This window comes from Primulina tabacum, chromosome 11 (assembly GCF_025594145.1).
Source record: "Primulina tabacum isolate GXHZ01 chromosome 11, ASM2559414v2, whole genome shotgun sequence".
In the NCBI taxonomy this organism is placed as follows: domain Eukaryota; kingdom Viridiplantae; phylum Streptophyta; class Magnoliopsida; order Lamiales; family Gesneriaceae; genus Primulina; species Primulina tabacum.
Window position 1 is genome coordinate 10666929 of NC_134560.1, and position 72089 is coordinate 10739017.

The 72089-nt window shown below is 37.7% G+C and overlaps 5 protein-coding genes across 8 annotated transcripts; 1 reads left to right on the forward strand and 4 right to left on the reverse strand.

The window, feature by feature from the left end:
• Nucleotides 1-31987: 31987 nt before the first annotated feature.
• LOC142519629 (uncharacterized) lies at nt 31988-32524 on the reverse strand. The gene has a single exon (XM_075622666.1). It carries the CDS (start codon nt 32522-32524, stop codon nt 31988-31990), a length of 537 nt encoding a protein of 178 aa, XP_075478781.1.
• Nucleotides 32525-34570: 2046 nt separating this feature from the next.
• On the forward strand, nt 34571-35149 carry LOC142519630 (uncharacterized). Its single transcript, XM_075622667.1, has one exon. It carries the CDS (start codon nt 34571-34573, stop codon nt 35147-35149), a length of 579 nt encoding a protein of 192 aa, XP_075478782.1.
• Nucleotides 35150-39192: 4043 nt separating this feature from the next.
• On the reverse strand, nt 39193-40390 carry LOC142519433 (uncharacterized). Its single transcript, XM_075622450.1, has 2 exons — nt 39877-40390; nt 39193-39818 (listed from the first exon to the last, which is right to left on the reverse strand). Exons 1-2 carry the CDS (start codon nt 40381-40383, stop codon nt 39210-39212), a joined length of 1116 nt encoding a protein of 371 aa, XP_075478565.1. The 5' UTR covers nt 40384-40390; the 3' UTR covers nt 39193-39209.
• A 3524-nt stretch (nt 40391-43914) lies between these two features.
• Nucleotides 43915-52428, reverse strand: LOC142517674 (uncharacterized). Of its 4 annotated transcripts, none has more exons than XM_075620044.1 (7): nt 52012-52428; nt 50585-50909; nt 48941-49003; nt 48414-48566; nt 46028-46365; nt 45013-45517; nt 43915-44682 (listed from the first exon to the last, which is right to left on the reverse strand). In XM_075620044.1, exons 2-7 carry the CDS (start codon nt 50898-50900, stop codon nt 44177-44179), a joined length of 1881 nt encoding a protein of 626 aa, XP_075476159.1. In that variant the 5' UTR covers nt 50901-50909; nt 52012-52428; the 3' UTR covers nt 43915-44176. The 4 variants fall into 4 exon arrangements, with proteins under 4 accessions (XP_075476159.1, XP_075476157.1, XP_075476160.1 ...); XM_075620042.1 differs by having other exon boundaries at nt 50585-50917; XM_075620045.1 differs by lacking the exon at nt 50585-50909.
• Nucleotides 52429-54059: 1631 nt separating this feature from the next.
• LOC142518270 (putative WRKY transcription factor 29) lies at nt 54060-55772 on the reverse strand. Its single transcript, XM_075621012.1, has 3 exons — nt 55310-55772; nt 55014-55127; nt 54060-54532 (listed from the first exon to the last, which is right to left on the reverse strand). The coding sequence occupies exons 1-3, from the start codon at nt 55711-55713 to the stop codon at nt 54079-54081; spliced, it is 972 nt and encodes a 323-aa protein (XP_075477127.1). The 5' UTR covers nt 55714-55772; the 3' UTR covers nt 54060-54078.
• Nucleotides 55773-72089: the final 16317 nt, after the last annotated feature.

A 72089-nucleotide genomic window follows, 5' to 3' on the forward strand; every position in this document is an offset into this window, starting at 1 on the left:
AGTTGAGCCAAAAAATGAAGTTGGAGGATATTGAAGATGCATATAAAGTGAAGGATTTGAACTCATCAATGGTTCTAACATAGATTCCACCAGCAAATCCTTTATTTCCACTAACTCAAACTCCAGACTATTACTCCTGTACGAGCTCCATCTTGGATAAAATTGCTCTTCCCCTATTAATCTGTTCATGTCGAGTGTTGTTGGAGCGTAGATCTTACAATGTAAATATCATACCAAGCTTGAGGGAATACACAATCAAAAACCATATGTAATATTGTATGATACTTACTACAGGCGGAAGTCACTCTTTGATGACTGGTTCTCTATAGTAAAGTTACAAACATTAAATTTAATTGCTTACTGAGAGGCAACCCAGTGTTCTCTTTCTTATCTATTTTTTAAAAGTATTTTTCATTAAATTTTCTTCAAATGTGATCTTTGGTACTTTATATTTCATGATTTCAGAAAGTAGCTTGACATCACGAGTCATATGTCTGGATAATCCATTATCTAGATACCAGATTGAATTCTTGATGAGCTGTAGAGCCCAAAATCAGTACACGTAAACCCATGCATTTATTAAATTTTTAAATTACTGATTTAATTTAAAAATTCTTTTAAAGATGCATGATTTATGATTTGCATTATTTTAAATTATTACATGTTTATTTGATGCACGTTGAAGCGTTTTCTTGATTTTATGTTTTAGGCGAATATTCGATACGTGATCGGGAAAGAGATCGGTGACGATTTAAGTGATTTATGAAAATATAGTACTTTATTTCAAGTCAAGGAAATTGATATTTTAAATGATTTATGAAATTTTAAGCATTTCAAAGCCTAATTTAATTTATTAGGTGATTTTAAGATTTTAAGCTTTTCAAATACTATTTTGAATTCTTGAGAGATTTTAATCTTGAAAATTGGTACTTAATTATTTTCATTAAATCTTTGAGTGAAATTAAATAATTAGGTTAGTATTATTTTATCACTAATTATTTAACTAAGTATTTTTTTAGCCCCTAATTAGTTAAATAAGCACAATTTTCACCTAATTAAAAATCCACACTCACGCACACACACAACACACACACACATTGCAAAAATTTTGAAGAAAAGCTAGGGTTCTTGAGCCTTCTTTCAGCAGCCACCATTCCTTGCAAATTCTGGAGAATACGCCTCTTTTTCGAGTACAAATCGTGTAGCAAGTGTCTCCCGGTCATCTCCCATAATCTACCGTGTCGATATTCGTTATCTTCGAGCGTTTAGACGCAAAAACATGTATATTCTTTCATTTTTCTCATCGATCTTGTCATATTAAATATTTTGATGTATATTGTGTGTAAAAATCTGTTTATGTTATGCAAAGTTTGAGCAAAAATATTTAAAACGATTTTGGAATATCAAAAACAAAATCTGCTGTCATTTCGGATCCTCCGAATTTTCGATCAGTTTTTTGGAAAAACTTTCAAAATACAAAACTTAAAACTCTTTGATACCTTCGATTTGACAGTAAATTCAAAATTTTCGAACAAGAGACGAGTGAGTTTTGATTTTTCTCGTGTGACTGCTCAAATTGTGTCAAAAATGTGTTCTTCTTGAGGTTTTCGAGTTGCAGGCTTAGTTGGAACTGGACGGCGCCCGGCCGGTAAGATCTTACCACCCGAGCGCCAAGCTTTCTGGAAAAAATAAAATAAAATAATTAAATTTTTGTCTTGGGCAGTCATGCATAATGTATTAGTATGTTCGACGTGCAAAGAAATGTATTATTATTTTTAGGTATGTGAATTGTCTTGTGACCAATTATGAACGGGTTTGGAAGCTGGAGAATGTGTCCGGGGACCTCTCCAACCCGGTAAAGCTTGACCGGGTTATGATCAGGATTGGGAAGCGGTAAAGCATGACCAGCGACCAATCCACCTGGTAAAGCATGACCGGGGATCTTATGTATGTGGCAGTGAACATCCCTGACCGCCCAATTGTAGAACCCAAATTCAGTACACGTAAAACCCATGCATTTATTTAAATTGATAAATTATTTATTTAAATTTAAAATGATCTGTAGCAATGCATGATCTATTTTAATTGCATTATTTTAATTATTTATGTTTATGTGATGCGCGTTAAATGTTTCTTGAGTTTCATGTTTCAGGCGATTATTCGATGCGGGATCGAGGAAAAGAGACTGGCGACGATTATGACGATTTTAAAATGTGGTATTTTATTTTAAGTTAGGATTGGGGTTTTTTAAAAGGTTTATTTAGATTTTATCATTTTAAAGCCTAATTTATTTATTTAGTGAGTTTAGGAGTTTAAAACTTTTAAATTAGCAATTTTGCATTTTTACTTTAAATTAGAGGATTTTAGTATAGTGGGTATTAGTTTACCATTTTGAATAACTTGTTATTTGGGTTAATATTTTAATTAGCATGATAATTAGCTAATTAAGAAATTTTTATACCCTTAATTATCACACAAAACGCACGCACACACCCATTTTTACACACACGACACACGACACACACACACACACTTCATTTCATCAAATTTCATTTCATTCTTTTTGAGTAATACTTAGGGTTCTTAGACCTAGAGAGCAGCCGCCCTTCCTCTGATTTTTTTTCCAGCAAGTTTTCGTGATTTTGTTGCAAGAAAATCGTTCCACGATCGTCCCGGATCAACCCTCGCTTCTTTCCCGCTTCGGTATCGTTAGTTCGGTAAATTTTAATATCAAAAGGCATGTACATTCTGTTTTTCCTGCGTCGATCTAGTCATATTATGTGTTGTGATGTTTTTATGCATAAAAAAATCCATATGTGATGTAAATAGTTTGAGCAGAAATTATTTGATCGATTTATTCAACGTTTTTAGATCTCAGAAATTCGTTTTTACTGTATTTTCGAGTACTGCGATTTTTTTCGGTCGATCTTATGGAAAACCTTTCAACATATGAAACATCGAACTTTTCGATACTTCGATTTGATATAAAATTCAAAATATTTGGACAAAACTTGAGTGAGTTATGGCCGTTCTCGCGGGACTGTTCAAACTGTGTTTTTCTGAAAAATATGTTATTGATTAATCCTTGAAGTGTTTGAGTTGCAGGCTTCGTTGGACATTGCTAGGCCATCACTACTGCGTTTAGACTTGATGTGGAAGGTGTTCAGGTACCGTTTAAGGTTTTGTTTTGAGTCGGGGATGGCTTGGGGAGTAATAGAAACCTTAGGAAGATTAATGGTGTCGAATCTCAAATTTTGTGTCGTTTTGTTGTTGCATTCGATATTGGGGTTGTTTGGATTGTTGGTACGGGTTGGAGTCAATACCGTAGCATCCTAGGATGGGTCTCGTGGTATCGATTCATAGTCTAGTCGGTTTAATTGGGAGAAATAGGCAGTGCAAGAATTTTCCCGCAGATTTGATATCCCGAGGCTACACGGACCCATACACTGACCTTGGCACGGGGTCCGTGCCCTTCCTTCTTTTCGAGTATGTCCTTACAGTAGGTACACGGACCCTTACACGGACCAGGACACGGGGTCCAGGTCCTTCTTTTTCTTCGAGACAAATTTTACAGAGCCTACACAGACCCGTAGCCGGACCTGGGCACGGGGTCCGTGAACTCCATTTTTGGGCAAAATTATGTTGATTGCTTTGGGGTTCGATGTCATGGTTTAGTACGATAATTATACGAGGTCAAGTCCCGAGTGGTCTAGAATGTCATAAGCTATTTATTTAATTCGGTGGTGAGTACGAATACCTACGTCTAAGCTTTGAAAAAATAAGTGGTTGAACTCATGTTAGTATGTGCAGCAGTGGCCCCAAGCGAGATCCAACAAATCCCTCAACGCCAAGTAAGTACGTTCGACGTGCAAAAGGAAATATTTTTATGTTTTTGAGATATACTAAATGTCTTGTGACCAAACTATGTATGGGATTGAAAAGTGGTAAAGCATGACTAGCAATCCACCCCGGTAAAGCATGACCGGGTTTAGATCAGGATTGTAAAGCGGTAAAGCATGACCAGGGACCAATCCACCTTTTAAAGCATGAACGGGGATCTCATGTATGTGGCAGTGGATCTTCTCTGTTTGCCCAGTACTGTGATTTAGTCTGATCAGGTGTTTTATGTATGGGTCACTTGCTTTGAAACATATCTCTACGCAAAATGTTGAAGTTTATGTATGTTCAAGTATGTACGATGCAAACATGATTAAGAAAAGTTTTACGTTGATGGCACGTCTATGATATGTATGTACGTTCAAGCTTTTGTATGCAAGTTCAATTTTCAAGTATGTACGCTCTATTTCAAAAGTGCATGTGGCTTTATTACGTATTATTTGTTATTCTCAGTTTATGCATGTTGAGTCTTTAGACTCACTAGACTTGATCGATGCAGGTGAGGATGACTTTGAGGAGACGAGAGCTGGGGACCAGTGAGCCGACTTGGACTGAGCGGGAGGCTAAACCCGAGGACCGCACATGTTTTAAATTTCATGCAATATTTCAACTACTCTGATTTCACGTTTTGTTTACAATGTTTAAACAAGTATTTTTCATTAGCAAATTTTATTGGTGATCCCTTTTAACGCAAATATTTTTGGATGAACAATTGATTTATGAACGAAAATTGAAAGTTCATTTGATATTTAAGAAAATTTTTATTTTCCGCAAATTTCAAGTAGTTCAAAATACGGCACGTTACAGTTGGTATCAGAGCGGTGTTCTTGTAAAGGGTTATGCTTACTGCCAGTTGCGAGAAGCTCACGAAGCCACATCTCAAGTCTGTAAGTTTTAAGGTTTTGAATTATTCCATGTATTAAGCATGAAGTCATTATTTCAACATGTCCATGTTTTAAGTTCAAATTACATGCATCTTATGCTATTGATATTATATTCATGCACATTGGGTTATATGTTGGGTAAATTGTTGGAACAGTATGCCTCCTAGATGCATGATTAATCGGGAAGCAAGAGTTGAGGACAAAGAGGCTCGAGAGGAGGGGAGAGATGCTCCTCCTCCTCCACCGCCAGATATGCAGTCACAGATGCTTGCAGGTATGACTCAGTTATTCGCACAGTTTGCGGGGAACCAGGCGTCAGTAGACACGGGGGCGAGGTCCAGACCAGAGGCCGTGTACGAAAGGTTTAGGAGAATGAATCCTAAGGAGTTCTCGGGGACTACTGATCCGATGATAGCTGAAGGATGGATTAAGTCCATCGAGGTGATTTTCGCTTTTATGGAGCTGCAAGAGGCAGATAGGGTCAGGTGTGCCACATTTCTTCTGACAGGGGACGCCAGACTGTGGTAGGACAGTGCGTTTTTGTCATTTAATTTGCAGACTTTGACTTGGAACGGTTTGAATGAGGTCTTTTACTCCAAGTACTTCACTGAGGAAGTACGCTCCAGATTGACTAGGGAGTTCATGACGCTGCGATAGGGAGACAGCAGCGTGGCAAACTTTGTCAGAAAGTTTGAAAAGGGGTGTCACTTTGTGCCCCTGATAGATAATGATGCCCAGGGGAAGCTGAGGCATTTTATGGACGGTTTGCGGCCGATCTTGCTCCGTGATGTGAGGATTGCTGGCCCGACTACTTATGTCGTTGCAGTATCTAGAGCCTTGGAGGCAGAGCAGGACCAAAAGGACATTGAGATTGACAGGCAGGACAAGAGGCCCTATCAGGCACCGTAGCAACAGTATCAGCAGCGACCTCAGTTCAAGAGGCCATTCCAGGGACAGCCAGGGAAGAAGCCATTTCAGGGACCACCGAAGGGCACGGGTCCTGTTCCACAGCAGAAGGCTCCCCAGAGGCCGGGTGAGTACCCGGTGTGTCCGAAGTGCCACCGCCAGCATCCGGGACAGTGTTTATATGGATCGAGAAAGTTCTTTAAGTGCGGAGCCAACGATCATATGTTGATGAAGTGCCCACAGTGGAGGCAGCCGACCCAGGGAAGAGTGTTCGCCATGCATGCTCAGGAGGCGAACCCAGACATAACACTCTTGACCGATAAACTTATTTAATTAAGCACCGCATTATTCTTGCTATGCATGTTTTGAATTTTATTTGGGATTATTAGTGTGCTAGTTATTATTTTGGTGACTTGGGATAGAAATTTTCTGCTATGCTTGAGATTAAGGTTAGAACTTTGGGATATAAGTTTTGTGTGGTGCTGATGTCTCTCAGGGAACATTTTTATAAAAAAAAGTCACCACGAAGGCCTTGATAGATTCAGGGGCCACCCACTCTTTTATTTCGGAGACGTTCTCTAGTCACCTGGATGTCAAGTCTATTGGACTCGACGTGAGCTATTCAGTGACAGTCCCATCAGGGGAAGAATTATCGGCTACTAGTGTGGTCAGAGACATCGATCTGGAACTATAGGGCCACCTAGTTATGCCGATTTGATTGTGCTGCCAATGCCAGAGTTTGATATTATTTTATGAATGGACTGGCTGACGAAGAACAGAGTTCTTATTGATTTCCAGAAAAGGTCAGTGTTGATAAGACTTTTGGGCATAGAGCAGTTTTTTTTTGAGCCAGCTAGGTGGAGGAGTTTCCCTCGCATGATCTCGTGCATGCAGGCGCGGAGACTTATGCACAAGGGTTGTCAGTCTTTCTTGGCTAGCATTGTTTCTGCACCTGACGTACCCACTCCGTCATTAACTGATGTACCAATAGTCAGAGAATTTCCTGACGTCTTTCCAAATGACGTCACAGGCCTTCCACCAGAGAGAGAGGTGGAGTTTTCCATTGATCTTATGCCAGGCACTGTGCAAACTTCTAAGGAACCATACTGGTTAGCTCCGGCTGAGATGTTAGAGCTCAAACAGCAGATTCAGGAACTTCTAGACAAAGAATTCATCTGCCCTAGTTTCTCACCATGGGGCGCACCAGTGCTCTTTGTAAAGAAGAAATATTGGAGCATGAGGCTGTGTATCGATTACCGAGAACTGAACAAGGTAACGATCAAGAATAAATACCCATTTCTAAGGATCGAGGACTTGTTCGATCACTTGCAGGGAGCCACAGTGTTCTCTAAGATAGATCTTCGATCAGGGTATTATCAGCTGAAGGTAAAAGATGCAGATGTTCATAAGACAGACTTCAGAACCAGATATGGACATTACGAGTTCTTAGTAATGCCGTTTGGACTGACGAATACTCCAGCGATTTTCATGGACCTCATGAATCGAGTATTTCGGCCCTACCTAGACCAGTTCGTCATAGTGTTCATTGACGACATTCTCATTTACTCGAAGAGCCATGAGAAGCATGTTCAGAATTTGAGTACAGTGTTGCAGATTTTGCAGAGACACAAGTTGTTTGCAAAATTCAATAAGTGTGAATTTTGGTTGGGGAAGGTAGCATTGTTGGGTCATGTAATTATTAGCAGTGGCATTGAGGTGGATCCAGCTAAGGTAGCAGCGGTTCAGGAATAGGTTGACCCGAAGAATGCGTCGGAGATCCGCAGTTTCCTAGGCTTAGTAGGCTACTACAGGAAATTTATTCAGGCATTTTATTCGATAGCAGTGCCACTCACTTCATTGACCAAGAAGAATGCTAAATTCATTTGGAGTGGCGAGTGCCAGAAGAGCTTTGATACTTTGAAGCAAGCTCTCATTTCAGCGCCAGTGTTAGCCATGCCATTAGGGCAAGGAAATTTTGTGTTATACACCGATGCATCTAAGCTCGGGTTAGGCACAATGTTGAAGCAGCATGGTCGGGTTATAGCTTATGCCTCCAGGCAGTTGAAAGTGCATGAGAAGAAATATCCGACTCATGATCTTGAGTTAGCTGCAGTTGTCTTTGCGTTGAAGATATGGAGACACTATTTGTACTGCGAGAAATGCCAGATATTTACTGATCACAAGAGTCTCAAGTATTTCTTCACGCAGAAAGAGCTTAATATGAGACAGAGACGGTGGTTAGAGTTAGTGAAATACTACGACTGTGAAATTAGCTACCATCCGCAGAAAGCTAATGTGGTGGCAGATGCTTTGAGCATGAAAGTTGCAGTAGTAGCACAACTGTCAGTACAGAGACCTCTTCAGTCAGAAATGCAGAGATTTGGGTTAGAAGTTTATCCTAAGGGCAGAGCTCCTAAGCTGTCTAATCTGATAGTTCAGTCTTCGTTGCTTGACCGATTCCATGCAGGTCAGCCTTCAGATGAGCAGTTACAGTAATGGCGACTGAAGGATGAAGCCAAGGGTATTGTACTCTACACAGTTTCCGATGGTATTGTGAGGTATAGAAGAAGGATGTGGGTGCCCAGTGTTGATTCGATCAGAGAGGATATTCTGACAGAGGCACATGCATATCTGTATTCTATCCATCCAGGAGGTACCAAGATGTACAAGGATTTGCAGATTTTGTATTGGTGGCCAAGTATGAAGCGGGACATCCGCCGATTTGTGTCTGAATGCCTCACTTGTCAGCAGGTGAAGGCAGAGTATCAGAGGCCAGCAGGAATGCTTAAGCCACTCCCTATCCCCGAGTGAAAGTGGGAGAATATCACCATGGACTTCGTTGTTGGTTTTCCGAGTTCAGTCAGAGGATCCAATGCCATTTGGGTTATAGTGGATCGACTCACTAAGTCGGCACACTTCTTGTAGAGGCCCATATTTCGTGTTTGAAAATTTGCGGAATAATTTAAAATTTTCCTTTAAAAGTAAATAAAATGCCTCATTCATAAAATAAACTGATAAAAGATTTAATGTTCAAAGTAGCAGCGGAAGTAAATATCTGTTTCAAAATAACAACTTAAAATAATTCAACACAATAAAAACTGAGTTTGGAATAAAAATAGTAAGTGCTGAAAATGAGGTCCTCGGGTTCCTACTACTGCCGACCCAAGATGGCTCACTGGTCCCCGCCCTCGGTCCCGACCTCATCAGTACCTACAAAAATCAAGTCTAGTGAGTCTAAAGACTCAGCATGCATATTTCATGGATAACAAGTAAAAATATCGTAAAATCTGGCGTAACGTAAAATATCATATCATATAGCGTAACGTGAAAATCGTGTCATGAATAATTATAAATACGTGCATAACTGAAAAATCGTAAGTGAAATGTTTGCTCGATAGAGTCCTGTCATAAAATAACATATCATAATTTTCTGTTGAGAATATGTTCTACGAAAGTGGCCCATAACATGAACTGAATCGTCTGATCAGACTAAACCACAGTATACTGGGCGGTAGAGATCATCACAGCCCTTGGACTGGATATCCGTACCCATACTTGAACATGAACCGGTCAGTAGCCACCGGATGAAGTAATAATCCCATGATAATCTGCAATCCCATGAGCGTGAGGTGGCCACAAGCAATATCGCATATATCTAAAAAATGAACATTTTATATTTTTATGCACGTAATATAATTAAATATCATGTTTTACTTTACCAAATGGGTTGGATCGTTCCCGGGCTCGCTGTGACCTAATTCTAACATGAAAAACATGCAAATAACTTGACTTGACCATGCAAATAACTTAACTTGACCAACGCTTCAAAACCGAACTAAAAACGAGATATTACGCCCAACAAACTTAATTTTTAACCATGACTCCGTACCAACCCGAACCAACATCGAACCATCATTTATTCATGATTAAAATACACCTAAAAATACTGGAAAATAATTACCAAGGGCTGTAATACACGAAAACTGTGCATGGAGGCCAAAATATGAAATGCTCTTTCGAGAGTCACTTTGGCACCTTGCACCGTAAATTCTCGTACGACCTCTAAACTTAACTAAATCACAAACGGCCAAAAACATGACCTTACTAACTCAATAAGGCACTTTCTAGTCCAAGTACATAGGCTAAAAGCCAACCAAGAACTCAGACAAGCCTCTGAACCAAAGCACAAAGTTGCTGTCAAGAAAATTACAGCAGCAGCTGTTGCGCTTCCTTGCGTCGTTGGCAAGGCTAATGGCCATTGAGGCTTGAACCACCAACCAGAGCCTCTTACCAACATCCTAAGGTATGGTTTGAACCATGGCTAAGGGCCCTAGGCAAGACACAATCCAAGCCAACACCTACGACAAACCCGAAGCTCCACCCGAGAACACATGCTGAACCGTGGGAGAGTGTAGCTTATTTTGCTGTCAAATGAAGGATCCAATGGTTATGAGGTTAACCATGGTCCATGCTAGACATGCTAAGGTATTGTATGATTCATGGCTAAGGGCTACAAGCCAACCAAAACCCATCTATCACCTCAAAACCGAAACTCAACACACTCAACAAAACCAGAATTTTAAAACCGAAGGAGCGCTGTTCTTTGTTTTATTTTTAAAACCGATGGAACCATGAACCAAGCCATGAAAGGGCATCTTGGTCATGTCCTAGACATGTCAAGGAGGGATTCGAACCATGGCTATAGCCCCTAGGGCAGACAAGATCAGAACCCACACCTTAGGCAAGAAACCATGCAATTCGAGACCCAAAATGACGTTTTGGAGGGTTGCTGTCCAAACGCGTTGCTGAAGGGGGAAGGAAGTGAAACCAATGGACTAACACCTTCCTAGCACACCCTATAACAATCCTAGATGCATCCTGGAGCCCCTGGAAATCGAGCCAACCCTGAAACCACAAACAAAACAAAACCGTGAAGAACAAGTAGGGACCGAAATTCTGTGCAGATTTTTCTTTAAAAGTTTCTGTCCAAATTCGATTTCGCCATGGAAATCATGATCATGTAATGTTTTAAAATATTTATATAACTTGATTGAAGAGCAAAGAAATAATATAAACATGCCTTGGATTTGTTTGAATAAGAAAACAAACTAGTGCGACGACACGGCGCGGTAGAGACGGAGTATTTCTTCTTTTGTTTCTTACTTTTCTCTCTTGTTTCTCCCTTGCTTTCTCACGATTTTTCTGCTTATTCTTCTCTGAAATTTCGAAAATATGGAGAAGAGAGAAGGCTAGGAATGAAATGGGGAAATTGCAAAGTATTTGGGAGATAGAATGGCAAGGTAGAAACTTTTCTATCCTTGAGTTGAGAGATAATGGGAAATGATTGATTTGATTTGATTTAAAAAAAATGAGGTTGGCCGATTTTTATCATTCAATTAAGGTAGAAAAAAATTGCTTAATTATTAATTATTGATGAATAAAAGGTGAGGGATTATCTACCAAGAAAATGGATAAGGAAAGGAATCAAAGTTTGTGAGTTGTCAAATTTAATTCAAATCTTTTAATGAGGTGACCGAAATCTTGCTTGATAAAATGGGTAGGAAAATTGCTTAATTAATAATTATTGAGGATTTAAAGTTGAAGGAATTATTCTACCATGAAGGGATAAGGAAATATATCAAAAATGGAGAGTTGACAAATCAAAGTTAATTCTTTAAGGGGGTGGCCGAATTCTCTATGATAATGGGAGGGAAAATATTGCCTAAATAATGTATTTTGAATATTTAGAGTTTTATCTACTCATTAAATATTTTAGTTAATTAATAAATTAATTATTGAACCTAAAAGAATTTATTTACTACTTATCTCAAATTACTTAAATAAATCATTTAAACGTTCTTTTACATTAAATATTATTTATCTTAAATAAATTCTAGAAATATTTTCTCATTATTAAAATTTATCTCATTACTCCAACTCCAGTCCGGCCTCGCTTATTTAACTGAAAAGACAAAACTAAACTCATGCGATTTAAAATAAATAACCAAGACTAAATAACTTCAAAATGCCAAAAAAATAAAGAAATTATTTTTAATTTAAATACTAGAAATTATGCATGGCTTATACGTAGTCTGATTTATGGGTTCTACAACTCTCCCCCCTTAAAAGAAATTTCGTCCTCGAAATTATAACTCACCGAATAACTCGGGATAACGACTCCTCATCTCTGGCTCAGACTCCCACGTTGCTTCCTCCTCTGAATGGTTAAGCCATTTGACTTTCACTCGCTTAACCAGCTTGTTCCGAAGCTTCTTCTCCTGTCTGTCTAAGATTTGCACTGGCCTTTCTTCGTAAGACAGGTTCGGAGTGAGCTGCAACGGTTCAAAATTCAAGACATGCGAAGGATTCGCCATATACTTCCTCAGCATAGGGACGTGGAACACATTGTGTACTCCGGCCAGATTCGGCGGAAGAGCAACACGGTAAGCTATCGTCCCAACCCTGTCGAGGATCTCAAAGGGTTCGATGAATCTCGGACTGAGCTTTCCTTTCTTCCCGAACCGCATGACCCCTTTCATAGGTGCTACCTTCACAAAAACATGGTCGCCAACGGCAAACTCTAGATTTCTCCTCCTCTGATCCGCATAGCTCTTCTGTCGGCTCTGAGCAGTCCTCATCCTATCACGGATCTTGACTACTACATCGGCAGCCTGCTGAATGATCTCCGGAGCCAATTCTGATCTCTCTCCTACTTCATCCCAATGAACTGGCGATCTGCACTTACGACCATACAGTGCTTCATACGGAGACATACCTATAGACGACTGAAAGCTGTTGTTATAGGTGAACTCTACCAATGGCAAATTCGACTCCCAACTCCCTGAGAAATCCATGACACAAGCACGGAGAAGATCTTCCAAAATCAGTATAACTCTCTCTGACTGCCCATCTATCTGAGGGTGGAAAGCTGTGCTAAACAATAACTTCGTACCCACTGCTGAATGCAGACTCTTCCAAAAAGCGGAAGTGAATCTAGGATCTCTGTCAGACACTATAGAAACGGGAATACCATGAAGTCTGACTATCTCTCGGATATACAACTCTGCATACTGAATCATGGTGAAAGTTGTCTTGATAGGCAAGAAGTGCGCTGATTTGGTAAGATGATCAACAATCACCCAAATAGCATTTGATCCTCTGACTGACTTCGGCAAGCCGGTCACAAAGTCCATTGTAACATTCTCCCACTTCCACTCGGGAATAGAAAGAGGCTTGAGCAAGCCTGCTGGTCTCTGATGCTCTGCTTTCACTAGCTGGCAAGTCAGACACTCGGATACAAAATGTCTGATATCTTTCTTCATCCCTGGCCACCAATACAACAACTGCAGGTCTTTGTACATCTTCGTACTCCCAGGATGAATAGAGTATGGCGACATATGGGCCTCGGATAGAATATCTGCTCGAATAGAATCACTGCTAGGAACCCACATTCTGTCTCGATATCTCACAATATTGTCGCTAACTGTATACAAAATACTGCCCTTGGCCTCATCTCTCTGCTTCCACTTTGCCAACTGCTCATCTGCTGACTGACCACTGCGAATATGGTCTAGAAGGGAAGACTGAATCATCAAAGTAGATAGACGGGGAACTCTACCTCGAGGATATGTCTCCAAATCAAACCTCTGCATCTCAAACTGAAGGTGTCTCGAAACCACCAACTGAGCCATCACTGCGACTTTCCTGCTCAGTGCGTCCGCAACTACATTAGCTTTGCCCGGGTGGTAGCTAATGTCACAGTCATAGTCCTTCACTAGCTCCAACCAACGCCTCTGACGCATATTCAGCTCTTTCTGTGTAAAGAAGTACTTGAGGCTCTTATGGTCGGTAAAGATCTGGCACTTCTCTCCATACAAATAATGCCTCCAAATCTTCATGGCAAAAACTACGGCGGCCAGCTCTTAATCATGGGTAGGGTAACTCGTCTCATGGATTTTCAACTGTCGAGAGGCATATGCTATCACCTTCCCATGCTGCATCAACACTGCACCTAAACCGAGCTTCGAAGTATCGGTATACAAAACAAAGTCTTCGGGCCCTGGCGGCATGGCCAATACTGGCGCCGAGATAAGAGCTTGCTTCAAAGTATCGAAGCTCTTCTGACACTCATCGCTCCACACAAATTTCACATTCTTCTTTGTCAACGACGTGAGTGGAACTGCGATAGAGGAGAATCCCTGAATAAACTTCCGATAATATCCTGCTAGCCCAAGGAAACTATAGATCTCTGATGCATTCTGCAGCACAACCCAATCTCTGACTGCTGCAACTTTCACTGGGTCTACCTCAATACCGTTGCTAGAAACGATGTGACCTAAGAACGCCACCTTCTCTAACCAGAACTCGCACTTACTGAACTTCGCGAATAGCTTATGCTTCTGTAGGGTCTGCAAAACTGCGATCAGATGTCTGCTATGATCCTCTTGATTCTTTGAGTAGACGAGAATGTCGTCTATGAATACTATCACAAACTGATCAAGATACGACTGAAATACGCGATTCATGAGATCCATGAAGATCGCTGGCGCATTCGTCAAACCAAACGGCATCACAAGGAACTCAAAGTGGCCATAACGAGTCCTAAAAGCAGTCTTGAGAACATCGGCGTCTTTCACCCTCAACTGATGATAACCAGAACGCAGATCAATCTTCGAAAATACTGAGGCTCCCTGCAACTGGTCAAATAAATCTTCAATCATCGGAAGTGGGTATTTGTTCTTCACTGTAACCTTGTTCAATTCCCGGTAGTCAATACAGAGCCTCATCATACCATCCTTCTTCTTCACAAACAAGACTGGCGCGCTCCATGGTGAAAAACTCGGGCGAATGAACTCCTTGTCAAGAAGTTCCTGAATGTGCTTCTTAAGTTCTGCCATCTCTGTCGGTGCTAATCGGTACGGTGCTTTGGAGATCAGAGACGTACCTGGCATAAGCTCAATAGAAAACTCCACCTCTCGCTCGGGTGGCATACCAGAGACGTTATCAGGAAAAACGTCTAGAAAATCTCTAACAATTGGGACATCGGAGGCTGACTGATTGGGTGCCTCGGGAACGGATATAAAAGTCGCTAAGAACGCTCGACACCCTCTATGCATGAGCTTCCTAGCCTGAACACATGATATCAAACACGGTAAATGAAAGTACCTGTCTGGCTCGAATAAGAACTGCGCCATCCCAGGCGGTCGGACTAGAACAGATCCCCGCTGAAAGTTGATCAAAACCCTGTTCCTTAGTAGCCAGTCCATCCCCAGAATGATATCAAACTCTGGCATCGGTAAAACGATAAGATCCGCATAAACAAAATTGCCATGAAGCTCGAGGTCTATGTCTCGGATCACATTAGTAGCTGCTAGCTCCTCTCCAGAAGGCAGTACTACCAAATAGGCTATATCTAGCCCGATGATCTTGACCTTGAGAAAATTAGCAAATGTCTCCGGAATGAATGAATGAGTAGCCCCTGAATCTATCAAGGCTTTCGTAGCTGAACCCGCTATAAAAATTCTCCCTGAAAGGTTGGAACGTCAAGCTGAACCCAATAATCACAAGAACTAACCTATAGACATGCGAAGGTCAAAGTTATTCTAACCTAATTCCCGAAAGTAACACTGATTAGAGCATGTAATCCTATCATCAATTCTATGTTCAAAATCTTGACCCAAATCCCCGAAATGATAACTTTCAAATATAAACTTAAAGCTTTAAGATACCTGTCATGAGCATGGTCTCCGGGTTCGTCTCCGCTGCATGGAGAGCAAAGACTCTGCCTTGGGTAGGCAGACTCCCCTGCGGGCATTGCTGCAGAAAGTGGTCTGGACTACCACACTTGTAACACTTCCCTGAACCATACATACACGCTCCAGCATAGCGGCGTGTGCACTTAGGACAGACTAGTTGCTCAAAAGTCCTCGGGACTGCGCGTCCCCGCTGCTGCTGCTGCTGTCCTCTGTTCCTGGGTGGGCCGTGGAAAGGCCTCTTACTCTGGGGCTGCTGCTGAGGAGGAGGGCAGTGTGGCACTTGGACTGGTCGATTGCCCTGGCGGTCTAACTCTATATCAATCAGGTCCTGCTCTGTAGCTAGAGCTCTGGAGACAGCGACGTCATAAGCAGTAGGGCCAGCCACCCTAACATCACGGCGCAAGATCGGCCGTAGACCATCCAAAAAGTGTCTCAGCTTTGCCCCAACATCGTTGGCAATCAGGGGCACAAAATGGCAACCCCTCTCAAACTTACGGATGAACTCCGTAATAGTTGAGTTTCCCTGCCTCAGGGTCATGAACTCCCTGGTCAACCTGGCAAGCACCTCGTCAGTAAAATATTTCGAGTAGAATACCTCGGTGAAGCACATCCAACTCAGAGTAGCCAAGTTCAGGGCTACGGATGCTCCTTCCCACCATAAGCGGGCATCTCCTCCAAATAGATAAGTCACACAACGGACCCTATCCTCGTCTCTAAGCTCCATGAACTCGAAGATAACCTCGAGGGACTTAATCCAGCCCTCGGCAATCATAGGATCTGAAGTCCCTGAGAACTCCTTCGGTCGCATCTTCATGAACCGCTCATAGGTAGCCTCAGGCCCTGCCGGCCTGGTTGCCACAGCATTATTTCCCGCGAACTGTGCGAAGAACTGAGTCATCCAAGCTAACATCTGGGCATTCATGTCCGGTAGAGGTGGTAAATCTCGTTCCTGCCTCTGATTCTCACCGTCCTCCTGGCGAGGCTCATCATCTCTCGTGCGCTCAAGAATGCGTCTAGGAGGCATAATGTTCCATAGATAACCCATACGTAGCTAACATGCATAATCTCTATTATTTCTTTAAATTTAAATAAATACTGCATAATCAAAAATCTGAACGTAAAATATTTCATGAAAACATGCTGTTAAAATATTTCATGCTTTAAAAGAAATGCGTAAACGTAAAACTTACAGACCGAAGACGTGACTTCGTGAGCTTCTCGAGGTCAGTAGTAGTACAATCCTTTACAAGAACATAGGCTCTGATACCAACTGTAGAGGCCCGTATTTCGTGTTTGAAATTTTGCGGAATAATTTAAAATGTTCCTTTAAAAGTAAATAAAATGCCTCATTTATAAAATAAACTGATAAAAGATTTAATGTTCAAAGTAGCAGCGGAAGTAAATATCTGTTTCAAAATAACAACTTAAAATAATTCAACAAAATAAAAACTGACTTTGGAATAAAAATAGTAAGTGCTGAAAATGAGGTCCTCGGGTTCCTACTACTGCCGACCCAAGATGACTCACTGGTCCCCGCCCTCGGTCCCGACCTCATCAGTACCTACAACAATCAATTCTAGTAAGTCTAAAGACTCAGCATGCATATATCATGGATAACAAGTAAAAATATCGTAAAATCTGGCGTAACGTAAAATATCATATCATAGAGCGTAACATGAAAATCGTGTCATGAATAATTATAAATGCGTGCATAACTGAAAAATCGTAAGTAAAATGTTTGCTCGATAGAGCCCTGTCATAAAATAGCATATCATAATTTTCTGTTGAGAATATATTCTACACAAGTGGCCCATAACATGAACTGAATCGTCTGATCAAACTAAACCACAGTATACTGGGCGGTAGAGATCATCACAGCCCTTGGACTGGATATCCGTACCCATACATGAACATGAACCGGTCAATAGCCACCGGATGAAGTAATAATCCCATGATAAGCTGCAATCCCATGAGAGTGAGGTGGCCACAAGCAATATCGCATATATCTAAAAAATGAACATTTTATATTTTTATGCACGTAATATAATTAAATATCCTGTTTTATTTTACCAAATGGGTTGGATCGTTCCCGGGCTCGCTGTGACCTAATTCTAACATGAAAAACATGCAAATAACTTGACTTGACCATGCAAATAACTTAACTTGACCAACACTTCAAAATCGAACTAAAAACGAGACTATTACGCCCAACAAACTTAATATTTAACCATGACTCCGTATCAACCCGAACCAACATCGAACCATCATTTAGTCATGATTAAAATACACCTAAAAATACTGGAAAATAATTACCAAGGGCTGTAATACACGAAAACTGTGCATGGAGGCCAAAATCATGAAACGCTCTTTCGAGAGTCACTTTGGCACCTTGCACCATAAATTCTCGTACGACCTCTAAACTTAACCAAATCACAAACGGCCAAAAACATGACCTTACTAACTCAATAAGGCACTGTCCAGTCCAAGTCTATAGGCTAAAATCTAACCAAGAACTCAGACGAGCCTCTGAACCAAAGCACAAAGTTGCTGTCAAGAAAATTACAGCAGCAGCTGTTGCGCTTCCTTGCGTCGTTGGCAAGGCTAATGGCCATTGGGACTTGAACCACCGACTAGAGCCTCTTACCAACATCCTAAGGTATGGTTTGAACCATGGCTAAGGGCCATAGGCCAGACACAATCCAAGCCAACACCTACGACAAACCCGAAGCTCCACCCGAGAACACATGCTGAACCGTGGGGGAGTGTAGCTTATTTTGCTGTCAAATGAAGGATCCAATGGTTATGAGGTTAACCATGGTCCATGATAGACATGCTAAGGTATTGTATGAGTCATGGCCAAGGGCTAGAAGCCAACCACAACCCATCTAACACCTCAAAATCGAAACTCAACACACTCAACAAAACCAGAATTTTAAAACCGAAGGGGCGCTGTTCTTTGTTTTATTTTTAAAACGATGGAACCATGAACCAAGCCATGAAAGGGCATCTTTGTCATGTCCTAGACATGTCAAGGAGGGATTCTAACCATGGATACAGCCCCTAGGGCAGCCAAGATCAGAACCCACACCTTAGGCAAGAAACCATGAAATTCGAGACCCAAAATGACGTTTTGGAGGGTTGCTGTCCAAACGCATTGCTGTGGGGGAAGGGAGTTAAACCAATGGACTAACACCTTCCTAGCACACCCTATAACAATCCTAGATGCAGCTTGGAGCCCCTGGAAATCGAGCCAACCTGAAACCACAAACACATCAAAACCGTGAAGAACAAGTAGGGACCGAAATTCTGTGCAGATTTTTCTTTGAAAGTTGCTGTCCAAATTCGGTTTTGCCATTGAAATCATGATCATGTAATGTTTTAAAATATTTATATAACTTGATTGAAGAGCAAAGAAATAATATAAACTTGCCTTGGATTTGTTTGAATAAGAAAACAAACTAGTGCGACGACACGGCGCGGCGGAGACGGAGTGTTCTTCTTTTGTTTCTTACTTTTCTCTCTTATTTCTCCCTTGCTTTCTCATGATTTTTCTGCTTATTCTTCTCTGAAATTTCGAAAATATGGAGAGGAGAGAAGGCTAGGAATGAAATGGGGAAGTTGCAAAGTATTTGGGAGATAGAATGGCAAGGTAGAAACTTTTCTATCCTTGAGTTGAGAGATAAAGGGAAATGATTGATTTGATTTGATTTAAAAAAAATGACGTTGGCCGATTTTTATCATTCAACTAAGGTAGAAAAAAATTGCTTAATTATTAGTTATTGATGATTAAAAGGTGAGGGATTATCTAGCAAGAAAAGGGATAAGGAAAGGAATCAAAGTTTGTGAGTTGTCAAATTTAATTCAAATATTTTAATGAGGTGACCGAAATTTTTCTTGATAAAATGGGTAGAAAAATTGCTTAATTAATAATTATTGAGGATTTAAAGTTGAAGGAATTATTCTACCATGAAGGGATAAGGAAATATATCAAAAATGGAGAGTTGACAAATCAAAGTTAATTCTTTATGGGGGGGGCCAAATTCTCTATGATAATGGGAGGGAAAATATTGCCTAAATAATGTATTTTAAATCTTTAGAGTTTTATCTACCCATTAAATATTTTAGTGAATTAATAAATTAATTATTGAACCTAAAAGAATTTATTTACTACTTATCTCAAATTACTTAAATAAATCATTTAAACATTCTTTTACATTAAATTAACTTATTATTTATCTTAAATAAATTCTAGAAATATTTTCTCATTATTAAAATTTATCTCGTTACTCCAACTCCAGTCCGGCCTCGCTTATTTAACTGAAAAGACAAAACTAAACTCATGCGATTTAAAATAAATAACCAAGACTAAATAACTTCAAAATGCCAAAAAAATAAAAAAATCATTTTTAATTTAAATACTAGAAATTATGCATGGCTTATACGTAGTCTGATTTACGGGTTCTACACTTCTTACCAGTGAAGACGACTTTCTCCATGACGCAGTATGCGGAGCTCTATATCAGGGAGATAGTTCGATTGCACGGGATCCCAGTTTCTATTGTGTCCGACAGGGACCCGAGATTTATATCGTCCTTTTGGAAGAGTTTGCATGCAGCCATGGGGACGAAGTTGCTATTTCGTACAGCTTTTCACCCCCAGACAGATGGCCAGTCTGAGCGAGTGATTCAGATTTTGGAGGATTTATTGCCAGCCTGTATAATCGATTTCCATGGGACTTGGGAATCTAAGCTACCTCTAGTGGAGTTTACCTACAACAACAGTTTTCAATCATCTATAGGTATGGCTCCCTACGAGGCACTATATGGGAGGAAGTGCAGATCACCGATTCATTGGGATGAAATCGGTGAGAGATCAGAACTTGGACTAGAGATTGTTCAGCAGACTGCAGATGTGGTGGTCATGATCCGAGACAAGATGAAGACCGCCCAGAGTCGTCAAAAGAGTTATGCTGACAAGAGGATGAGAGATCTAGAGTTTGCCGTAGGTGATCACGTTTTCGTGAAGATAGCATCCATTAAGGGTGTTATGAGATTTGGGAAGAGAGGCAAGCTTAGCCCGAGATTTATTGGGCCGGGGTTGACAATGTTTTCCACGTCTCGATGCTGAGGAAGTACTTAGCGAATCCTTCGCATGTTTTTGAGCTATGAGCCGTTGTAGCCTGCTCCAGATCTATCGTATGAGGAAGGACCTATCCAAATCCTAGACAGACAGGAGCGAAGACTTCGGAACAAGGTGACCAAGTTAGTCAAAGTCCGGTGGCTGAATCAATCGGTAGAGGAAGCCACTTGGGAGACCGAGCCAGATATGAGGAACCGCTACCCAGAACTGTCTGGTAAGATTTAATTTCGAGTAAGAAATTTATATAAGTGGGGGAGGAACTGTAGAGCCCAAATTCAGTACACGTAAAACCATGCATTTATTTAAATTGTTAAATTATTTATTTAAATTTAAAATGATCTATAGCGATGCATGATCTATTTAAATTACATTATTTTAATTATTAATGTTTATGTGATGCACGTTAAATATTTTCTTGAGTTTCATGTTTCAGGTGATTATTCGATGCAAGATCGAGGAAAAGAGACCGGCGACGATTATTACGATTTTAAAATGTGGTATTTTATTTTAAGTTAGGATTGAGGTGTTTTAAAAGGTTTATTTAGTTTTTAGCATTTTAAAGCCTAATTTATTTATTTAGTGAGTTTAGGAGTTTAAAACTTTTAAAGTTTGCAATTTTGCATTTTTACTTTAAATTAGATGATTTTAGTATAGTGGGTATTAGTTTACCATTTTGAATAACTTGTTATTTGGGTTAGTATTTTAATTAGCATGATAATTAGCTAATTAAGAAATTTTTATACCCTTAATTATCACACAAAACGCACGAACACACCCATTTTTACACACACCACACACACACACTTCATTTCATCATATTTCATTTCATTCTTTTTTAGTAATACTTAGGGTTCTTAGACATAGAGAGCAGCCGCCCCTTCCTCTGATTTTTTTCCAGCAAGTTTTCGTGATTTTGTTGCAAGAAAATCGTTCCACGATCGTCCCAGATCTACCCTCGCTTCTTTCCCGCATCGGTATCGTCGGTTCGATAAATTTTAATATCAAAAGGCATGTATATTCTGTTTTTCCTGCGTCGATCTAGTCATATTATGTGTTGTGATGTTTTTATGCATAAAAAAATCCATGTGTGATGTAAATAGTTTGATCAGAAAATTGTTTGATCGATTTATGCAACGTTAGATCTCAGAAATTTGTTTACTTTATTTTCGAGGACTGCAATTTTTCGGTTGATCTTATGGAAAACCTTTCAACATATGAAACGTAAAACTTTTTGATAGATTCGATTTGATATAAAATTCGAAATATTTGGACAAAAATTGAGTGAGTTATGGTTGTTCTCGTAGGACTGTTCAAATTGTGTTTTTCTGAAAAATATGTTATTGATGAATCCTTGAAGTGTTTGAGTTGCAGGCTTCGTTGGACATCGCTAGACCATCACTACTGCGTTTAGACTTGATGTGGGAGGTGTTCAGGTACCGTTTGAGGTTTGGTTTTGAGTCGGGGATGGCTTGGGGAGTAATAGAAACCTTAGGAAGATTAATGGTGTCGAATCTCAAATTTTGCGTCGTTTTGTTGTTGCATTCAATATTGGGGTTGTTTTGATTGTTGTTACGGGTTGGAGTCAATACCATAGCGTCCTAGGATGGGTCTCGTGGTATCGATTCATAGTATAGCCAGTTTAATTTAGAGAAATAGGTAGTGCAAGAATTTTCCCACAGATTTGATATCCCCAGGCTACACAGACCCATACACGGACCCTTACACGGACCAGGACACGAGGTCCGGGTCCTCATTTTTCTTCGAGACAAATTTTACAGCGTCTACACGGACCCGTAGCCGGACCTGGGCACGGGGTTCGTGTACTCCATTTTTGGGCAAACTTATGTTGATTGCTTTGGGGTTCGATGTCATGGTTTAGTACGATAATTATACGAGGTCAAGTTCTGAGTGGTCTAGAATGTCATAAGCTATTTATTGAATTCCGTGGTGAGCACGAATACCAACGTTTAAGCTTTGAAAAAAAATTGGTTGAACTCATGTTAGTATGTGCAGCAGTGGCCCCAAGAGAGATCCAACGAATCCCTCAATGCCAAGTAAGTATGTTCGACGTGTAAAAGAAAATATTTTCATGTTTTTGAGATAAGCTAAATGTCTTGTGACCAAACTATGTATGGGATTGAAAAGCGGTAAAGCATGACCAGGGACCAATCCACCCCGGTAAAGCATGACCGGGTTTAGATCAGGATTGTAAAGCGATAAAGCATGACCAGGGACCAATCCACCCGTTAAAACATGAACGGGGATCTCATGTATGTGGCAGTGGATCTTTCCTGTCAGCCCAGTACTGTGGTTTAGTCTGATAAGGCGTTTTATGTATGGGTCACTTGCTTTGAAACATATCTCTACGCAAAATGATGAAGTTTATGTATGTTCAAGTATGTACGATGCAAGCATGTTTAAGAAAAGTTTAACGTTGATGGCACATCTATGATATGTATGTACGTTCAAGCTTTTGTATGCAAGTTCAAGTTTCAAGTATGTACGCTATATTTCAAATATGCATGTGGCTTTATTACGTATTATTTGTTATTCCCAGTTTATGCATGTAAAGTCTTTAGACTCACTAGATTTGATCGATGTAGTGAGGATGACTTTGAGGAGACGAGAGGTGGGGACCAGTGAGCCGGCTTGGACTGAGCGGGAGGCTAAACCCGAGGATTGCACATGTTTTAATTTTCATGCAATGTTTCAACTACTCTGATTTCACGTTTTGTTTACAATGTTTAAACAAGTATTTTTCATTAGCAAATTTTATTGGTGATTCCTTTTAACGCAAATATTTTTGGATGAACAATTGATTTTATGAACGAAAATTGAAAGTTCATTTGGTATTTAAGAAAATTTTTATTTTCCGCAAATTTCAAGTAGTTCAAAATACGGCATGTTCCACCAATACTGTGGTTTATTCTGATCAGGTGCAATATGTATGGGTCACTTGCTTGGAAACATATCTCTACGCAAAATGATGATGATTGTGCTTGTTTAAGTATGTACGATGCAAGCACGTTTATGAAAATGTTTGAATTGATGGCACTTCTATGTTTACGTAAGTATGTTCAAAGTTTAAATATGTATGTGCTACTTTAGAACGCATGTAGCTTTATTATGTACTACTTGCTATTCTCAGTTTATACATGTTGATTCTTTAGACTTACTAGACTTGATCGATGCAGGTGATGACGAGTATGAGGAGGCGAGAGGCAGGGACCAGTGAGTTGGCTCGGATTGTGCGGAGGACTAACCCGAGGACCGCTTAAGCTTCAAGAATTTTTTTTCCTATGCATGTTGAACTCATTTACTCTTATTTTTATGAAACTACTTTATGTCGTCGTTTAAACAAGTACTTTTGCAAGCTAGTTGGTTGTGACTTCACGAAAATAGTTTGGAATCTTTTATATTTCAAATATTTAGACAAGCATTTTATTTGTACTTCATTTTCAAGAGTTTATTACTTATTTAAGAAAAAAAAATTATTTTCTGCAAATTTTAAGCATTTTAAAACACGGTACGTTACATGAGCTGCTTATTTAAGGTCTACAATCAAACTTTGGTACCCAAATCTAATTGAATCTTGATCGGATTAACCCTTTCAAGACCCATACTTGAATTAATCTAACTATCTTACTAGTGTGTGTATCAAAAAGAGTGTGAGCTTGTGCATAACCTTCTGAAGTTGTGTGTTATATTTTCTCTCTCACCAGATGTTTTTTAATGCCATTCATCCTTCCCATTCCTTCTGTATCTCTTTTGAACCGGTTTGCAATTGTGCTAACAACTAGGTTTTCCCTTCATAGAGTGATGTATGGCTAGACTTGATCTTTTGCGAGACCAATTTGAGCTGGTGTGGCTAGCTTTACTTTGTCTACATTTTATCCGTGCTCGGTTAGACTTAGAACACTCATGTTCAAAATAGTCAAGACCTCTATGATTAACCATGTTCTCAAAATTTAAATTTTAGCTAGGTTGGAATTTTTGCTGATCATGCTCATATATTGCATTGGAATGGACACATTTTACCATTTTATAATCGTCTTTATCCAGACATAATTGAGTCACTGTACTAGAAGAATTGCATTCACTGTTGCCAAACCCTAAGATAATTTTGTTCGTGGTTGATTTCTGCATCTCATGAATTTTATCAATATAAACAGAAGATTTGTTCCAAGAACTGACAATTCTGTCTGTTGTTTATTTTCATTAATAGTGACTTGGAACACTCTATGTAGATCATCATTCTTTGTTGCTAGCAAATTAAAATTCACCCTTAAACTGTCAAGTTCTTTTCTCCGCGAGAAGCTAGAGTCCTCTGACTTGTCTATTAAGCTTTTGTTTTCTGCCTTCACATCTTCGAATCTTAAACTCATCTATCATGTCATGCAGTGTTGTGAAAAGATCTTCACGTGTAAATTCACTAGATTTGAATTAAAAAAGAATATCATCGGCAGACTTCAGCTAAATTTTGTGGCTTTCGACTCTGTATTTGGCATTAGGCATTGGACTTTTTCTTCCTCACTCTCGCTGGATGAAGTATCTGAGTTAGAAATTTCTGAATCCGAATGAGCTCATTTGCTTTTGCTCTTCTCAACAACAAGAACTTCTGGTCTTTCTTCTTCGTGAATTATTTTTTAAAATCTTTGGACCGACCGTATCTTCTCGTATGGATTTTCTATCGTCGTTCTTGGGCATGTTACAATCTGCAATGAAATTATCATTCTTTCTAGAGTTAAAACAAGCCTGATTATCATCAACTTGATATTTGTTACAATAAGAATTAAACTTAGACTGATTTTTTCTCATAAACTTGCCATTTTTTAACAAATAATGACATGACCTCATTGATTATCTGATCAGCAGATTTGCTGCTAGAAGAATATCCGTTGTTGATTGCTGTCGAGGTCATGGCGGCTAGAGATTTTGTGGTAGAGGAGTGGAAGGATATTCTTCTGCTCAGGTCCCAAGCTCGAACACATATGATTTCAAATCTGTAATTAGTTCATGCAAATCGAGTTTATTGAGATAATTGGACTCCCTCACTGCAAACATATTTATATCTCATTATTTGGATTGTGCTTTCATTACCTTCAAGGTAATTTCATGATTATAATATTCTTTTCCAATTGAATTAATTTCAATTACAATACCGTTAAACCATTCATCAAACTCATTTAAAATCTCTTTGGCTTCATTTTGACATCGTCAAATTTTTGAATTGCTGAGATTAGATTTTTATCCTTCGTTTGATAATTTTCTTCACAAAGTTGGGTCAATTTTTCTCACATTTCTTTGGCAGTAGAGAAAGTCTTTATCGTGATGAACATATTCTTTTCAAAGGTCTTGTAGAGAATATCTTTGGTCATGCTGTCCAGATTAGTTTTTTTTCCTCAGTGGTACACTCTAACCATTGTCTTTCAACTAGTAAAGGCTCACCCTCTAATATGGCTATAGCTATGTTGGCTTCAAGAATATTTATGGACTGTTGGTAATGACATGCCACATATCATCATCTTGTGCAGATATATATATCTGCATGTATATTTTTTAATCATCATAATCTTCATTTGAGAACATAGAGATCATGTAAAAGAAAGCCATTTGAATATATGAATATCAGAGTTAAAGAAAAAGCGATCTCTGGTGTAGCACCCTTCTTCTATGCTTGGCGTAGTTAATGATCATTACGATCATAATCAAAATAGAGTTTGAACGATATACATATATTATGAAGCAATTCAAACAAGGGGTATCAATTTGACGGTTCATAAAAATTTTGGCATGATGTCCCTACATTTTGTATAAGCCAAAAACTCAAGCAACAACATCTATACATACGTATAATCATATTTTCATATACAAACATACACCGTATCTTTATACATATAGTCATAAACGTCGTGAAACTTGTTTGGAACCCTGACATAAAATCCAATATAATACATATGCGGAATCTATACAATAACACGTCCAGGTTCTTGTCGAGGTAAGGCACGTCACAAGCATCCATTGGCAAACGGGCATCCTATGCATCTTCATTACCTGATCATGTAATACATGAGCAATGTGAGTTTATAAAACTCAAAAAGTTGGCACTTATACGTATCAATATGCATCGAATTATTATACATATTGTTGGAACATTTCATGTTCGTAATCTTGATTTTGATGATAACAAAACTTGTTATTTTGTTTCTAATTATTTACCTAAGTGCGCAAGAAGGTGGAACTGATCAGGCATCTGCCTGATCGGTTATCGAGCCAAAACTGAAGTTATCGAGATGCAAACTGAAAACATCAACTAATCGACCAAACAGAATCAATTCAACTGATATATCAAAAACCAGTCCAACTGACAGGCAGTTCAACAGAAGACCTTTAGAAGCCTGGCCAGCTGATGAAGAGTTCAACTGATGGAGAGCCTAGCTGACCAGTCCAACTGAAACAGTGAAATCAGTTCAACTGACGAGTCAACTGATTTCACCAGCCCAACTGAAGATCAGTTCAGATGACCAGTTCAGAGCATCAGGCAGAACCAATCAGTTGCAGATCACGATAAGCTTATTTAATGGAATCCAGCTGTTCACAAAGGTACAAAATCTATTGTCCAGTCAAAGGACAATAATAGACGTTGCGTCAATGTTTAAAGCCAAAACGTTCCAGAATGGCTCTCGGAAGGTACATACAAAATTCGAGGAACAGATTCAAAATGCAACAGATACAATAATTGAGTCTCACTATACCGTCAATCTTCGCAGCTATAAATAGAAGATCAGCGAGGACCAACTATAACAACAACTACAATATCAATTGTGTGGAAAAACAAAAAAAAAGGGCACACTTATTGCATATCAACTTTGAAGAATCAATCAGCCCAGAGGGAACACTTCAACGTGTTTATCAGCTTAGATTAGAAGCCTATTTCCTTCAGTTTGTGATAACACTTTCGTGTTAAACTTATTGTTCAGTTCTCACACACACACAGAGCATCACTCAAATATCGTCTTGCACAAAGACAATAAACTTGTGTATGTAGTCTTTGACACATAGACATTAAACAAGTGTTGGATGGATGGTGTTGCCTTCAGTCTAGACTAGGAATTCAGTTAGGCAGTAGAGTAAGTCCTAAGTTGGGTGGGTTATTACACTTGTTGTAATTAATCAAAGTCTTCTAGTGTATCCTACCCGAGGAGGTAGAAGGGGTGACGTATGAGCAGCTGAAGTTTCCGAACATCCATAAACATATTTTGTGTATTTAATTGTTTAACTATTGTTTTCAAACTGATTTGATCAGTTAGAGCATCCGTCAGTTCAGTTTTCACCATAATTGAACTGATATGTCACAATCGATTCCCTCTATCTTCATTTATTCAGTTTCACATGATATAAAATGTATCAGCTTTCTTAAAGAAGGATTATTTCGGGTATTTTTTGCTTGGTTTAAAATCAAACTCGATCTAATTCATGGGTGTTTACATTCTTAGAACACGAGCTATTGCAGCTCTTGAAGAATATTATGTTTGAAGCACCTCAAGGTGCCCAGCACACGATTCTTTGACTGGACAATAGCTTTTGTACATTTGTGCACAACTGGATTCCATTTATGTAAGCGTCTCGGTAACTGCAAACTAGTTTTCTCCTAACTGATGTTCTGAACTTGTCAGTTGAACTGGTCTTGTTGTGATGAGGTGAAATCAGTTGCCTCGTCAGCTGAACTGATTTCATTGATTCAGTTGAACTGGTCAGCTGAGCTCTTCATCACTTGAACTCTTCATCAGCTATTCAGACTTCTGAAGGTCTTCTGCTGAACCACCTATCAGCTGGACAATCAGTTGAACTGGTTCAGTTCGATTAATCAGTTGGTACTTTCAGTTTGCATTCTTCGATAGCTTCAGTTATGTTCAGCTAATTGCACACTTAGGTAAGTTTATTAGTAACAAAATAACAAGTTTTGTTTAAAATCAAAATCAAGCAAGATTGTGAACATGAAAAATTCCAACAAACTCCTATGTCATCTCTTATTCCACCTAAGAAGAATATCAGTAAAAGACTTTGATTTATATAATTCTTGTTCAAATCCACTTTGAATATGACTTATCACACTGCCTAAGTCGAAACTCTTGGCATCACTAAACAAAGACACAAATGTCGGGCTTTTCTGTAGAACCGTTGGTTCAAAAAAATGGACTTGCAAAAAATCTTCTAACTAATAGCTTGAGCGGCTAGAATTAGAATGGAGCACAGATTGATCCTGAAACGATCTGATATGTAAGTTCCACGTATGATGTGGATGGATATATATGGATAACTTGAAGATAATCAATGAATCGATTTTCTTTCTTCATTTTGATTCTTCTCTTTATATACTAGGGCTTCCAACAGTTAGATTGGTCTTCAACATTCGAATGTACTAGCCTATGATAACATGATATTATAAACTTTTCTTCATCGTACACTGCATTAAATTCTCATTTAATGTTTCTTCACTTTTTATGACTTTGACTCTTTTAAATTCTGAAAAATTGATTGATTATTGACATTTTAGGAAACATTTCTATCAATCGGGAGTTGATAAGCACTGTACATGACACTTTATCTAATATCATCGAAAAAATTGAGTTTATTGCATCCATCTTGATCTGTTAATATCAGACTGGTTGGATCGGTATTAGAGTTTTAATGGTTCGACTCTGAAAACTTCTTTGATAAAGTGGACCGATAAGAAGCAAATTTAAGTTATGGTCAGACATAATATCAAAAGCTTGAGATTCTGATAAAGCGATTAATGACTTGACTTGTCAAGGGGCTAGAAACTTGTATTACATAAAAAGGGAGTTGGAGCCTAAAACAAGTTTTGTTTTTGTCATCACCAACTTAAAATATTTGTCAAACTACGGAAACACATAATATTTCATAATTGTTGTGACTAAAAATTTAAATTTAATTGCAACATATATTTATTTACAAACAAAAAAATATTTGAATTATTTTTATTATTTTAAAATTTGATTACTCTAGTCGTCAATTTTTCTTACTATTTGTTAATATAAAGCAGTTATTCATGTATGTTCTATATTTTTTCACTTAATCATTTTCTATTTTTATACTGTTACCAAATAAGTGTATACTTAATTATTTTCTACAACTTACTTGAAATTGATCATAACTCATATTTAATTTATCTCATTTGTTTATTTGATTCTCAAATAATCTAATACATTAACTAAAAAATAACATTTATAACTCCGAAATATGATATACGTCATATAATGATAAACACCATATTAATTTCAGCAATCATTATATTTTCCACCATCCAATGACAAATTAGTTTCTATGTACAAGGATTGAGACAACCCAATTAAAATATTATATATATCTCTGTGGATACGTATTCTCAATACACAAGATGATTCTTCCATATCTTTCATGGAGAATTTAGTATATAACTATATTTTAGTTAATTGCATAAGTTCTACATCATTCCCAAAATAAAGATGTCATCAACATAAAATACTAAAATTTTTATCGCACTCTCAATAACTTTCTTATATACACATGATTCTTCTGTATTTTTAATAAAATCAAACTATTTGATTGTGTTATCAAAACGGATATTCCAACTTCGAGATGCTTGTTTGAGTCCATAAATGGACTATCGTGGATGAATACTCCTATTTTGTCCCACTATGACCTCAATTGTGGACTTTGCCGTTACCTTCAAAAATCCTTTCCACCATAAATGGATCTAATTCAAATAATTGGCAATAGAAAACTATTCGAATTACACAAACAAGAAATCTAATATCGCAATGAAATTACAGTCGTAACGACATATAGATTGTAAGATCACACAAAAGAATAAGATTTTATCTTCTTTAAGATAACTTTTGGCCGAGCGCAGTTATGAAACTTCAATTTGATTTCTCATTTCTCTAAATTGCTTCAACGGCCAACCCTATACACACACACATATATAATATTATTTTAGTTATTAGATTTTGTTTTAATTAAGATAATTTGATTTGATTTCAAAAGTCAAATATATATTACCTTTTATCATATCATATATTATATAGATCAACTCATCCACTTATAAGATAAGAAAAAAGTCCTTCATTTTATTTGATATGATATATTTTATTTTATGGGTTTTTTTATTTAAATTAAAATTTATCAAATATAATTTTAATTTAAAACTTAAAAAAATATCATCATAAAAAATATTATAACTCTTATATTGTAATCCAGAAAATTAATTAAATTCATTTTCATAACGAGCACGATGAGCTCGTTATTAAAATTCTCATATCATCCTTTCTAATTTCGGACTTTATAAAAATAAAAACTTCACTAAAATAAAAAATTTACTCGCTTGTTGTGCCAACTTAAAATTAGCTCATAATCAATATTATAAGTTTAAAATTTTAATCATATAAAATTTTAACTCTTAAATTGAACTCATTGAATTTAATTATCTTGTCATGATCGATCACAATCAGTATTTGTGTTACACTCAATTATTCATGTGTAAACTAGGCATGAGATCACGACTCTTTATGATTTTAGATCAAACTTATTTAATCATTTGTAAACATACCTTAATTGTCCCTATTAATGCAATAAACTCTTTTAATTATTAATAGTCGAATTCATTTCGGTTTAACCTAATGAATCATGATTAGTGCCTAGCAACGTCGCTTCACGATCTCCTATATATAAACTGATAATGTCAACAAAAACTTTTAGTTACAGTTAATGTGCAGTGAGATCCTTAAAACTCATATATCTCGATTGTAGGACCGAGTGCTTACTGCTTTACCAAAAGCTATAGCTAGTGGTAATGGTGCAACTAAAATCTTTTAAACCGCACAGTAGCTCAAACACCACGGTTCGATCGCTCTACCAAGCAGGGACAATTATTGCACCCAACAATCTCCCTCCCAATAATTGCACTCATTGCAATCAATGGGAATCGAACCCGTGACCTTGTCTCTGATACCAATTGTAGGACCGAGTACTTACCGCTTTACCAAAAGCTATAGCTAGTGGTAATAGTGCAACTCAAATCTTTTAAACCGCAGAGCAGCTCAAGCACCACGGTTCGATCGCTCTACCAAGCAGGGACAATTATTGCACCCAACACCGATCTAATTTTGGGACTTTGTTTTGCCGAGCTCCCATCATGAATCAATAGAATCCCTTTGATTTATCTACATATAAAATACATAAAAATATACAAACTCCAGCAAAAATTGGAAGAAAAGGAGACAATTAATATGAATATTGTGTCTTGCAATTCTTGTCTTCAATGGTTTGACCACTTACACTTACATCCATAGTACAATTCAAAGTGACTACAAACCTCTTTTGAATCACATTAGCAAACTTCACTCATCCAGTGATTCTTGTATAGGTATTAAAAGGCAACGTCTTCGCAACCAAGTCGTCCCTTAGCCGTGGTACGGCCAAGATTTTATCGACCATAATGTACATCAATACATTCATTCGTAGTGTTTTTCGGGCCTTAGCCTGGCCTGATGGGTTGACAACCTCGCCGATGAGGAAACCATCATAGTATACTATCGTTGTGGTGTTGTTGAACTTGAATGACACAACAATCGGATTCTTGATCGAGCCCTCTGCTATGGACCTCGAGTTAATTGCCGAGGGAGCTTTTGCCTCTTTGAGCACGTCTAGGCCTTCGATTTTCGACATATTGAAAATTAAAACAGGATCTTTGAGGTGAAAAATTGTGACCATGCGTATTATCACGGTAGTCACTAGGATCAACAAGATAGCAGTCGTGCAACCGCAACATTTGATACAGTTTCGGTGGCGGGGCTTCATGAATTCAACGGAAAATGACTCGTTTCTGTCTATGTCGATTCTGTTAGCCAAGGGATTCTCTTGTTCTTTCTTCTCAGCCATGGATGATCACTAGCGGTAAAGTAGAACTCACATAGCCTTGTTTAAGTATGAAAGTGTCGATATTTTTTTCCAGGTAAACGCAATTTCTTGACTTTGAATACTGATATCCCATAAGAGCCCATATTCAATGGATACCCAGATCAGGGTAAGCCTGCATAAAGAGTTCATTAGAAGCCGGACAGGGGTATGCCCAGGAAGCTTTCTCCCCGGGTAATCATGAGCCCGAGCTCTCATTCAAGTTCCCGGTCCATGACTCACTACCCAGATTGCCTCGATAACAGTGCCGCACTCGAGTACGAGAGTGGGTAAAATCTTACCTCGATAAGCATTCCTGACAGAATCCTACTGATGTGACACAATGGAAAAGTAGGACGACGTGACATGAATTCAATATCTAAGATTACAAGTGACAAATAGGCACTGAAAATAAGGTACTCATCACCTTATTTTCTATAAATAGCATGTATGTATTTCATTTAAGGGGATTGAGATATTATTGTTTCTGAGCTCTTGGCATTCACATATATTGTCATTATCATTCACCTTCAACCTGCTGACTTAAGCATCGGATTGGTCATGCCGGACACCCCTCCAGCGCCCATTCACGAGTTCATTTCCTTGTCTGCAGGTCACGTTGGAAACCATAGCTCACAGATATACCTTTGTCACAGATATATCTCCTTGCTCATTTTTCTTAAACACAACTCTCATAATTCATCCTATGAATCGCCCCAACCTAGCTCACCCGATTCATCCGGGTATCATCATTGGCGCCGTCTGTGGGAAATTGAGCTCAAGACGTAGATATGGCATGGCTCCTACAAGAAGGACAAATCAAAACACTTCCCGGGTTCTGGGAGATAATGCACTTACCTCAGGACAATGTGATCATCCGCCCACAGGACCTCCACCTGTTATTACTTTGTCCTCGGAAGAGTTGGCTCGGATTATATCTGATACCGTAGAGAAGGCTGTAGCCAGGAGAGACCCTTCTCATCGTGCTACACAGTCTGAAGGAGAGCAGGAGCGAGAGCGGGAGGTGAGGGAGGAGGAAGTAAGGATGGAGGAAAGGGAGTCCAGTGATGTTTCTAAGTCTCCTACTGTGGCCGAGGAGTTGGAAGAATTGAGACAGAATATGAGGGTTCTGGAAAGGCAGATAGGTGAAAGGAATAATGTTAGAGCTATCGGTAGAGGATGCCCTTTTGTTGATGCTATTATCCGGAAACCTTTGCCCGGGAATGTTAAATCTGTCAAAATCAAGGACTATGATGGTAGCGCCGACCCGGAGGAGCATTTGGCCATGTTTGAGAACATGGTCATGATGCACTGCTATGCTGATAAGATCAAGTGCAAAGTATTACTGACCACTTTGGTTGACTCAGCTCAGAGATGGTTTGAGGGATTGGCCCCTCAGAGTGTACATTCTTTCGAGGATTTCCAAAAGGTGTTTTTACATCACTTTAGCAGCAGCAAGAAGTATAAAAAAAAATGCATTTAGTCTTTTTGAAGTAAAGAAAAGCCCGGAAGAGAGTTTGAGGGCTTACATCCGGAGATTCAATCGTGTTGCTTTGGATGTCTTTCCTTGTTCCCCCGAGACCAAGACTACTTCATTTACTCAGGGGTTAAGGAAGGGCGAATTTTTTCGATCATTGACTAAGAAGACGCCAGGGGATTTTGAAGATCTGTTGTCCCGGGCAGAGAAGTATATTAATATGGAGAAGGCTCAGAAGCAGAAGAGGGAGGTGTTGAAGAGAGAGAGGGGAGATCGGGTATCTAGACCCGAGGAAAGAAGGTAGAGGAGGGGTAACCCGAGGCATTTCTCTCATGACATGCCTTTGAAGGTTGCCCGGGATCGGGATGTTCAAGAATGTAGCAGGGACATGCCCCTACCTCAACAATTTACCAGGCCCGAGAAGAAGGGATTTTGTACCCTTCATAAAGTGTGTTATCATAACATTGAGAATTGCCGGACGCTGAAGAGAGGTTATATCCCACCTGCAATCCATGAGAAAAAAAGCCTCACCCCCTGTCTTAAGGGTAATCAAAATGATCTCTGGAGGATCTACTGATGGAGACTCCAATCGAGCTAGGAAATCTAGGAGTAGGAGAGAGTGCATGGAAGTAGAGGGAGTGAGGAGAAGTGAGGCAGTCATTAGCTTTGGCCCGAAAGATTTTAAGGGCGTCCATCTTCCCCACAATGAAGCCTTGGTAATTCAAGTCTGGGTAGCAAATTATGACATTATGAGGGTCTTTGTTGACTTGGGAAGCTCTGTGAATGTCATTTTTAAGGAGGCCCTCGTACAAATGGATTTACAGGGGTACCAATTGGAGAAAGTGGAAACATCACTTTTTGGCTTTGCTGGCCATGCTGTCTACCCGGAGGGAGAGATTGTCATGCCCTTAACTCTGGGCACTCGGGAGTTGAACAAGACTGTAATGACCACTTTCACTGTTGTGGATGCCCCATCATCTTATAATATTATCCTGGGACGGCCGGTCATGAATGAGTTAAGGGATATAGCATCCACATACCACCAGAAGATTAATTTTCCAGTGGAAAGCCGAGTGTGTGAAGTCCAGGGAGATCAACCTTATTCCTGGAAATGCTATGTGGAAGCGGTCTGAGTGGACCAGAAGAAGGTCGGAGAGAGGAGAAAGGAGCAAGTGGGGGGGAGGATGTGAAGAGGATAGTAGAGAAGGGAGAAGTCCAGTTTGTGGCAGAGGATGAGCAAGAAGTGGTTGAGATCGGGCCAGGAAAGAAGATCCGGGTTGCTCGGGACCTTGACTTATCAACCCGGTTCAGTTTAATAAATTGTTTAAAAACTAATGTTAATGTGTTTGCCTGGTCCCAGCAAGAATTGATCGGGATTTCTCCACAGGCAGCTGAACATCATATGCACATCCTCTCGGGATCTCAACCTGTGAAGCAGAAGAAGACACTTTGGTCCCGAGAAGGACAAAGTAATTGATGAACAGGTCCGAGATTTGATGCAAGCCGGCCACATTCGGGAAATACAATTTCCTACCTGGCTCTCGAATGTGGTGTTGGTACCAAAGGCTACCGGGAAGTGGAGGATGTGTGTAGATTTAAGAGATCTCAACAATACTTGCCCCAAAGACCATTATCCCTTGCCCAGAATTGATCAGTTGGTGGATTCCACTTCTGGATATGAACTGCTCAGTTTCATGGATGCTTACCAGGGGTATCATCAAATTCCCCTGGCCAAGAGTGATCAAGACAAGGCCAGTTTCATCACCTCGGGAGGCACATTTTGCTATGTGGTCATGCCTTTCGGATTGAAGAACGCAGGGGCCACATATCATCGTCTAATGAACAAAGTAATTGAGAAGCAGCTGGGAAGAAATGTTGAAGTTTATGTTGACGACATCATGGGCAAGTCTAGGGAGGTTTCTGGTTACATCTCTGATTTAGGAGAGACTTTTGCCACTCTTATGCGTTATGGGATTAAGTTCAATCCAGCCAAATGCATCTTTGGCGTAAAGAGTGGTAAATTTTTGGTTTTATGGTCACTGACCGGGGGATCGAGGTGAATTGGGTAAGTCAGTGTTAAACATGACATCTCCTCGATCTGTCCGAGAGATGCAGAAACTGACTGGGAGAATTGCTTCAATTTCCCAGTTCATATCCCGATCAGCACATCGGAGTTACCCATTCGTGCAGGTCCTTCGGAAGGTGCAACAGTTTGGGTGGGATGAGAAATGTGAACAGGCCTTCCAAGATCTTAAAAGTCACTTGGCGGAGCTTCCTGTCTTAGTGAAGCCAGAGCCCGGGGAGAAGTTATTTGTCTATCTGTGCACTACTGAGTATGCAGTTAGTTCAGTACTTATAAAGGAAGAAGGCTCTGATCAGAAGCCTGTCTATTATGTCAGCCATGCTCTTGGAGGCTCTGAGCTCCGGTACAGTGAAGTAGATAAGATAGCTCTGACTTTGGTTATGACCGCCCGAAAACTGCGGCCTTATTTTTGATCGCATCATATTATTGTGCTCACTAATAGCCCTCTCGGGAGGATTATGCCTCATGCGGAGGTATATGGAAGAATGATCAAATGGACAGTGGAGCTGGGAGAATACGACATTGAGCATAGGCCCCGAGTTGCCATCAAAGCGCAGGCTCTGCCAGATTTCTTATCCGAGATGATTCAGTCTGACGAGGAGGATGTATGGAGAGTATTCGTGGATGAGGCGTCTAGACTTTCTGGATGTGGGGTGGGAGTAGTGATAATAGCTCCCTCGGGAGAGAAGATTAATTAGCATTAAGAATTGACTCCCGGGTGACTAATAATGAATCAGAATATGAGGCTGTTCTCACCGGTATTCGAGTTGCCCGGGAAATTGGAGCCTCCCGGATCATTTTGTATTCCAATTCAAAGTTAATTACCCAGGAGATAAGGGACGTTTATGAGGCTAAGGATGACAGGATGCTTAAAAATCTAAAGCTCATTAAAGCCCATGCCAATTTTTTTGTGGATTAGAGCATTGAGCAGATTCCTCGGGGTGAGAATGAGGAAGTGGATGCTTTGGCCAAAATGGCCGCCTCCTTATCGGAAGTCAATACCCGGGAAGTATTGCATGTTACCCGGCTAATTCTTTCCACTGATGAAGAGATATTACCAGCATCACAGGATTCTTGGATGACATCCCTGATCAAGTTTATTGTCAACAAAGAATTAACTGAAGATAAAACTCAAGCTCAAAAGATTAAAAAAAAAGCTCTCAGATTTGCCCTCTTAAATAACATCTTGTACAGGAGATCATTTCATGGACCTCTGTTAAAAAGCTTATCTATAGGAGATGTGGACTATTTCCTCCGAGAAATTAATGAAAGGTGTTGTGGAGAGCATCTCGGAGGAACGACATTGGCCCGAAAAGCAATGCTTGCCGGATTCTGGTGGCCTTGTATTATCCAAGACTTTGCTCGAGTGGTCCGGGCATGTGATGGTTGTCAACATCATTCTAATTTTCAGCACAACCCAGCCACTCTTATGAAGCTCATTTGACATCTAGCCCCTTTGATCAGTGGGGCACGGACATTGTTGGTCTCTTTCCCGTTGCTCGGGCTCGGAAGAAATTTTTTTTGGTGGCAGTTGATTATTTTTCTAAGTGGGTAGGATTACGGAGAAAGAAGTTTTGAAGTTCTTGTGGAAGAATCTTGTATGCCGATTTGGAGTTCCTAGGAAACTAATTTCGGATAATGGGAGGTAGTTCCAGTGAAAAGAGATCACAGCTTGGTGTCAGGAAATGAAAATCACTCAGTCTTTCACTTCTACTGCTTATCCTCAAGTAAACGGTCAAACATAAGTTGTAAACAGAATTATTGTGCAAGCTTTGAAAACTAGGCTACATGGCAAAGGAAAAGACTGGGTAGAGGAGTTGCCTAGTGTTCTCTAGGCATACCGGACTACTCCCCGAGCACCTACTCAAGAGACTCCCTTTAATCTGGTATATGGTTCTGAAGCAGTTCTTTCTGTTGAAATCGGACAATCTTCTGCCCGAGTAGAATCTTACCCTGATAACAATGATCGAAACCGGGAAATGGAGTTGGATCTGGTGGAGGAGAAAAGAGAGAAGGCTATGATTCGAATGGAAGATTACCGAGGTCGGCTTATGAAATCGTACTACAAGAGAGTCCGAATCCGAGACTTTCAAATAGTATATCTGGTGATGAAAAAAGTCAATCCATCCTGAGACGTTAGAAAATTGGAAGCTCGGTGGGAAGGAACTTTTAAAATAACCCGGAAGGTTAGCTCGGGAGATTTTTATTTAGAGGATGCTCAAGGACGATATCTGAAACGACCGTGGAATGTATTTCATTTAAAAAAATATTACGCTTGAAAGATGTAATTATTGTTTGAAGATATAATGAAAGATCTTTTCTTCTGAGGAAGTGTATGAATATTATATCCAAACCCGGAAGGTACAAAGCTCCGGTTAATCTATAAGTCCAAGGACATGATCCCCGGCCCAGGGCTTTGTACCCTGGTTATTAAATAAGCTCAAGGCTCTGCACCCTGGCTCGAGGCTCCGCACCTCGACCATTCCCAAGTTTCGAGACATGATCTCCGGCCCAAAGCTCCGTACCTTGGTTATTAATAAGCCCAGGGCTCTGCACCCTGGCTCGGGGCTCCGCACCTCGACAATTCCCAAGTCCCGGGACATGATCCCTGACCCAAGGCTTCGTACCTTGGTTATTAATAAGTCCAGGGCTCTGCACCTTGGCTCAGGGCTCCGCACCTCCGACCATTCCCAAGTCCCGGGACAAGATCCCCGCCCCAGGGTTCAATACTCTGGTTATTTATAAAATCCAGGGCTTTGTACTCTGGTTATTTTTAAAATTCGGGGCTCCACACCCTGACTTAGGGGTTCTACACCTTGATCATCATTTACTAAGTACAGGGATTTATGTCCGGCTCAGAGCTCAACATCCCGACTACTTATTGAAGGTACTGGCTATTTTATAAAACTTGGAAAAATTATGAGGTTCTACATTCACAAGCAATATGAATATTATAAATCTAATTATTTCTGAGGCCGAATATATATGAATTATTGACTAGTTATATTGGAGGCAAACAATTAAAGAGGAAAATTAAATTCCATTAAATAAAAGCACGGAGGCTGAGAGTACAAGCAAATTGAATGAAAATGAAAATGTAGATTACATTCCTATTCTACATCTATATCGCTAGACCCTGATTGTTCCTCTTCTTGAGCATCTTTCTTCTCCTCTTCGCCATCTTTCGGAAGGGATGTTATGGCTCGTCCAAAGTCCGGGAAGTTTTCCCTACCCTCAGGCAGGAGCCCGGCTTCTTCAAATTGTTCCCGGCATTTATCAAATCCAGTCTTGAAGAGATGATAGGCCCAATCTTCGACAGCCGCTTTAAATTCAAGAGATTGGAGGAAGGAGGCATGCCACTTGTCCTTATTATACTCAGCAGCAGCCAGGGTCCTCTCAGCAGCTTCCGCCCAGGACTGCTGTAACTCTACCTGCTCGGATAGAGAATTATTCATCGATTCCAAGACAGATATAGTCTCTTGCATAGCCTCTTCCCGGACAAGGCCCTCGTTGATATCATCTCGAGCCTTATCCAGATCTACTCGAGTCGATTCCAAAGCCGTGCGGAGGCCAGCCATTTCTTCCTCGTGGGCAGATCTGACCCGAGACAGCTCTCCTTGAAGCTGCTCGTGAAGCTCTTGCAGAGCCCGGGCTTGATGGTTTTTTGTGGTGGCTGCCGCAGCTACCTCTTCAAAAGCTGATATCAACATTTGAACACCCTGTACAAGAGGAGTTAGTAAAAATAAAAAAGAGAGAGAAACGAAGTCATGAACTTACAGTGAGGATCCGATTTGATCCTTCGAGTAATTTTGCGGTAGGCCGTAAGCTCTTCAGATACGCCTCCTCGGCAGGAACTAGCAGCTGCTTGAACAGCCCAAGTCCGGTTGAGGTAGCTCCCTCTAGGAAGAGATTGCCTCGGGTAGGCTGGTCAGTTTGGAGGGGCTCTTGGAATAGTTGATTTTGCTGAGGAGGGGTTGATCGGGTCGTTTGAGAGGTGGCCGGATCTTCCTCCCGGTTACTCTCAAGCAGGATTAGCTCCGGGCTTGTTATAGCCTTCCGCTTCCTCTGAATGAGGGGGACGGAATCTTCAGATTCTTCTTGGGAGCTTGCCCGAGTGGCCTCCCGTTCGAATTGAGCTTCTCCCCGAGCAAATTCGTTCCTCCGGGCATCCTCCTCCTCAGCCACATCGGCTCTTTTCTTCTCGGCAACCGCTCTCCGAGCTGCCAGTTTTCTCTTCTTTGCTGCCTTCTCAGCCGCCCACTTCTTTGCAAAGGCCTCTTGCATCTCTGTATTATCTGCCCAAAAAGAGAAAAGATGGTCAGAATGATTACAAAATAATAAGACAAGAAAAATAAAAAGGAAGTTTGAAAAGAGAAAGTTACCGGGTTGAGCGCCCAAGCCAGCAGCTTCATCTATTACCCGGTTGATTAGGTCCTCTACTCGGGGCACTCAACCCGTAAGTTATTAAATTTTCCTCAGAAATGATGATGGAAGAAGAAAATTTATGACCCTCTACCGACTCGTGGCTTCGGGCGAAGGGTTCCTTAAATTTGTATGATTTGAGGAGGGAAGGTTGTGTAGGAAGAGAAGGGAGAAACCCGGTCAAACAGGTAAGGGAAGCCGGGAGTTGTATATAAAAGTAGCGTCCTTTCCATCTCTTCTGGGAAGAAGGGATATCATCAAGGAATCGGGATTTAAGCTGGGCAGACAGGGAAAAGGAATTATCTCCCAGCCGGCAAACAAAAAAATAGTGGAGAACGAGGGGGTTAATGAGAAGGTTGTGCACGCGGAAAAGGATGAAGACCAAGGCCATAATCCGAAAAGAGTTGGGGTGGACATGGCGACTCGATATAAAAGGAAGGGATGGTAAAATCAAAGACTATTTCTTACTTGGTCCCGGAAGAAAGTGGTAAAGCCAGGATGAGGGTTATTGGCCCTGTCAAATGGACATGGAATCAAAATGAGAAAGGAAGAAGGGATGGAGACAAGAGTCCTAAGCTCCTCATCCGCCCTCGAGCGCAAAGTGCTGCTCATTGAGGCGAACCAGGGAGCTTCCAGGGCCTCAGATTCAGGAGGAGAAGAGGCTCGAGCTTTGCCCTTACCCTTGCCATTTTTCAGAGCTTGGGAAGGACTGGAAGAGGTGGGTTTGGATTTCCTGGATGGGGGTTTCGAAGAGGATTGAGTAAAGAAGTGTTTTGGGGGAGGAGAAAGGGGGGGAATCGGAGCGCATCACGGTGGAGTCGTAGCTAGGCGAGCCTCGCGCATTTGCTCCAGAAGTGGAATAAGTGAAGTTCGACATTTTTTTAGAAGAAAAATAAAGGAAGAGATGGGAATAAATACTTACGAGGATGATGGAACGAAGGATTTTTGAAGAATTCTTGAACGGAAGTTCACCGGAATGAAGGAGCGTTGTGCGTCGGAGGAAGTGTGTGAAATTTGAGAGAAAATTTTGAATTTGAAAGTTGCGAAAGTGACATATGAAGAGAGTTCATTATTTTATATAGGCGAATGGGGTATGATCTTCACCGTTGATCCAAAGTTGAATCGGAGGGTTAGGATGCATCTTGGAAATTGCGCGGGAAGATGAAAAGACATGCACGAAAATCGAAGCGTGTCAGACTGATAGTATTCTCAGAATACGAAGCGTTTTCGACCGTTCAAATTCTAGGGTCCACATAATCATGACATCAGCTCTACTACCAGAGAATACTGAACGACAAAAATATTTTAAGCCCGGAAGACATGAGGCTCCGGCATCTTAGCTCAAAACCGGAAGATATGAAGCCTTCGGTGCTTTTATAAACAAAGTAATTATCTTTTATGGAAGTCCGAGCATGACTGATCGGAACAGCGAGTGAGACTCTAGCCCGACTATTTAAGGGATGGGTGGTGATACCCCCATAAAAGCTCGGGTCATGGATGACCCGAGATATTCAATGGATACCCAGATCAGGGTAAGTCTGCAGAAAGAGTTCATCAGAAGCCGGGCAGAGGTATGCCCAGGAAGCTTTCTCCACGGGTAATCATGAGCCCGGGCTCTCATTCAAGTTCCCGGTCCATGACTCACTATCCGGATTGCCTCGATAACAGTGCCGCACTCGAGTGCGAGAGAAGGTAAAATCATACCTCGATAAGCGTTCCTGACAAAATCCTACTGATGTGACACGATGGAAAATTAGGACGGTGTGACAAGAAGTCAACATCTAAGATTACAAGTGGCAAATATGCATTGAAAACAAGGTACTCATCACCTTCTTTTCTATAAATAGCAGGTATGTATTTCATTGAAGGGGATTGAGACATTTTTGTTTCTGATCTCTTGGCATTCACATATATCTTCACATATATTGACATTATCCTTCACCTTCAACCTGCTGACTTAAGCATCGGAGTGGCCACGCCGGACACCCCTCCGACGCCAATTCACAAGTTCATTTTCTTGTCTGCAGGTCACGTTGGAAGCCATAGCTCACAGATATACCTTCGTCACAGATACATCTCCTTGCTCATTTTCCTTAAACACAACACTCATAATTCATACGGTGAATCACCCCAACCCAGCTCACCCAATTCACCCGGATATCATCAAATATGCACTTCGGATTCACGTTCTTGCGGTTTCTGTCTTTTGCAAGAAATATTGTAGAAAATGAACAAATCCTATTTTAATTTGCTAAAATTTGAACTCCAAAATATATATAGTACAAGTCATGGACACAATACAAAGATGGTTTTGGCCATGCAACTCTAGGACTATTTCTGAGCCTTTTACCCCTTACAAGACAAAACTTGTATAAATAAAATCAGGAGAGACCCGTATAATCCAATGAAATTAAGGACGAAAGGTGAATATCACCCCCATACATGCTCCCATAAAATGGAACTTTGAATGAATTTATTTGTATTCACACGTTGGGAAAAGTAATATACTCAGCCGGCTTGGAAATCAAGTGTTTGATGGGATATAACGATACATTCTTGTGAGAAGCAGACAAGCAGAAAGATGTTGAAGGGTGAGGAATCGCGGTGTCAAATGCGGGGCCACGCCGATCTCCCATCGATCTGCTTAATCTAGAATTTTCAGGGTGGTTCAAGAATTAAATGGGAAGTTGGGCCTTTTTTTTTAAAACATTACATTGGGAATTTGGGTGGAATTTATTTCTGTGATTATATTTATTTATGTATTCTGTTACTTTCTGATAACCCGGAAAATATCCCATATTACCTCGGGTCATCGCCGGTTTAGAACCCGGGCAGTCAGGAGATCAAAGCAGCCTTGCTCCGTGTCCAGTGGGAGCCGAGTTCATCTGTGATCCCGGGAGATTAGAGCCCGGGCAGCCAGGAGAAAGAAGCAAGGATGGAGTTCATCTATGAGCCCGGGAGGACAAAGCTCGGACATTCTGATACAGGTATCGTGTTTTAGATTATAGGTATGGGGCATCATGACTTGGTCACCATTAGGAGATCTTTTGGCGCATGAAAGAGTTATGGGATTCGGTCGAAGTAAGCATGGGCTATCAGACTTAACAGTATCAGTAAACAGAAGCATGACGGTCACATCACTTTCAATTAAAATTTTGCCAAGTAAAATGGAATTTGAATAGAAGAAGTTGGGTCCGAGCTCATGGACCTAAATTACAAGTTCTATATATAAAAATAAATAACACTATTTTATGCCTGTTCTAGTCTCGAAATCGCGAGCAACTTAGACTCGAACACTCGAAAAGGTTGCTGGCAGGTTCGATTCATGCTCAACTTATGTATGAAACTTAGCAACCGTGTGAGAGCCAAAGTGCAATATATGAAGAACACCGATGGAAAGAAAAACGGCACATCCAACTGCCTAAACAATTATCTACACAAGGCCAGGCCAAAAAAAAAAGAAAGGAAAAGGTAATCTTTCTGTCTGTTTCATGTCTAACATTCGACTTCCCTAATTCGAATATTGGTACACAACATCGAATGACTTTACCACGTTCTACCTAAATTTGACACAATATATATACAACGAATTGATGATTGGGAGCAAATGACAAACAAAACAAGATATAAGTGAATTTACATTGCAGGAATTTAGCTAACCTTCGGGTCGATTCCACTTCATTGAAACGACTTTCCTGAGCTTCTGTTGACCCATACCCGGCCTCTCAGCAGCACGTGGCGGTTTCATCATATATGGTTTCTTTACAAGGTTGATGTTGTAACGATCTATTTCTGGTTTCGACTCCCTGAATTGTTTCATGGGAGGTGATCTAACAGGATCTGGAGTAGACCAGTTTAATGCTTGTTTTTTTAGGGAATCAGTACGACTGTTGTAGGTGTTTCTTACATCTGTTGTGAGCTTGAGCTTCTTTGAAGGAAACCCTTCATCACCAAGTTTTATCAGATTCGTGGTTCCATTTATTGATTTTGGCGGATGGGAAAATTTATCAGATCTCTCCATGGCTTTAGATTTACAAGCTTTCATGGCAATCTGGGAAGGTTTTCCGAGCAACTTAACGGTTGAATGGGGATTTTTGTTTGAGGAATTAGTAGCCAATTCACAAAGGGCTTGAGCGGCAGCATAGATGGGGGAGTGCTCATCTGGCATCACCAACCAGCCAACATAAGACAACGTTTACACAAAGTAATTAATGATAAGGATCCAGCAGTTTAATCTCATGCTTGTTTAAACAGGCGTGCCACAAAAAGCTTTCATGACAACAGTACAATAAATGACTTGTTCTCATTAGTGCATATTTCATCTGACTAGTCTTTCTGTTGCGGGTTAAATTAATCCAAATCAGTATTTTAATCCAAATCAGTATTTTCACGATAAAATAATTAGAGTATAGGGATGAAATATATAAGACAAATTATCTGATATGAAGTACAGTAATTACAAATTGAAACAAGGGCTTAGATGAGATTTACCTGCTGCAGGTATCTTAGAAGTTGAGCATGCTTCCGAAGGGGGAAGAAGCTTTTCAGTTGGAGCAATTTGACGTTCTGGACCCTCATAATTAAGGTTAACTAAAGGCATTAAACTGTGATCAAATGTTAGTGATTCTAGGTCCATCTGTAAATCAGTAGAACCTCTCTGAAGGGCAGTAGAATTTCCAACTTTTACCCATCTACCTTGACATATTGTCCGACTTGCAGATAACTTACTGGCATCAGCACCCGACTTATTATGTCCAGAAAATGAATTGGACCAAGGAAAAGGTGGTAAGCCAGCTCGGTGAGAAACTGATTTTCCCAAACGAGGATCATTGCCTTGTTTCAAAAAAGATGACGCAGGCTTGGCCACATCAAAGAGAAACGATTCCAAATCCTTCGGTGGAGAAAGTGCGAGTAGCTCCAAGATTTCTTTTGGCTGATATAGAGGGGAATCAGAAATCACGGTAGATATTTTCATCTTCGCAACAGATTCTTGAACCTTCAAAGATAACCTTCAGTCAACTCACTATATCAAACTTCAAAACCAATTAGATGCACTTCAGAAGTATGATATAATTCTTAAGTATGATGAGGTATGCCATCATTAAGAATCACATATATTGGTTGAGTTTCGGTCCATAAATCTAATATTTGTAGTCAACAAAGGCAGAATAATACAAGGAGGACTTGATAAAAGAAATTAAATGCTTTAATCCTAAAATGCACACATTAATATTTTCCTAATTTATATCTGAGAACAAAACTGACAGCGATAAATACACTAGCTCCAAAAGTTTATTGTTGCACTCCATGTGAGTGAGCATCTGGAGCAAGGATAAAATCAGGGAGATTCTTTATCACACCCTAAAAATGAGTAAGGAGTTTCTGGGCCACATCTAGAATATGATTTCAACTATACAGAAAATATTAATTAATTTATCACCACACGCCATCCCTAGGAACTTGATAGAGTTCAGACAAAACTCCGTAGTCCAGTATCCAAACATACCTTGTCAAAGGATCGCGGATCTGCATCACAACTCTCTCCTTTGTCACTGTCACTTTGGCTTGTCGAGGAACTAGCAGTGACCAAGCTAGTTGAAACCTTTTGGTTGCAACTGTGATCAATTTCAGCACATTTTTCAGCCTGCAAAACCTTCCTAGCCTGAAGAACAGAGTAGGCCTTTCTTACCGACTGCAAAACACTGCTGTTTGAATTCACTGCTTTTTTTTCCTTGCCATTGGCAATAATAGGACAGTGATAGTTTCCATGCAGAATCTCATCAAGAGGAATCTCATTGAGATACTTCGTGATGTCAAAAACATCAGCTTTTAAGCCATAGATTCCTGAAACTTGTTCATAATCAGCTAATTGATCTAAAAAAATAATATCAAATATAAATGCTGGAAAATTAATGAAGGAACTCTATCGTTGATCAAAATGCTATGTTTTCATTGCGCCTAGAGAAGTTAAAACAATGCAGATTATGGGAAAAATAATAATTAATAACTAAGAGAAATATAGTCATCACTCCTGGAGATCCTTCCCATCTTTCATAGACTTGACGCTATCAATCTAACAACATTTGATCTAAAACTGCACATAATGCATAAATGATCTCCCAGTAACACATCAGAAATGCATCGTTTGCCAAGAAAATACTGAACCTCTGAACCATTTCCTTTTGATGATAGATATATTATAGAATGGAAGACATTGAGTAGAAATGTAGAATAACAAAAAACAAGGTAATTAAAAACAGCTACGCCAGTGAACCACTAAAGTAAGGCATAGAAACAGCAACAGATCCCTATAAAAATGGAAACAAACACACAACCGATAAACAAACAGAACTAAGAAAGTGATGCTTTAAATGATTATTTAAATTCTACCATTCCCCTCCAGTTATACACTAGATGACAGCCATTGGAGTAGAACTTCATAAACATTGATTTTCTCAGACTCCTCCAAAACTAAAAAATGTGAAAAATAAAACAAGTTCTGCAGATATATCAGTTAGTCCAACAAATTTCCAAAACATGCGTGACTAATTATCACCACATCTCTCCCAACATATTATTACTTTTTGTAAACACCAGTGCCCAAATTTCCAACACTACAGTTTTAATTAGACATTCCCGTAAAAAATAGGGTTATCTGCACATTGTTTGCCATCAATTATCTGTGCCACATGATCACACAAGAGGGAGGAACCTAGAGTACCCACCTATGCCACATGATCACCAGATGACAGCCATTTGAGTACAACTTCATAAACATCGATTTTCTTAGACTCCTCCAAAACTAAAAAATGTGAAAAATAAAACATGTTTTGCAGATATATAAGTTAGTCCAACAAATTTCTAGAAAATGTGTGACTAATTAACAACACATCTCTCCAAACATATTATTAGTTTTTGTAAACACCAGTGCTTAAATTTCCAACACTACGGTTTTAAGTAGACATTCCCGTCAAAAATTGGGTTATCTGCACATTGTTGGCCAACAAAATATCATTCATGCCACATGATCACGCAAAGAGGAACATAGAGTACCCACCTATGGTCTCTTTTTGTGTGTCTTATACATCCTAAAACACCTCTTCTTATATTTCGTATACATTCACACCTCTTCTTACATTTCGTATACATTCTCTTGATCCGTTAAACTTTTGATATATATTTTTATTGTTTTTATTTTCTATATTACTATACCGATACTATGAAACATTAAATTTATATATTTTAGTATATATCTTGAAGTATTTTTTATTTTCTAAAATACCTCGTATATTTTAATACTGATATATGATGCATTAAATTTAAAACGTAAAAACATTAAACGTTCTAATATAGTTAATGGGCACAAAGTGTATGCAGTATTGATAGTAATTATTAAAAATGCGGCAGTCTCAGGAATTGTTTTGTAAATTCATTTATAATCTCTTAAATACTCACTCACATATTTATAGGTGAACTTTTTAATAATCTTTTTAACTATGACAAAACATTGTTCAAATTACAAATAAAGACCTTCTACCTTGCCACTACATGAGCGTAATTAACTCCTCCATTAAATCATCATAGCACCACCACACAGCCACATAAACAGTATGAAGAATCAAACCAATAACCATGTAAAAATAAGAGCGCGGCTCTACCATTACTTTTTCAAGTTGAATTTCCCCCTAATAACTAAATGCATATGTGATGGTGAGCCACGGACCAATTTGTCCCAGAAAACGTTATTTTCAATGCAATCATCATAATGTTTCAACTCATATTTGAAAAATATCAAGTATCTATTCCTCGAGCTAAAAGTCATTTGAACCCATAACATGAAAAGAAATTTGGCACATCAATGACAGAAAGATTGGGAATAACCCAATACACACCGAAAAAGTTATTCCCTGCTGCAGCTGAGTTGAAGCTAACCAAGCCATTCTTCAAGTAGATTGAATCACATCTATTCTTGTAAACTTTACCATTTCTTTTATCCCCACGTTTGATGAGTGAACTTTTCCTTTGCTTAGCCACTTGAGTTTTCTCTGCATAAAGAGCAAATGGAATACCATAAGTGAATGGGTTGAGAAAGTTGCAGACTTCACAAACACAAATGCTCCAGCAGGTCATATGGAATAGACTTTATTTCATTGGCACTCGAGAATAGGCATTATATATGCTATGTTAATGCTAGTTCAAGCCAGAATAGGTGTAATTACATATCCATTTAATGGTTCAATTAGTTCATCCACACAGGCTTGCCAATGATGATTGGTTAAAGATAATTGATTCAAATAGAAACAAGTTGGAGGATAAAATTCAAATACTCAAAAGGATGAGACTCTAGAAAAGAAGTAAAGAACACCAAAATGTTACATAACTAGGCTACAGAAATGACACTTTAAGGTAAAAAAATTACCATTTCTGTTATCCCCAGGTTTGATAAGTGAACTTTTCCTTTGCTTAACCATTTGGGTTTTCTCTGTATAAAGAGTAAATTAAAATACCATAAGTGAATTGTCTCGAGAAAGTTGAAGACTTCTGAACAACACAAATGCTCCAGCAAGTCACAAGGAATAAGACTTTATTTCATTGTCACTCAAGAGTCAAGAATAGGCATTATAGATACTATGTTAACTCTATTTCAAGCCAGAACAGGTGCGATTACATATTACATTTGATGGTTCGATTACTTCATCCACCCAGGCTTGCCAGTGATGATTGTATGGAGATAATTGATTCAAATAGAAAAAAGTTGGTGGACAAATCCAAATCCTCAAAGGAAATGATAAAACACCAAAATGTTACATAAATAAACTACATGCGTGATATTTAATAAGAAAATTTTTTGCAAAAAAAGCTAAATATGTAAGTTCTCTTACATATAGTTGCAACTTTTGACATGGAGAAGAAAACGTGCACGAGAACAAAAAAACATGTACACAGTTTACTGACTGGATACTACTGCGTGCTCATGAAAAGAGAACTAAATTATGGAGTAGATCCCTCAAAGGAAAAATAACGAGTAAAAAATATAAATATCCAATAAAGAGAATCAATTGTCATGGGCACTCTGCAATCATTTTGTAAGCCGCGTCTTTATAAATGGAATGGTGATCCAAAAAATTTTGCCAAAAACAATAAAAAAAATTCAGAGAAAAACATGTGTAGCCTTATACAGTTTCAACATTATCCTCCTTCCATGATTCCAGACGATTTTTATCACACAATATAATTAGTAAATTTTGATATGCTTACACCACCCACAGATTTTGAGAGATGGTGCCACTAGGGCAAGTCACCAAGAGGCACGCACGCTTGAGCATATACCACAAATAACTATTTATATTTTTTCATACAAAATTATTTATATAATTAGGTGGTGAATGGTGGCTAAAATGACACCACATAAAATGAAGTACACATCTGTGCATCTAGAAAAATCTGGAACCTTATTAAAGATCATTGACATCAATCAAATGGTACTCGTTTCATCCAAAACCGGACGTCAGTTGGTACAAACATTGTTGATAAGATGGATATCTGATTCTACTCAAACTCCTGTGCTTAAATTCTAGCTTAGAAATCCTTTCTAGTAGCTTAGTGTTCTTGTACCATAATATGTACAACACGTGTATAAAATTTTACACAACCATTATTCCCAAAAGCACCAAAAGGAAAATACGAGATTGAGTATACAGGTATATTAAACATTAAATTTCCATCTTTCAAACAATACGACGACCACAATGACATTGTGATGAATAACATGCCAGTATCATAAAAAAGTGCTAATTCATGAGACATGGATATGCTGTCAATAAATTATTATGATGGAACTAGGGTGTCTACCATCTACGCTGACAAGGGGGAGAACAAAACTAAGGAGCAAATTGAAGGTTTTCTGCTCAGATAGGAACAAACAAAAGGGGATGCGTTATAATTCTCAACATCAAAACATGTATTTAGGGGCAAATAAAAAAAAGTATTAAAAACGAAGGTACTTTCATCTCGGAGATTGATTCACTAACAGCACTGTCAACAAAAATTATTAGACTGGTACCTGAAGTATTACCGCTTGCAGGATATGACACAAACTCAAGAGACATTCCTTCTGCATCTAATTGTCCAGATTTTCCATCAGAAACTTCCATTGATACCATCCCTAATCTTTTAGAGCACACACTATTGCTTCTTGGTATTTCACCAGTTCTCCCAGTTAAAAGCTTATCTCCTACATCCAGTGCCAAGGAAGGAGAATTCCTATTCTCCAAGCCAGAATTATTTGCAATATTCATGTTGGGCAAACTAGGGGGTTGGGAAGCTTGCCTACAAAGTTCAGATACGGGTACCTTTCCCCATGAAGCTGGCACTGACATGTCATCAACCTGAATATCTTCCAAGATAATCATATTTCGAAGCAGGGTCAGTTATAGATGAATTGAAGGCCTTCAATCAGCAACATCAGATACCATGCAGCACAATATGTCAAAGCGAAACTAGATAATATGTTTTACCTCTCGAATCATCCATAAACTAAATAAAGCATTCAATAAAACAAAGCACGAATAACAGATAAAGGTACTCAGAGTCGATGTATAACACTTTAAATCCCCAGTGGCAGTAAGGTTACTAAATACTTCAACCTTACTGCAGTGCCTTCACACAAGGGTAAGCCCCATATCATAGTTGTAAAAGGTGTGAGGCATCACCAAGGAGCCTGCCTGGGTGCGGTATACTCAGGCGAGACTAGGTTTTTAAAAAAAAATTCAGAGAAGTCGCGTTTGACTTTACTGGCTTTTTTAATAACTATGGCTGCCTATTCTTTACTATCAAACATAGCCCAAACCCTAAGATATAAGAATCAGAACAGCAACGATCCAAAAACCCCAAACCCTAAGAAATAAGTAGCTAAATGTGTTATTATAAAAAAAAATTCTCTGCACAACCTAAATTTTTAAATATTAACATTTTTCTCATATAACAGCATAGTAGATAAATATATTATTCTAAAAAGTGATAATGTTGCTTGCTTCGATAAGGCGTCGCCTCAGGCTCCAGGACCCCTTTGTGCTCATTACAACTATGCCCCAAATGATATAAATGCATTGTCGTTACTCGGGAATGCTTTCAATGAACGGAAAAAGTGGAGGAGCATACTCTACATCATAAAACACCGTTTAGAATCTTTGTACAGGAATAACTAATTCTGAATTTAACACGGGCAAACAAAACTGAATAAAGAAGCAATATTCCATTGTAGTCATAAACAAATTAAACAAACTAACTGATCTTTTCAGTTACCCAAAATACATCAGCATAAATTATTTGCGATTTCGTCAGTCAAGTATATTTAAACAATATTGACTTGGTAATTAGACCATCAAAAGTTTAAAAAATGGAAACTCATAAAAGTAATCTCAATACAAACACAGCCAAAACCAAAATCAAATCCTAGAACAAAGGTACATACACCTTCGAGAAGCTCACCTTTTTGAATCCCTGAGCTGCATGCACCCCCAGATAGCCGCCCAACTTCGGTCACCACCACACCTCCTCCAAAACCCTCGTCCGATCCCATGATTCTACCCACGCAACCGCCACCGCAGCTTCAATTCAACCCCAGGAACACCATGGAACCACAACCCCTGACAAATTCAACAATATTTCCATTCAAAACTATACTCGCCTCGCAAATCCGACAATATTTTGAACTAATCTATAAAATCTGAGCTGAATTGAAGCTGTAGAACGCAGTCAAATGACATATGAGGTGGATTATCGACGGAAAATCAGAGGAAAGAGGGAGATTTGAATAGTGGAAAGGTAAATTCAGGCGAAGGCTCATGTTGCGGCCGAGGGGGAGAGAGAAACTAGGGCACGAAATGATGATTGGAAGGTGAGTGTATTTATACTTTTCGGGAAAAGTATAAAATTGAGGGATATGTTCAAGAGCGCGTGGCTTCACACGTTATCCTCTGAACCTGAATATATTGCTACACGTGCTTTTCCAACTTCTGAAATGCGATTTTAACTTCTTACCTAACAAGCACGACTTCTAGAGTGAAAATATTGAAATCTGTCCCTATTTGTCATAATGGGTAGCTTCGATGCTACATGTCAGGCACTGTCCCACATGGTTTAGATGGACAAAATTCACACACATATGTGATTTTAAAAAAATTAGTGGACCACATGTATGTGTGGCTAAATTTGGGCCCTTAATTCTGTCATAGAGGTAGTGCTCCTACGTGTAGGATGAAATCAACCCTAATGACACAGATTTTGATCCAAAATTCGTCTCGAGTTCTATAAATAATTATAGTAATTTATTATTTTGTTATCTGTACATAACGATTTGTAATATTTGTATTATTATATATTATTTATAATCTCATCTCTCAACTAAACGATATAAAATTTGTAACACGATCGTTTGATTAAATGAATAAATCCAGTCAATCGAATAATACAGAATTTTATAATATAGTGGTTGTTTTACCCGTGCATGTGTGTGTAGATAATTATAATTATCTTTTTATTGAATTAAATGCTATTTCGTCCACTCTCCATATAGTTGATGGAGTTTTCAATTAACATAAATTTAATTGATTTTTTTCTTGAATCGATCTAACTTTTTCTCTTGGCTTCTTCCGACTTTCATATATAGGAAATTAATAATATTTACTAAAGTTGCAAAATATTCTAATAAGCTCTTGGCAAAAATTTGTGTGAGACGGTCTCACAGGTCGTATTTTGTGAGACGAATCTCTTATTAGGTCATCCATGAAAAATTATTATTTTTTATGCTAAGAGTATTACTTTTTATTGTGAATATCGGTAGGGTTGATCCGTCTCACAAATAAAGATTCGTAAGCTCATCTCACAAGAGACCTACCATAAGTTCTTAGGTGTAACAATTTTTATAAAATACCATTTGTATGTACTTTATAATTAACTTTATATAGGGAAAATTATGATTTTTTTTTGTATATTTGTCTATTTTCATATCAAAGTCCCACTCTTATTAATAGAGTATGGATTTTTGCTTTGTCAAATATTGTACACTCTTTACAGAAAAATCACAAGAAATATGATTTTTGACGGGACAATAAACAAAAGTGTCAAGCATGTGTGTGTGTATATATATAATACTTTGGGCACATCCGAGCTGTACAAAATTGTCAAGTAATCATCGCTGCTCACATAAATATGCACGCTGAGTGTGCTATATGTAAAGAGTTTTTTTAATTGTGATGCATTTGGAACGATGGTTTTGAAATCCATTATTTGTTTGGATAAACTAAATTCAAGTGGATTTTAAATCAAATTAAACATTTTCAAGTTTCATTAATAATTATAACAAATTTCAAATATACAAATTCCCAATATCAAATCCCGATCACTTGTCAAATCCATAAATTTAAACGCAATCTCGTATTGTGGAAGATAATTTAATGGAGCGATGATTCCTTGCTGTTTAATAGATACAACTTACATATTTCATTAAAATTAGACTTGAAATTTTTTTTAAAAAAAAAAAAATTCAAGATTCATCTACAGGTTCTTGCATGACAATCGATCTGGAACAAGCCCATCAAGAAAATCCAGACCCGAGAAGAAGTCATCGTTGAACATGGAAGCCGAGACGTCGAACTTATTATAGTGATCGTCGTCGACGCCACCATCAATCGAGACGGGCAATATATGTTCATCTTCTTTTATCTCCTGTTTGATTATAATGATCTCTTCATTGGATGAAGCTGCCTCAAGAAGGGTTATTGGAGAGACTGTAATGGCAATGTTAGCGTCTCGTTTGGGTGTGTGATTTGGGCTCTTGGGATTAGAAAACTTCTGCCTGACAGTACCAGCTAACGAGTTTCTTCGAGTTGGCTGGCTATGGCTGTGCTCTGCTGTGTAGGTTATGATAAACATTCCTGGATCACTGCAACTCTGCTCCACTTGCTTCCTTGCCAAACAGCCCTTTGAGCTACTACACCTGTAATAGCTTCTGTACATCATGGAAAAAAATGGGTTTAATTAATTTTTAACTAAATAATTATATATTCAATGTAATATCTTCAACATTTGTTAAATATGTTATTAAAAAAACTTCATTCTTAGATGTACGTGCATACATAAATACCTTTGATTTCTATTTTCTATATGCATAAATTAAGTTAGTTCGATAAAGAAAAATACAAGTAATGAAACTGCCATTACTATTGACTTTTCGACCGAAACCGGGATTGGAATCTATCGTTCCATAGAACATAGTAACGATTGAATGGGTTTTCCCTTATCTATCGAGGAGTGGATGATCGGATAATTTAGAAGAAGAATAGAAAACAAACCTCTTGAGTTTCGAAATTTGCGCGGTCTGAGGAGGCCTTGGCTTAGTCTCTTTTCTTATATATTTTGGCACACGTCATGTCTTAAAAAATATATCTGTCGTTTCTGAATTTAGTACTGAGCTAGAGAGATTGAATTACCTGGGATAGGGTGAGCCCTTGATAGGTTTCTGTCCATATTTGCGCCAAGCCCACAAGTCAGAACTGAGGCCATCTGCAGAAACTTGAATCATCACTCTTTTTTGCTGATTCTTCCTGTGGAATTTATATTGGATAACTACTCCAGTTACATCTAAATAATTAAGGGATTATACTTTAATCAAAATATTTATATAATTTTTCCCAAATAAGACATCTATAACTAAGAAATTGCTGTTACAGTATAAAACCCTAAAAAACCTTTTTTGGTAGTTGAAAAATATTCTTTATACGCGCACCTTCTCTTATATTTTGGTGTATAAGATTCTCCATCAGCTTTAGCAACACAATCAGTACTAGTTCCCGATGATCGATCGGATTCATGGGCCTGCTTGTCTTCAAAGTCGTTTCCGGGTCGATTTTCTTGAAACTCGGGAATTGATTTCTGTGTGGGAAGAGGATGGCAGATTCCAGGGTAAAAGGGCTTGTAAAGACCTTCTAATTCATCACTGCAGGAACCAATCGACATGTCGAAAAGGTCTGGATAACTCGAACGAAACTCGTGATGGATGGCCGAAAACCCCACGTCCGGCTTCTGATCTTCGTTGTTCATGTCGAGAATCTTTGTCAAATGATCGCCGATGGATTGTCTGACTATGGCTTGAAGACTCCAATCCTCCGTGCTATCCACAACGTCAGCCATCAAAAATAATTATTGGTTCTTGAATTTTCAGGAATGTTTTAATAAACAGTTATGAAGCAACGAAATATTAAATTACAAGGAAATATAGACATATGACTATATATATATATATAGTAATGCAAACGACTGATTCAAACCATTTAGAGCCGAAATAGGACCTGCCACTAATTTTTTAAAAAAAATTAATTTTTTTTAAAAATTAATAATGAATATATTCAAATTTCATAAATAAATTTTATTAAAATGAATAAAATTCTGCTCCCAAATTAGGTCATGTAAATTGTCCTATACATGATTTAGATAGTCTAATTAATTTAAATTTGACCTTAGTACACTAATTTTATTTTTGGTTTTGCACATTCAATCTAATTTTTGCTTGAGTGCGGCATGTTCCAGACATATAGTGTCGAACAATATCCAATATCATGTCATTATCTCTTCGTGTTATTTCAGCAATTTTCATTGTCATATCAACACTCCTACAAAAATCACAATAAATGTACAGGAAAATAATTATATGATGATTTTCTTAATAATTATCTCAATATATTAAGGTATCATCTCATCATTTTTTTTTTATTTTTTTTTATGTTAAGAGTTTCTTTCAATGACCTGAGAAGGGCCGCAGTATATTTGACTTTAACTCGTTTTGTTTATTAATTAATATTCAAAAAATTAGGCTTTCGTTGACTTTTGCTTGTTGTCAAAAGGGGAAACTGTGTACATTATTATCACACGCTTTCATCGAATCCAAGCTTTCATATTTTGGATTATCGACTGACTTTGAATGGTTATATTGAAAATTGAAATTAGTGGCCCTTTGAAAGGTGATGTTTATGGCTTGTTTACAAAAAGCAATATTGACTCTGTCATGTTTACATTAGGATCAGGTTTTCTTTGGCGGGGGGTGATTCCTCTTGATAATCTTGTTCCTATATAAAAAAAATATTAATGAAAAATGATTCAATTTGTGCCCCCAATAAAGTAAATTTGAGAATTAGACCAAAATATAGGAAAATAACATTTTCGCAGACTACTGCTTTAATCCAGAGTTTAATCAGTGCACACCGAAGAACACTAATTGTAGATTCCATCTTCGTAAAAAAGTTGAACGAAAATAAAACTAATAAATCATATCAGTGCTTCCTATTGAAACTAGTAATACAACATCGATGTCGCATTTTTACTTAATTTTATATATATATATATATATATATATATAAATATATTTTAAAAGCATTTTTGGTCATACTCGTTGTTCTCTTGCCAATTTTAGTTGTCAAATTTATTTAGCCTGCTATTTTTGTTTTTTCAGTTTAATATTTTTTTCCCAACAAGACGTTAATATTAGCTAATAAAGTGTTGATTAGTGTAATGTCACAACATCACTCTCAACGAAAAAGAAATTGTCAAAAATTGAAAGATACATTACTAAAACTGATTTGATAAAAGTGCTGTTAATGTGATTTGATTAATCAAATTTTCGTCTTTCACACTCCATTTTTAAGGGCTTGAAATTTCGATAGCAAATTCATTAACTAGGCAACGGCTAGAAGGCTAGGAAAGATCAATAAGCGACGGAAGAATGTATGTGAGGACCTAATTAAGAGGTTAATCCCGCTGTAAACCCGTAATTAGTAGCATAATTACATTCAGTTTTTTTTATTTTCAGTTTTGGTTTTTTATGTTGTTAAAATTGAGTTAATCATTTAGCATCAACTTTTTTTTTTTTTTTTGAAATTAGTCGTTTTTATCGATAATACTAATGTGATGATATGATATAATATGTCACCATCATGTCAGTCCCCAAAAGTAGAAAAAATAATTAATAAAAACAGTGGATTAAAATTAATATTTAAATTCATGAAGTATCAAAATTGCAAATAGAAAAATCTACAAGACTAAAAACTGTAATTTTCCTTTATATTTTGGCAAAAACTTGTGTGAGACGGTCTCACGGGTCGTATTTTGTTAGACAGATCTCTTATTTGGATCATCCACAAAAAAGTATTATTTTTTATGCTAAGAGTATAACTTTTTATTACTGAAGATCGGTAGGGTTGATCCCGTCTCACATATAAAGATTTGTGAGACTGTCTCACAAGAGACCTACTCTTATATATTTATGGTAGTTAACCAAATATTTGGCAAGTTTATTTATTAAACAATTCAGCTCTAGTTATAGATTAAACACACAATTATTATACGTGTGTGTTTTGCATATAAACTAATGATGGATTGCCAAACCATAAAAAGGACAAGTAAAATATGGATTTAGATATGCCACTTTTTGGTTCGGTTTAGCTATGGGGCACTGTAGGTGGTCGGCAACTGAATAATATATTGCAAGTTTGTAACATATTAATATTAACTCTTTATTTTCCTATAAAAAATATTAGAATTTAATGTAGTTAATTATATCTGTCTGTGATGAAACCTTGAAGATGACGGATAACAATAGTAAAAGTCGAGGCTAGGTTGAACATTATGTCTTTAAAATTCGTCTTGCTCTGGTGCTTCGGTGGTTGGAAATCTTGTCCCGAGATACAACTTCTCGTGTGATAACAAAACTGAAAATTACATATTTTCATCTAATTAAAAAAAGATTTTTTAATTTTTACAGATAGCGGTAATCAGAAATTTGTATCTTTTTTTTTAACTTTTACAGATAGCGGTAATCAGAAATTTGTCTAATTAAAATATCAATAGTAATATAGTGCATATATCGTTGCTTTCAATGAGAGCATTAGCAAGTATGTCATAGGTAGGTAAAACACGACTTTAGCTCCATAGGGAGGATGGAAATTTATTTGGGGTAGATGGCTACAGATGTATCGGACCTTTTTAATTAGTTATACAAATTTATTCGAAAAATTAAATCATTTGCTACATAAATGAGTTAAAGATAATAATGCTTGAATTTCAAGCATAGCTTAATTGAGATATATACATATCAAATCACACATTAAAAAAGGGAGTGATATTCGAAATGATATATGTTGCCAAATAGATTTTGTTTATGTTTAAAAAGGAGTAGGCAAAAACTTTATAAACATAATTTCAGGCTATGATATTTAAATCACGTTACCCCAAATAAAAAACAAAACTAGTCACCTCTGATAGATGTTCGGGTTGATGGAGTTGATAATAGTTTGACTAGTGATCAGGAGTTTGATTTCTCTTATCAACAATTTCTCGAGCGAACTTATCATACAAAGTTTCTTTTGTCAGGTTTATCTGACTAACATGATTTGTAGGCTATTGTGTTAACATATTTCATCCAGTACGCATCAAAAGATAGTGACTGTTGGTTCAATTGTCATATAAAAAAAATTATTCAAGATTAGCCGCATATCGTCTGATCCACTGGCAGTCAATGTCCAAACTAAGAGACAAGATTTCGAGTTCGAGACCCATATAAACTTCTCTCCCGAAATATCAAAAATAACAAACAAGTATTCAAAATGATTACTCAAACTTCAAAACTCTGCTAATGAATCATATACAAATCAATCAACTTCTGATTCACACGGAATAATTAGAAAAATATTTAGACAAATACTTATAATATTTCTTAGTCAAATTACATTTGGTAATATTCAAAGAATATTTCAAAAATCCATAGATCACAATTGACGGATTAGAAAACTATCAGAAATGAAAATCACAAGGAAATTAATGCGATCAAAATAAAAATCCAAATTTTTCGAAGTCAATTTAATACCAAAATAAATATTGTCTGAAAAAATGATTTATCCAAATCCAACTTTTCCGAAAATCTACCAAATTTCAATATTATATATATATATATATATATATATATATATATATATAGTCACCCACAATTTAATTTTCAAATAAAAGTTTCGAATTTCTTTAGAACTGGCAACTTGCAAGTCTAGATTGATATATCTTGAATTAGCTTTGCTAGACTTTGGACCTTTAAATAAAAGCGATGCCTCAAGTGGCATACGTATACTAACGTGAACTTTAGGGAAATTAGGATTTAATGGATTCTTGGGGGCCACTCTCGTGCATGCCTAAATAATATATTGTATCCATACAATTATTCTTTGCCTTTTGGAATTATTAAATAATGCACATATGGAAGACAACATCCATATTCATGGATGGGCTTAGGCTCTTCGTACACTGATATATGGAGTCGATAAGACAAAAACTTGTGTGAGACGGTCTCACGTGTCGTATTTTATGAGACTAGTCTCTTATTTGGGTCATCCATGAAAAGTATTACTTTTTATGCTAAGAGTATTACTTTTTATTGTGAATATCGGTAGGATTGATCCGTCTCACAGATAAAGATTCGTGAGACCGTCTCACAAGAGATCTACTCTTCATAAAATAGGCTTGGAGGAGTGTTGTTTACATTCTTATTTGAAAAAATAATTGTCTATATTAGGAGATAGAGTAATTGAAATATGTATGACATTCGAACTATTGTAAAATATAAAATTTTTTAGTTGTACTATTAACACTAGTTATAACTAGGTGTGATCGTTTTTTTCGGGTACTTGATCCGGTTGGTATTTTTTTAAACAAAAGGAGTTCGTCGGATTCGGGCATTTTACCGATACCCGATCAGGTATCGGGTACCTGAAAATTTTTTAAAAAAAATTATGGGTCTGTCCGTCTATTTATTTAAAAAATACATGTATTTTTTGTGGCTAGACATAACCCGATATAATGACAAATGACTAATCATAAAATGATATAATAACATGATATTTTGTGAAATGTGAAAAATACATGTGTTTTTTTACTTTACTAGTCATAATATAATATAATGACTAGCCATAGCTCGATATAATGACGTAATTTTTTTGTGAAATGTGAAAAATAAATATATTTGTTCAAAAAAATAAAAATTAATTTTTTTTTCCGGGTACCCGACAGTCAATTACCCAAAAATACCCGATCATTTCGGGTACCCGACATGATCGAGTTGGTGTCGGGTAGGAAAATTTACTACCCGACTTGTCGACTACCCGAAATTTCGGATACCCGAACCCGAAAACCCGACTTGTGCCCACTCCTAGTTATAACTCTTAGTAAAGTAGCTAACGTTTGATCTTATGATTGGTATTGGGCAAAGATCACACGTTAAATTCTCATAGATTGCAAAAAATATATAGTTATTAGGAGGAGGATTGTTGGTAAAAAAAAATATTTGTCTCACCTGCATCGATCACACCTATTGAGTCTAATGACTTAGCAAACATTAACCATGATAGCAAGTAATACATATATATCCACATGCAATAGTGAAAATACTTTTAATAAACTAGCTTTTCATGAATATGCGTAAACTTAAACATTTTTCTTTCATCATAAACCTTTCTTTTCTTTCATCATATACGGATACATTTTCTTTTTTTTATTAAATTCAAATCCTTAATTGTGAATTTCGTATTAGCTATAGGTCGATGGATCCATCTACATATAACCATGGTACCAGGCGGCGGAGACATTAGCGACACTCTCACCCGTCAACTGAGCCCTGGCCTTACATATCATTATATCATTGTATCATCGTATTAGTCACAATCAATTCATCTCCTTCAACATTTCATATTTCGATTACTTATAAAAATTAATGCATGTATAAATCATTTTTCTTTTTAAACCAAGCATGCAACATATCTTTTAGTATTAAGTTTCATCATAAAATTTCATAAACATTTGAAATGAACATTTTAACATTCATTATAGCATTCAGGGCACTGCTGGGACGTCTAACATTTTTCATGTGTAAAATGACCGTTTTGCTCCTGAAACCCTAACTTCCCAATTTATCATTAGACATTAAAACGGTGATCCAAATCTATCCAAACTTAACATAACACCTTAAAAAACAATAAATATTTCTTAGACGTAAACTTAAGCTCCTCGACTAATTTTCAAACTTAAACGTACATTCCGGTTTTAACCCGAATGGACTCGAAACTTAACCAAACCTTACCAAACTTGAACCATAGCTTAACAACACTGCTCACACCCTATGTAACCCAAATCATGTCCTTCAGAACCCTTAAAATTCCTAGACAGCTGCTGCACTTCCCTTGACCTAGGTTCGAACCCTAGCTTGATCACCCGACCTATCCTTCGACTCCATGCCTTAACCACTCGGTCTAGACCCTAGTTGCCCATCTTAAGACCTTTACCACACCCTAGATACCGTACTGGAACGAGCCTACAGCAGCTGGCACACCACAGCCCTCAACCCGTCATCTATGAGACCCGCGCGCCCAAGGATCTTGTGCCAACCCCTCTTCCTTCGATCCAACCCTCGTCCAGCCACCCTAGGACCATCATACATCCCCCTTAGGTCTCCTGGTCACGTTCTAACAGTAACTAAGAGTCGTGCCTCTCTAGTGAACCTTTGCCGAAAATCCTAGACCTTAAAACACAAATTTATGTTCATCCTCTTGCCCTAACCTTTCCAGCCTTTAGACGTACACCCAGGGAACCTTAAACATGTGGAAAAACGTCCCTTCCCATAGCCCTACCATGGCAGCCCCTTTGTGCATCATAAGCAAGAGTTTTAAAAAACGCTTCTGCAGATTTTTATCGTTTTCAGAGTTATTATTGTAAAGACGATTCCATTTTTATGGTATTTATGATATAAAGTGGTTTTGGTTTATACTGTATTACGAGGCTTGTTGTTTAGCAATTATGTGATTGTTGAATAACGCCGATCTCGGGACGTGACAGTTTGGTCGATCGGATCTTGCGACTGCCATTTCGCCTCGATAAAATCAGAATTCACTCGACTGACATCGTTAGATTTTCAACTTGACCTCATTTAAGTTCCAGCTTGTCAAATTTCTCAACTTGACATCTTGCTACTACACACTTGAGTAAATATATTAAAAACACAACAATAAATTTTGCTATCATAATAATAATAATAATAATAATAATAATAGTTTTGCATTTCTAAACTAATTTGACATGATTTAATAATAAAATTTATTCCTAGACTTGGTTGACCTAATCTAATCTTGGTATTTATCTACTATGATTTGTTTTTGGTAATAATTTCTAAAATATGATATCTTAGATTTGAATAGAGTCTCATTCTTAATAAACTCTTGTTTCCATGTTTGTAGGATTTTATTCTTATGGAAAGATAATTAGGTCAAGATATGAATATCTATATATATGGAATATTGAGAGAAGAAGTGACGATTTTTGGAGAGGAACTTTTACACAGCTGTTGGAGTTTTTCTTTAAACGTATGCAACGTTCAGAGTTGGAGAATTTCGTGTGAAGACTTTGTGTGATTAATTCACTGTTATACCTTGTTGCTGATTGGTGTTGAAGACACGTGCAGAACAACACTGACGCAGAGTGTTGATCGAAGAGTGTTCTTCTATTGTTTTTAAAGCAACTTCGGTTTATGCATCTAGTTTTGATTTTGGTTTATTTTGATGCATTTTAATTTCTTGGAGTGTCAACGAATTTTGGTTTTATTATTCTCACTAGTATTATTTTGGTGTAAACAATTACATATTTTTTCTAGTAAATTTTTGTCATGAAACATTGCACAAGTATTCGTACTTGTGCATAATTTTAATCTGATCTCGATTTATTCAAGTTATACTTGTGCGTTAAATAATTAATTTTCGCAGCATGTTTTGTGCTCGTGTTGACAACACCAGAGCACAACACTAACTTCTGGTACACACAATATATTAATTACTTGTACGTTTATGATCAACAACACCTTTCAAAGATATAACATTAAATACTTAACCTAGCAGACTCATATCAATGCCAAGTCGATCGGAGACAGAGAAGCTAAACAAAAGAGCTAAGCTGCTGACATAACACAACAAGATATGTGATCAATACTCAAACTGAGATAGAAGAGTAGATGTTTAAAAGCTGTCGAAGAACAGGTCTGGAACTTTACCAGGACAAAAGCTATTTTAAAGCCAAGTTCCGGGTACAAATCAAACAACTCATTTCATGCTACTCGCTGTTCAAAGTAGGAGTTTCAGCTAAATAGAGTTAGACATAATCGACGTAAGATTTTACAATTTATTATGTCATTATTTAAAGTCTCTTAGTGGATTTATACTTTCATGCAAAGTAATGGAAATATAGAAGGATTTGTTTTCAAACTTTCATGAATCATTTACGTTATTTATGTTTAAATTGTTTACATGCCACAAACCTGATAACTTGCCACAAACCTTGTCATTCAGGCTTAGCAAATTCCTTCCGCATTTTATAAAATCTTTTAAAGTTATATACGAAGCCTAGCATAGGACTAAACGTTTATCGTTTTATCAAAAGCTATAGTTGATGGTAATTATGCAGCTCAAATATTTTAAACACGTACAACAACTCAAACGCCATGTTTCGGTTGCTCTACTCATCAGGAAAAATTATTATACACCAACAATATATTTCTCAATAATTACAATCCTTGCAATCAATGAGAATTGAACCTATGATCTTGTCTCTAATACCAGTTATAGGACCTAGTGTTTTCTATTTTTATCAAAAGTTATATTTTGTGGTAACAGTACAACTCACATATTGTAAGCACGTACAGCTCAACCGTTATGTTTTGATTGTTCTACTCAGTAGGAAAAATTATTACACAACAATCATCTCCCTCCAAATAATTACACATCTTGTAATCAATAAGAATTGAACTCGTGACATTGGGTCTGATACTAATTGTAGGACCGAGTGCTTTCCACTTTAACAAAAGTTATGTTCAACGATAACAGTGCGATTCAAATATTTTAAATTATACAACGGTTCAAACAACACATTTCAATTGCTCTATCCAACAATGAAAATTATTATACCGCTAACACCTAGATGATTGAGAATTCTGATTTCAATTGCTAACGAGGTGTCACGCTCAACACGTTTCAGCCCCAAATTCTTGTGAGGACCTCTTTAAACGTTCTGCTTGGAATGAATGTATTTTTTTTTATTTTCTGTAACTTTAAGAATTTCTTGCATTACTATTTTGACGCGAAATTGATAAAGAAATAAATAACCATTATATTTGGAATAATAAATATAAACATTTTAATAAATCATTTAATAAGTATCAATAAATATTTTGTATTATCATTCCTCATGTTGATTTGATTTTTTTTTTTTACCATGCTGATAATTATATTGTATAAAAATTTTATTTTTTAAAAGCATTTTAATTTTTATATTGATATCTAAAGTCTATATAAATCTTTAATTTTTGGAACTAAAAGAAAACATCAAAAGGTAATAATGGAGTACAAAAACTTATGTGAGATGATATCACATGTCAATTTTATGAGAGAGATCTCTAACCCGACCCGATTCATAAAAAAAATCATTTTTATGTTAAAATCATTATTTTCACTTTGAGTATGAGTCGAGTTGACTCGTCTCATAGAAAATTATCCGTTAGACCGTATCACAAGATATTTATTCATAATGAAGAATATTTAAATAAACAAATAAACTAAGAGTTTTATTAACACTTTTTGGATAATAAAAACACTCCTCGTCGTATAATATTATAATAAAATGACGATTAAAAATAAATTAATAAATGTCAATATGAAGCTTAATTTCAGAGATGGTATAAATGTTAGATGTGGTTTTAGAAGATATATTTTTCTACGGCAAGATATATAACAATTTGTACTAAGTTATATAATTATATAAAAATGGATGGATTAGAATTTAATCATTTTGACGAACTATATATAGATTAAAATAAGGGAAATTTGTCAAAAAATCCCTATTTCATTCTCAACCTTTTCTTTACTCTCTATCCCACTAAAACTTTGTTTCAACTCCCCATATCTATAAAATTTTCAATTTTATCCTTATATCTTTATTTTTAAATAATTGATTTTTCTTGTATAAATTATGGCCCATCATGCTTCCGTAAAATAAATTAAATCTTTTACCTCTTTGACCGGAGTACCACCGGGTTATATCCACCGTATTTTACGAACTGCTCCTCACAGTCCAACCACGCGATCGCAACCGATGGTTACCGACGCAGATTCCTTCAGCAGTACTTGGCACAACCCTAATTCGTTTCCTACCTTAGGGTGTACAATAAAAGATAAAATTTTGAAAATAATACATGAGAGGGGCTAAGAGCAAAGATCTCTTTATTCAAACACAAACATTTATTAATACATTGAAACCTCCTGTAGAGGAAGAGGAACTTGCTTAGCTACTTATAGTAGCCGGACTTGAAAAACACATAAACTAGAAAGAGAAAATATTACAATTTATTGTTGAAAGAAATAAGGAAAATGTTCGATGATCTTCACTTCTTTCTTCCTGCCTTATTTATAGAAGGCTTCTTCGGATCTGAAATTCGGATTTCAAATCTTCATAAACCTTTACAGCTTGCATATGGACCATGTAGTGGTTGAGTGGTCTATTGAGATGGTCCCTCCATCTTCCTTGATTTGTCTTCTTCTAGATTATTAGTCTAGAAATCAACTTTTCATCTTCTTTCATCTCCCCGTGATACCAGTAGAGTTGAGTCTGAAAGAGATCCGCTGTAATTTCATTTCCTTCTTCTTGGAAATGTTTTATTAGCTCACTAAGAGCTTTCATCTCTTTTCTCTTGTATTTGATCCTTCTTTTTAAAACCTTCAGATATGTGTAATACATTTTCTTTAGGTTTCTTTCTGGTGTGGTTTACTGGTTCCCATTTACCCTTATTTATAATATGTTTTATGGGTCCAGTTTTCTTGTATTTTTATCAAATTTCCTTTATCTTTACAGATAAGGAATCCAATGTTCTTTGTCATTTTCCATCTATTATTGGTGGTCCTTGAATTCCACTCACATGATTTTTCACATGGTGGTCCTTCTTTTGGTGGTTGATCACCTGTCCACTTTCAATTTTGTCGAGGAATCTTTGGCTTTTTGTATCCTCGAGGAAAATGTGATGGTGGTCCTTCCCCACTTGTCCTTGTTTCGGTAAAATGTTTCCGATCAGATCTCGGTTTGAAACCTTTACCGAATTCTGGTTATTTATGATTCTGGCATTCAAGACAGATGTTTTCTGACCATCTTCCTATATGTGCCATATTTCAGAATTTCCGACGAGTCTCTTTACTTGCCGGCAGCTTGCTGTTCCACAGAAGATTTCTTTTCTTTTCAAATATTTTTTCTGCAAAACTTGTGGTTTTTTCTGTCATTGTATTTAACAGGAACGATCCATTCAATGAATTTTGATAAAATTTGAATGAAAACTTGACTTTGTCCATCTCAGTGAGACAGACCCATAAACCCCATGCTCTTCTGGTTGAAATATCGTCTTCAGTTATTGAAGCAACCAGGGGTGTTTCTTTTGTCGGAGGGTCCTTGATAAATTTTTGAATATTTGTAACTGGCCTCCTTAACTTGATGAAATGAAAGGCTTCGTGTGAACCTTTCCCTGCTGGTTCTGGTGCTGCACTGAAAAAGTATAGCCCCAAAACATCTCCTCTGGACAAATAGTCGTTATTTGCCCAAGTTTCATGAACAGCTTCCTGGATCCATTTAGGTAGTCCTGAAATTTTCGGAAAGCTGGGTGAATTGGTATAAACTGAGGCAAGATCCCCGAATTCATACCAGGCTTTGACTTCCTTGGGATATGAATTAGGATTCATCCATACCCTAGGATATTTCCCTGAAACATCAACCCTATTGGTAGCTGGGTTAGTGCCAACTCTTGTTTTTAATTTCTCCTAGTTTTGTTGGTAAACCTGAAATGGAGAAATTGCAACTTCATTAGTACCAACCTTAGATTTGCCTTTGTCAGTACGAGCCCTAAGGTTGATCTCTCCCTCTTCAATCCCCGAGGTGAAGGGTTGACTTGAGGACTTAAGATAAGGATCAGGAGTCTCAATTTTTGTTTCAGCCGACTCATCTAGAGATGATCCCGACTTAACACTTGTGCTAGGGGTATTTGAATCCCCTGCTCCAGGTATAGAGTCATGTACTCGAAAACTCTCCATTTGGGAAACCCATGGCTTCTCAATGCCTTGAAGGATAGGCCTTTGTGTTACAGACCATAACTGAGTATAAGCATGTAAACATCCTGTAATTCGATCAGAGACAACTCTCTTATCGGCTTGTTGTAGTCTTCCCGCAACTTCTGCATTTAAGACCAGCTTGTTAAACTCGTTTTGATGCATTTCAAGGTGTTCCCTCAAATGCCTCTACATCCTGATGATGGCATCGATATCACCGCTGTCCATCTCTTGTTAAAAAATCTGCAAGAATATTTTCATGAGATTTTATTATCACAATATCAAAAATATAATTCTGACATAGTTCTTGCCATCTTAATAATCTGGCCTTATCAGGTTTAGACTCAATTCTATTCCTTAAGAAAGCTTTTACCTGTGTATTATCAACTTTCAAAGTAAATTTTTTTGCAAGTAAAAATAATGGCCATTTTTCAAAAGCTCTTTTTACTGCATAGAATTCCTCGTCGTTGATATGCCATCTGATGGCTTCTGCATCTGAGAATAACCCACTACAATATCTGCATGGTTGTTCTCCATCTGGTGTGAGCTTAGTAAGAACTGCTGCTCACCAATGGTCACTAGCATCAGTATATAATATCAGATCATCTTCGTCTTGAGGAATAGCCATTTTTGGAAGATTCTTACAAATTTCCTTTAAATAGACAAGTCCTTCTGTGTGTTCTTTTGTCCATATAAATCTTGCATATTTTTTCAATAATGGACTGAACACCTTTCTGTGTTTTGCTAGGTTTTTAATAAACATCCCAGCAAAATTAACAACTCCTAAAAAACTTTGAAGTTGTTTCTTGTCTTTGAGACTTTCTGGAAAATTCTGCACCTTTTCGACTATGTGGTCTTGCAGAATTATTCCTGACTCATCGATTTCAATTCCGAGGAATTCAATCTTTCTTGTTGCAATGACTGCTTTCTTTTCAGATAAAACTAGTCTTTCTTTTTTACAAACCTTAGAGAAAATCTCCAAGTGTTTAACTTGTTCATCCATATTTTTAGATGCTATTAAAACATCGTCAATATAAACAAAAATAAATTTAAAATAATATTTAAAAAGATTATCCATTTTCCTATGAAATTTCTGGGGTGAATTAGCCAATGCCATTGGTAATACTTCACAAATATAATGTCCTTGAGGTGTGGAGAAAGCTGTAAATTTCTTGCTTTCTTCCTGCATCCGAATTTGATAGAATCCGGACTTACAGTCAAACTTAGAGAATATCTTGGCGTTGCGTATGCAACTAATCAAGTGTTCTCTATTAGGTATAAAATACCATCAAACTCCAGAATCTTATTAATTTCTTGATAATTAATAACCAATCTGGGTTTTTCTCGTTTTATCTCACCATGGTTTCTTACCAGAAAGCCTGTACTACTATATGGTGACATACATGCTTTGATTAAACCAAGGTTCAAATGTTCCTTGATTATAATCTGCATATCCCTTTGATCAATGATATTCATTGGGATAGGCTTGCAACGGACAAATTCATACTCTTTGCCTTCCTTAATTTTAAGGCAAGCTTTGAGTTGATTTCTGTCCCACCATGCCAAGGGATCTTCATTGTAATTTTCTTTGATCTTCTTCTTGACATCTTCTAATGATACCCTATATTTGAACTCTACTTCATTCGTTTGTAGAGTTATCTTCAGGCATTCTATATCTTCTGGTTGGAGTACTTTATCTGCTCTTAACTGGAGCATTGTTTCTCCAAACTGTCTAGAATCTTTCATTTTTGGGTTTAGAAATTTTCCTTCATCACCACGCTTTCTGCGAAACTGGATTGGTAATTTTCTGTAAAATGCCTCTCGTAGTCTCTGGACTATGATTTTGTGATCACAGGGTGTTGTGAACACTAATCGTCTAGTCTCATTCTCCTGAGTATAGGACTTGAACATTTGTAGGAAATTGTTTCCTAACAATATGTCAGCTCCTGTATCATGAAAATAAATTGGTGGTGTTTTCACCTTGTACCAAGGTGTTTGTCCAGCACCGCCAATCATGATTTTGGTCATCTTAATCCCTTTACATAAGATTAAGATTCTTCTGAAAAAATTTCTTCCAGCAATCTTTGGTAATTCTTCTTCCAAATTATTTGGAAAAACTCCTTGTTTTGCTGTGCAGATTCCAGCAACTGAATCAATATAAGCAGCAAAATATTCTGCTTTATATTGTTCATATAACATTTCTACTGGAATGTAGATGGAGAATGGACTTGTGGTCATTGGATTTTCCACATCTTATCATCTGCCATAAACTCCATTCCATACTCTAAATGTTTCCAAGGTTTGTATTCCTCGAGAAACTCTAGTCCAAGAATCAGTCGATCTGATTCTTTCCCTAGAATTCCTTGAATATGAGCTTTCAATTCTCCGATATTAATCAGTCCTTGGTAAGTTTCTATTATAGGTTGTTCCAAATAATATATTGAATTACAAGGAAATTGATTCTTTTGTTTCGTAATATCAAATACTATTTCTACTTCTTTCTACCCTTCTGGGCATCTAATTTTTCATATTGTAGAAAAACTTTTCGGCTCCTGTTGGGTTTCTATGACATGCATTTTTCCCCACGTGTAACTAGTAATTCTATCTCCCTGAAAAGATAGTCTTCTTGATTCCAATCTAAGACTTTGATACCTTTGTAGAATCAGTTTGTCTTGTATTTGGATATCTGTTTCCTGTATTAAAGAAATCTCAACTCGTTCTGGATAAATTGCCTGAGCAACTTTTCCGAATATCTCAGGCATTTCAATGAACTCATTTCTAATAAGCTATTCGGAATGATGTGTATTAGATATAGCATATGAAATCTAATAAGTAATAGAATATGGTCTATTACCTTCTTTCATCAGCCTTTTTTCCTTGTAATTCTGATGTAATGTCAAGGCTCGGCTGAAATCTCGATCTTCCAAGTTGTAGGCTATCCTTGGATAGATTACTCCTACAATTTTTCCTGAACAGAGATTTCTTGAGATAGTTCCCAGTACTGAATCTTGTAGATTCCCCATTTTTTTATCGCATATAGCAATATCAATAGGTGAATCTATCCCTTCTTTGAAAATAGCCTTTATCATAATCAGGATTGCTCCAATATGAATCCAGGACATAGTCCTTGCTACTTCTATCTTGAGTTTTGTAATTCCTCCTTAATTTCTTCGGAAGGAATTAACTGCATCTCCATTCTATTGCCTGTAAGTTCCATCGGGATTGCCATTTCCCTTCTAGAAACTTTATAGATTAGATTATGCTTTCTGTTTCTTAGGCCAAGACCTCCTAAGAACTTTTCTACATGTCATGCAGAGAATCCTTGATATCTCAGTAGACTAGGATTTTCTCTCATGATCCTTTGGACCATATTATGAGATATTGTTGTCTGGCTAAAAAACCCAGACAAATCTTCATGTGTTTCGTGTCGAAACACCTCGTCCTCAGTCAGATTCCGATTCTGTTCCATCAAATTCTTCCTGACTTAAGACCTTTTCTTCTTCATATATACTTTCATCAGAGGCAATGTCCTCAAATCGGTATACCTGAATAAGATCTTGGTAATAAACCGCTTCTTCAATATCCAAGGTTGGATCGAAGCGTTTAATACCTCTTTTTTCATTTTCTGGACAGTTGGTCGAGATATGACCTCTTGCTCCACATGTCCATCAATTACAATCCTTAAAACTTTCATTGGCTCTAGTATGAACTCTTCTGAAAGTTTTCTTCGTAGGTGTTTTCTTGTGCTTCGAGATGTACTCGATGTCTGGGATGATATCCTACTCCTTGATGGTCCACTTCTTTGTCGAGATTTATAGGATCTGGCTTTCTGTCTAGACCAAACAGTTCTTGGTTTCCAAGAACTTCTTCCACTTCGAGCATAAGGATGAGTCCTAAAACTTTTTCTCTTATGCTTCTGTGGTTTACTTCCAATAATTGTTGGAAGATCATTCTCTTTACAACACAAAGGAGTTCTTTTGTTGATACCCCTTAAGCGTTTGTAATTCTTTTGTAATGCTGCCATGTGACACCATTCTGCCAATTTTCTTTTAAGAAAAGAGGCTCTTCGTGCCATTGTATCTGGATTTCCAGGTACATATTCTCTTATGAGAATTTCTCTCCAAGGATTTGGCATCTTTGCGAAGAAAAGTTGCATATCTATATCTTCTTCGACTCCTGAATTCCATCTATATTTAGTGAATAACATGATGTATTCATCCACTAAATATATATCATGTAATTCAAGACTATACTGAGCTTGAGTATATTTTTTCCTCTTCTCCGTATCTTGATTGTTAAAATATTCTACCCCTATAAATTGTGCTTTAAATAGGGTAGCCATTTTTCCGGCTATCT

What these genes read in the sequence shown, in the direction of transcription:
- LOC142519629 (XM_075622666.1), bottom strand. Translation starts at nt 32,524, where the DNA reads ATGGCTGAGAAGAAAGAACAAGAGAATCCCTTGGCTAACAGAATCGAC.
- LOC142519630 (XM_075622667.1), top strand. Translation starts at nt 34,571, where the DNA reads ATGATCTCTGGAGGATCTACTGATGGAGACTCCAATCGAGCTAGGAAA.
- LOC142519433 (XM_075622450.1), bottom strand. Translation starts at nt 40,383, where the DNA reads ATGCAAGAGGCCTTTGCAAAGAAGTGGGCGGCTGAGAAGGCAGCAAAG. An exon ending in GATCAAATCGGATCCTCACT is followed by an intron (nt 39,819 to 39,876) that starts GTAAGTTCATGA and finishes CCTCTTGTACAG; the next exon opens with GGTGTTCAAATGTTGATATC.
- LOC142517674 (XM_075620042.1), bottom strand. Translation starts at nt 52,102, where the DNA reads ATGGGATCGGACGAGGGTTTTGGAGGAGGTGTGGTGGTGACCGAAGTT. An exon ending in TGCAAGCGGTAATACTTCAG is followed by an intron (nt 49,004 to 50,584) that starts GTACCAGTCTAA and finishes CTCTTTATACAG; the next exon opens with AGAAAACCCAAATGGTTAAG. An exon ending in ACCTGGGGATAACAGAAATG is followed by an intron (nt 48,567 to 48,940) that starts GTAATTTTTTTA and finishes CTCTTTATGCAG; the next exon opens with AGAAAACTCAAGTGGCTAAG.
- LOC142518270 (XM_075621012.1), bottom strand. Translation starts at nt 55,713, where the DNA reads ATGGCTGACGTTGTGGATAGCACGGAGGATTGGAGTCTTCAAGCCATA. An exon ending in ACACCAAAATATAAGAGAAG is followed by an intron (nt 55,128 to 55,309) that starts GTGCGCGTATAA and finishes TAAATTCCACAG; the next exon opens with GAAGAATCAGCAAAAAAGAG. An exon ending in AAGGGCTCACCCTATCCCAG is followed by an intron (nt 54,533 to 55,013) that starts GTAATTCAATCT and finishes CATGATGTACAG; the next exon opens with AAGCTATTACAGGTGTAGTA.